At 47.4% G+C, this 71,141-nt stretch overlaps 2 protein-coding genes across 8 annotated transcripts in view; both read left to right on the plus strand.

The window, feature by feature from the left end:
- The first annotated feature begins 11,990 nt into the window (after positions 1-11,990).
- FAM83F (family with sequence similarity 83 member F) lies at positions 11,991-47,566 on the plus strand. The gene is made up of 5 exons (XM_007519292.3): positions 11,991-12,558; positions 36,279-36,446; positions 36,812-36,933; positions 37,885-38,537; positions 45,579-47,566. The coding sequence occupies exons 1-5, from the start codon at positions 12,079-12,081 to the stop codon at positions 45,626-45,628; spliced, it is 1,473 nt and encodes a 490-aa protein (XP_007519354.1). The 5' UTR covers positions 11,991-12,078; the 3' UTR covers positions 45,629-47,566.
- Positions 47,567-67,806: 20,240 nt separating this feature from the next.
- TNRC6B (trinucleotide repeat containing adaptor 6B) overlaps positions 67,807-71,141 on the plus strand; it is a 289,108-nt gene continuing 285,773 nt past the window's right edge. The window contains exons 1-2 of one of the 7 annotated variants that reach the window (XM_060189010.1): positions 67,807-68,120; positions 68,948-69,182. The gene's annotated coding sequence lies outside the window, so the exon portion shown is untranslated. The remainder of the gene's footprint in view (positions 68,121-68,947; positions 69,183-71,141) is intronic. The other 6 variants (XM_060189011.1, XM_060189007.1, XM_060189013.1 and 3 more) reach the window with 6 other exon arrangements.

Below are 71,141 nucleotides of genomic sequence, written 5' to 3' on the forward strand. Positions count from 1 at the left end.
TGGAGTAGGTTGGAATACCTGCTGCCCACTCACAGGCTCCTTGGGATGGGGCTCATTCCACTCAGGCAAAGGTAGTTTAGGGGGCCAGCCAGTGGTTTGTCCAGTAGAGTGACTATGTTACCATGTGCAAGTCCCAGGTTTAAGCCCCTGCTCCCCACCTGCAGGAAGAACACAGTGAAACAGGTCTTCAGGTGTCTATCTTTCTCTCTATATATCTCTGTCTCCTCTTTCAATTTCTTTCTGTCCTACTAAATAGTAAGACAAAAAAGAAAAAAATGGCCGCCAGGAGCAGAAAATTGCTATGCTGGCCCTGAGCCCCAGTGATAACCCTAGTAGCAAAGAAAAGGCTTTGGTTTCAGAGGTATACTCTGGTTACAATTCAGAAATCTTAGGAGGCAAAGACAGCAACATAAAAATGTGAAGATTTGGATAAGGGAGATAGCAGGGTGGTTATACATGCCTGAGGCTCCAAGATTCCAGGTTCAATCCCAGGAAGCCAGAGCTAAGCAATGCTCTGATAAAATAATAATAATAATAATGCAACTCTGGGCAGTGAGAGAGGAACAAGGGGGGGGGGTCAGAAGCCTGGTTTGGGACCTACAGTTATCATGGTCCATCTGCTTTATCATCTGGAATCATCTCATACTAAGCCAAAGAAAAAGTCAGAGCAAGAGAGCAGAAGGTGAGCTCCGTCACCTCTCCAGTGATAAGCTCTCAGTCCAGGTCACTCCACCCCCAAAACACACTTGGGCTGGCTATGCTAAGGGAAAGACAGGCCCCAGAGGAAAGAGCTGGGGGGAGGAGTCTCTTCCTAGGCAGAACTCTGCTCTCTCTTCCCTTCCTGGTCCTGACCCCTTCTGTTTCTGTCCTTTCGTCTGCACCCCTGTAGGTGTGTGTGGGTGCTGAAATTCTTCTTTACCTTTAAAGATGATCAAAACTCTCCACAGTCGGTGAACTCTACTGATGCTGAGAACCTATTATATTAATAACCTCTTTCCTTTATATTTATTTATTTAAAATTATACCTTTTAAACTTAATTTTGTTATTTTTATTTATTATTGGATAGAGACAGAGAGAAATTGAGAGGCGAGGAAGAGACAGAGAGGGAAAGAGACAGAAACACCTGCAGCCCTGCTTCACCACTTGTGAAGCTTCCCTCCCCCCGCCCCCGCTGCAGCAGGGACCAGGGTTTTGAGCCTGTAATCTGTGTGTTTAACCAGGTGCATCACTACCTGACCTCCTATATTTATTTATTCTGTATTTATTTATTTATATCACTGAGGCTTGGTGCCTAGAAGACTACCACTCCTTGTGGCTTTTTTTTTCTTTTAATTTTCTTCCCTCTTTTTTCTTTTTTTTTTAATAGAGGATGAGAGAGAGAGATGCAGCACTGCTCCAGGTAGGGACCATGGACTGAACCCTCACACATGGTAGCATGTGCACTTTATTAGATGAGCTACCACCCATCCTTCTAATTCCTCCTTTCCTTATGACTGGATATAATTAATCATTCCATCTTTGTTAATCTCTTGATCACAGGCCTTTATTTCCACAGCTTGTTAATGCATTACTTTCTTAAGATAAGTTCCAGAGTCACCAGAAAATTTGTCAGCATGCTTTGCAGAAAAGATAAGTGCCTTTAAGGAAACACAAACCACCAGATAATCCAACCTAGCAGCTGCTGACACCAAGAAGTACAAAATGTTTTGAACTGAGAAGAAATGCAGATTCCCTTTTCCTATCCCTAAAACTGGCCCTCCCCATTCACAAGTCCTACAAGACATTATGATTTTGGGGGCCAGGCCATAGTGCACTGGGTTAAGCGCACATAGTACAAAGCACAAGGACTAGAGCGAAGATCCTGGTTCAAGCCCCAACTCCCCACCAGCAGGGGGGGTCACCTCACAAGCAGTGAAGCAGGTCTGCAGGTATCTATCTTTCTCTTCCCCCTCTGTCTTCCCCTCCTCTCTCAACTTCTCTCTATCCCATCCAACTTCTCTCTTCCTATCCAACAATAACAACAACAAAAATGGAAAGAAATGGTTGCCAGGAGCAGTGGATTCATGGCAAGCCCCAGTAATAACCCCAGCAATAATGACGTTTTTTTTTTCTCGCACATAGAGTTGAAAGACTTTGCTCTTCTTTTCTCACTTTATCCAGTTCTAAATTAATCTTTCCTCTCTCTCTCTCTCTCTCTCTCCAAGAGTCAGGGCTATTGTATTTGATGACATCCCCCCTTCCTCCTTCTCCTCCTCATTACTATTATTATTGTTGTTGTTGTTTTTATTATTGCCAGCAGGGTTATTGATGGGTTCTGTGCCTATACAACAAATCCACCACTCCCAGAAGCCTTCCCCACTCCCCAAAGTCCTTTTTTTTATTTTTGAGAGAAACAGAGAAGTGGAAAAGAAAATGAGAGGTAGAGAGGGATAGAAAAAGAGCGACGTCTACAACACTACTTTGCTGCTTGTGAAGCTTCTTCTCTGCAGGTGAGGACCAGGGGCTTGAGCCCTGGTTATTGTACATGGCAACATGTCCACTCTACTGGTTACACCACTAATGCCCAGCCCCTAATTTCAACTGTATGTCAGGTGCATGAGTGTAAATTGGGTCGTCCATTAACACTACCATATACACACACACAATCACACTATGTAACTGAATGGTTAAAGGAGGGGGCTCATGTTTGATTGAGATGTCTTTTGCATGCCAGATTTTTCTTTTCTTCTTTATCAATGCCAAGAAAAAGAGAGATATCCTACTCAGTATTAAGAAAGAATTTCTGGAGACTTCTGGAGGCAGGGCTAAAGAGCAGCTGTAGAAACACAGCAGCTGTGTTTCTCTCCTCCCCTCTCTGGGTCAACTAGGAATACCAAAGGACACCACCTAGGACCACAACAAAACAGGACTAGAACAACTTCAGGAACCCACCAAATCACCGGTGAGTGCAAACACCTGTGGCTTATGGACAGAGAGGAGCCTAGGGAGAGATTAAGTGGCGAGTAACAGTCCAGCAGTTTACCAGTTGAGACACCAACTCCAGTCTGTTTCACAACCAAAAATACAGCTGTAGGGAGGAGAAGACTCCCCTAAGACTCACCAAATGCCACTATGAGTCTCCATTGCTACTGCCCTCAAAATCTGGAGCAGCAGAGGTAGGGGGGAGGCCTTGTGATGACACCAGGGGACAGAGAACTAATGAGGAAACTCAGGAGATAATCTATACCTTGGTGGCCTAGCAGTGGAGTTGTGAGAGGCTCTTTGCATAACCACTGGATTATCTCTGCCACACCCTGCTTTATCTCTTGGTCAGGAGTCAGTTATTATTATTTTTTCATATTTATTCCCTTTTGTTTCCCTTGTTTTATTGTTGTACTTTTTTATTTTTGTTGTTATTGATGTCGTTGTTAGATAGGACAGAGAGAAATGGTGAAAGGAGGGGAAGACAGAGACAGGGAGAGAAAGATAGACTTCTGCAGACCTGCTTCACAGCCTGTGAAGTGACTCCCCTGCAGGTGGGGAGCCAGGAGCTGGAACCGGGATCCTTACACCAGTCCTTGCGCTTTGTGTCACGTGCGCTTAGCCCGCTGCGCTACCGCCGGACTCCCAGGAGTCAGTTATTAAGCTAAGAAGCCTACTTATAGTTTAAAAGCCCTCAGGCTCTATAGCTTAAAGGGAAGAAAAAGAACAAAAGAGGCTTTAAGTCTCATAAGCCTTTTAAGCTCCAAATCAGGGATAAAAACAATATTGAAACAACTGTCAATTTCCACAACTGTGAACCCTATAATTACCTTCCTTAGACACAAGTCAATCCAGGCAAGAGTGATCAGTAATTTGAAAAGTACTGAAAGAGGGACCTCATAACATACTATATAAAATGGTTAAACCAACAAGAAGAAATATTGGAGAAATGAACCAGGACAAGAGTCCAGCTAAAAAGCTCCCCAAAGGTTGAACCACAAAATAATGAGGTCAACATCCAAACACTAGTTAAGGAAATAATCACAGGAGTGAGTAAAGAGTGAAAGAATTGACATCAGAAATGCAGAAACAACAAATGAGATTCTGGATGGAAGAAAACACTAATTATCTCAAGGTTATTAGAGAGCTGAAAGCTGAAATAGCTTAGCTAAGAACACAACTAGCTAAACAAGCTAAAATAGTATCAGAACAGGGTAACAAAATAGATGAACCCCAGAAAACAGTAGGGGAAGAGAGAATACAATAAATGAGGCTGAAGACAGAATAGCAAGATCAAGGACAAATTAGAGACAACTAAAAAAAAGTAAGAGATCTCAAAAAGAGATACTGAAAACAACAACAGTGACATATGGGATGACTTCAAGAGAAATAATATGTGCATTACTGGATTACCAGAGGAAGAAAGAGAGGGAAGGGAAGAAAGCATTCTTCAGGACATAATAGCTGAGAACTTCTCTAGTCTAGACAACATCAAAGACATATAGGTTCAAAAAGCTCAGAGGGTCCCAAACAGAACTAATCAAGACTTAAAGACACCAAGAGACATCATATTTAGAATGAAAAAGAATAAGGATAGAGAAAGGATCCTGAAGGCTGCAAGAGAAAAACAAAGAATCACCTGCAAAGGAAAGCCTATAAGATTAGCAGCAGACTTCTCCCCACAAACACAACAGGCCAGAAGAGAATAGCAAGATATCTTTCAAGTGCTCAAAGAGAAAGGCTTTCAATGAAGACTACTGTATCCTGCTAGACTGTCATTCAGACTAGATGGAGGCATAAAAACATTCTCAGACAAGCAACAGTTGAAAGAATCAACTATCACCAATCCTGCCCTGAAAGAAGTTCTGATAGGTCCTCTATAAACAGTCAGACCACCATAAATGTGCCATATATCAGAACACTCTAAAACTCTGCAAGAATGGTGTTAAAATATCATCAATCTTTGATATCAATAAATGTCAATAGCCTGAGTTCACCTATTAAAAAGCACAGAGTAGGAAGATGGATCAGAAAACACAACCCAACAATATGCTGTCTACAGGAAACCTACATAACTCAACAAGACAAACACAGACTCAAAGTGAAAGGATAGAAAACTATCATACAAGCTAAATGGCCCACAAAAAGGGCAGGAACAGCTATTCTCATATCTGACATGATAGACTTTAAAATCAATAAAATTTTTTAAAAGATAGGGATGGACATTACTTAATGCTCAGAGTATGAGTCAATCAAGAAGACTTAACAATTATTAACATCTATGCACCCAATGAGAAGTCATCTAAATACATCTAATATCTACTGAAAGAGCTACAGCAATATATGAACAGCAACACAGTCAGAGTAGGGGACTTCAACACCCCATTCTCTCAACTTGACAGATCATCCAGGGAGAAAATCAATAAAGACATGAGGGAGCTAAATGAGGAGATAGATAAATTAGAACTATTGGACATTTTCAGAGTCATTCATCCCAAGAAACTGGAATACACATTCTACTCAAGTCCACATGGGACATTCTTAAAAACAGACCATATGTTAGGCCACAAAGACAGCATCAGCAAATTCAAGAGCATTGAAATCATCCCAAGCATCTTCTCAGACCACAGTGGAAATAAACTGACACTTAACAATCAACAAAAGATTAGTAATAGTCCCAAAATGTGGAAGCTCTACAGTACACTACTTAACAACCTCTGGGTCAAAGAGGAAATAAAGGAAGAAATCAAAATGTTTCGAGAGTTCAATGAAAATGAAGACACAAGCTATCAAAATATTTGGGACACAGCTAAGGCAGTACTGAGAGGAAAGTTCATAGCTATACAAGCACACATTAGGAAACAAGAAAAAGCACAAATAAACAGCCTGATTGCACATCTTAAAGACCTAGAAGAAGAGGAACAAAGGAATCCTAAAGCAACCAGAAGGACAGAAATCACTAAAGTTAGGGCAGAAATAAATAACATTGAAAATAAGAAAACCATACAAAAGATGAATTAAAGTAAATGTTGGTTCTTCAAAAGAGTGAAAAAAATAAAAAAACCTTTAGCCAGACTCACAAAACAAAAAAGGGAGAAGACCCAAATAAATAGGATCATAAATGAAAGAGGAGATACCACAACAGACACCACAGAAATACAACATATCATGCGAGGCTTCTATGGACAACTATATGACACCAAGCTAGAGAACCTGGAAGAAATGGACGATTTCCTAGATACCTACAAAATTCCAAAATTAAGTAAATAGGAAGTAGATAATATGATCAGGCCCATCACAGCTAATGACATTGAAACAGTTATAAAAAACCTTCCCAAAAATAGAAGTCCTAGACCAGATGGTTTTACAAATGAATTATACAAAACCTTCAAAGAAGAACTAATACCTCTACTTTTAAAAGCCTTCCAAGAGATTAAAGATAAACTGAATGGAGTTGAGAGAGTGTTCTATAACTTAGGGAATGTGTCTTACATGTATGCGGCCCTGGGTTTATCCCACCCCAATATTTAAATTAGAATAGCTTTCAAAAGGCCAGGAAAATAGTGTAAATCAGAAATAAAGCACTTGAATCACTTGTGTTAGGTCCTAGGTTCAGTTGCTGGCACCAAAAAAAGGAAAGAAAGAGAGAGAGAGAGAAAGGCAGGCAGGCAGGCTAGAAACTGAATAAATAGTTCACAGGATAGGGTGTGTGCCTTGTCATGTTTGTGGTCCAAGTTCAAGCCCTGACACTATTTGGGAGGCACCGTGGAACAGGAAGTGGGGCAAGCTCCAGTGCTATATTCTCTCTCTCTCTCTCTTTCTCTCTCTCTCTCTCTTTCTTTCACTTTCTCTGGAAAAGTTAGCCAGGAGAAACAAAATTGCATATGCATGAGGCACTTGTTCTGAGAACCAGACTCTAGAACTGAAATAGAAGAATGGTAGTTATTTGAGCTATAGGCAGGTGAGATTCCCAGGGAGTGTGTCTAAAAAACAGCAAGACCAAGGATGAGCCCTGAGGAACACCAGTGTTTGAAGGATGGGTGAAGGAGACTGAGAACAAGTTGGCAGGGAGATACAGAAAATCTGAGACCAGGATATGTGGGGGCAGAGGGAGCAGGGCAGTTGCAAAGTGTTTGGGAAGAGGAACCTGTGTGTTTTCAAGGCAATAGATGCACCAAGTCTGGATGGTGTGAATTGCCTTGTGCATGACCAGTGCCTAGAAAGTCACCCACAAGTGGACACGTGGCAGCTTTAGGTATGTCTCAGTGGGTTGGGGAGAGGCCTCAGTGGATTCCTTCCTACAGGAAAGTGGAGAAGGTCAGAGGGGAAATCTCAGATAATCCAGGAGAGCCTCTATGTCCACCACCCCCATCCCACAGTGCCAGCCAAAGTCACATGCCCTTATTGTCCTCTCTGCCTCTCCTGGAATAGGTGGCAAATACCACATTTACAGAGGCATGAGACAGTTCCCAACATTTTACCTACCACATACACTCAAGATACAAACTGTCACGGGGGGGGAAAATCCACCCTGGAAGCTTAGCTGAGACTGTATCATGAGGCAGGCTACTTTGGGGCTGGAGAAATGGATGTGTGCTGCAAGGAACACAGCCACACTTCATATGAACTGCTCGGTGTCACAGCTTCACTGCATACAGCCAGCAACATGTGGGCACCAGAGGACAATGGTGAGGAAGAGCCAAGCTCCCAAGTGGGCCAGGGAAACATGTCTGCCGACTCTCAGGAAGGTGCAGTCACCGTAGGCAAGGTGGAAACGCAACCATGACAGGGACTGGCTAGCTCAGGGAAACTCCAGGCCCAGGATTGGAGGGACCTGGAGGGGATTGGGGGTTTCCTGGGGTGTTACAATCCCATGGAACATCCTCAGACATGAAGTTACGTAACCTAATTGAGAGTCTGTGCATGAAGAAACTCAGTTTCCAGCATGAGGGAGGTGGCTCAGAGGGTAGAGCACAGGAGTCTCCCAAGCACAGCACCCATGCATAAGACACCACAAAGGGCCAGGTAGAAGGGTGTTCTGGCCTCTTGCTCTATGAATTAAATAAAAAAATAAATGGAATGTTTATGAAAGAGAAATACAAAAAGAAAGCTACAGAGAGAAAGACTAAGCTCTGGCTTATGGTCGTGTTCAGGATTGAACCTCCAGCCTCAGAGCCTCAGGTATGAAATTTTCTTTGCTAGCCCCAAATAAATAAATTTTTTTAAATCAGATCCCTAGCTGGTAAATTGTTGTTGTTTTAGTCTTAGTTAGAATGCACAGTGATTAGCAACATGGTAGGCTAGAAGACTTAGGGATCAGGCTGTGTAGACATGTGTTCTAGCATTTGTACTTGCTAGCTGATTGCCTTGAATGGGCCATTTCACCCCTCCCCCAGAGCCTCAGTTTACTCATCTGTAACACCCCACAGTAATCCTTTCCACAGTGCACGTGGCCGGGTTGTGGAAAGGGAAGATGCGGGGCAAATGTGATAATCACAGTAAGCTGCCTCCATAGCCTGCAACCTCTCTGTGAATATAATTTTGTCACTTATCACCCTGCCTTGTGACTGACTATCTGACTTTCCAGCTAAGCAAGTCACTAAGGCAGCTAGCTGTCCTATCTGATTGTTCTTTCTTATTCCTGGGAGGATGCATGTTATCTTGTATACAGTAGCTGGTCCAAATTGTTGGCTGAACAAATAAGTCATTGGTATGGACAGGGAAATGTTATGAAAAGACCACAGTGTGCCTCATATCAGCTAGATCTAGAAAAGATCTTTCCCATTGTGAACTATTACTAAAATTATCTTCTCTGATTCTAACCTCCTATCCAATTTCAACATTTGTGGTCTGTGAATACAAAATCCATGTCTTAATCACCCCAGTTCAATGTAAACAGCACATGGACAAGATTGGGTTTTTATCAGCAGGCACCTCCAGCACCCACAACAGGGCTTCATGCTCACTAAAGCTCAGTAGCATTTAGCAAATGAATGGTTTCTGGTCCTCAGCACAAAGCTAGGCATTCAGCAAATGTTTGCTGAATGAATAATTGATTAAACAAGGGGAATATTCTCTCTCTCTCTTCCTATTTTTCTTTCTTCCTTTCTTTCCTTCTTCCTCTTTCTTCTTTTGTCTGCCACCAGGGTTATCATTGAGGTTCAGTGCCTACAGGACAACCCCACCATTCCTGGCAGCCATTTTTTTCTCCCCCTGCCCTTTCTTTTTTCTGATAGAGACAGAGAGTAATAGAGAGGGAGAGATAACACCTCCAGCACTGCTCCACTGCTGTGAAGCTTCCCCCTGTAGGTGGGGGACAGAGGTTGAACTCAGATCCTCCTACATAGTAGCATGTGCACTCTATGGGGTGCCTCACCACACAGCCCCAGGAACACTTTCTTTCTAATGTCCCTTTCTAGGGTTCTTCTTTGAGGCAGTGTAGTAAAGTAGATGAGTTGACAGGGTCTAGAGAGCTTGAATCATCTACGTACCAGCTAAGTGACCTGGACTGGGCTACTGCATTTCTGTGTGCTCTAGTTGTCTCACTGTAAAATGGGGATAATAATATTTTTTCTAATAGGCTAGCATCAATTCATTTAAAAGTTGTATAAGATATTTAGCATAGTGCCTGATACATAGTAATTGCCGCTATTTTTTAATAACTATACCTGTCTCTTAGTAGCACCCTGTCAGTAGCAAAATAAGATCTAAAGTCAAGGTCTGCACAATTTGCTTCCAGTGCCCCTCATCCTCCATTCCCATATTCCCAGACTATAATACTAACCACACTTTACTAACTGTTGGACACTACTGAGTTGCATGTGCTCATTAACATATTTCCCTTCCCTCAAAGTCCTGCAAGGTTGGGTTTACTACTGCCCATGCCCACATTTTACTGACAATGTGACCAAGGTTCAGTATGCAGCAGCTTTCCCAGGGACACCCTGTTTATACCAGGAAAGTAGTGTTCCATTCCAAGCTTCTCTGATATGTGAATCCACACTCTGACTTGCTGGTCACGGAAATCCTCACCTGGCAAACTATTCTTTATGGACCTGCACCACCAGTGTTACCTGGGAGCTCACTAGAAATACCTAATCTTGGGCTTCTTACCACTGACCTCCTGCATTCTAACAAGATGTTCCCAGATGGATCATATGCACAGTAAAGCTTCAGGGGCTCATTTGGAAACTATTTTCTACCAGTCACAAACAAGTACTCATTAAATCAAATGTGATCCCTTATTTAATCACTACAGCAAACTAGGACGCTATGGGAGGTCAGTATTATTGTCCCATTTTACAGATGAGGACACTGTAGCACTGAGGGTAATGTATCTTTAACAGAACCTACATGTGCCCAGTGCTAGCATTATGTTCTCCTTGCTAAATGTTTGTCCCTTAGGTTTCACTCTATATCCCTTCTTACTGGATGATGGCCTCCTTGTCCAGTCTACTAGGCAGGTTAATCACATCTCCCCTACTAGGCCCCATAGTTCCCTGCACTGAGCTCATACTGTCTGCTGGCACATGGTAGATACTGAGTAAATGTTTGCTTCCAAATCATTGCTTATTGCATTTATTACAGTTCACTCATCACACTTGTGATACCTTCCTGTATATTTATCTGTTTCTCCCAATGCCCTGAGCACTTCTGTGTCCCCAGAGTCTGGCATGGTGAGGGGCCTTCGGTCATTAGGGAGGCAAACTAAATACTCTCCCACTTAAAGATGAAATATGGGCTTAGGTTGGAGTGCTCCTTAGGGGAGGCCTTTCAATACCGAGGGCAGCAGAAGGCACAGGTGAGATGGTGAGAACCCAATCAAAGGATGCCTGAACAGACAGCTATCAGGTGCAGACCATCCAGGAAAGGTCCAGAAATAATTTGATGGCCTCTTCAAATTCCCTGGAGGCTAACACAAGCATTCCAATAACCTTCAATTATTTCATAAGAAGAGTAGAAAGGCCAAAGGTGGCCTCAATGTAGAGCAAATATCTCCAAGACATAAAGAGCCTAATAGTCTCCAGACACTACCTCTCTTTTTACAGTGAAACCTGGGCCAAACCATATGTTTCTAGGTCTCAATTTCCTCATCTGTAAAATGACGGAGCTGGGCTCATTTCTAAAACTCCTTCCAGCTCTAAAACGCTATGCTGTAAAATGAGAGAAAACGTGAGCCTGGTTGCTATGATGTGAAAATATTGTGAATGTGGAGAATCAAATTGTACAGCAGAACATGAACAAAATAATGTTAATGACTAAGAAGGCTGTGCTCAATCCGATGGGAAACAGCAAAGTTGCTAATACTGCTGCCGGAGCATGTGTCTCTTCCTTCCTGGAGCTCAAACATGTATTCTGAACGACTAATCCAGTAATGAGGCCTTTGGCAGCCTATCTTCCCTACACCACACACACACACACACACACACACACACACACACACCCCTCTTGAAATTGAAATGGAGGAAAATTCAGACATTGTTGTTTACAACCTTGCTGTTATGTGTGGCTTTTAGTTTAGTGTTTTGTTTTGTTGTTGTCTTTAGGGATTGTTATCAAGGTGGTGTTGCATTGACAGCTCCTGGAGGCCTCCGTTCTTAGGACTGGGACTCCTGGGGGGTGGGTGAAGGAGGGGACAGTATTTTGCTTTAGCACACCAACAGCAAGAGTTGGATCCTGCAGCAACCCCCAAACCCTCTAGCCGCCAGGCTCCCGCCCCCGCCCCCCAAGCTGGAGTGCTCAGAGGCACCCAGGCCTGAACTCTCGCTGGAGGCCTCCCTGCCACCCCTCTGGAAGGGTGAACCCCCAGCTCTCTCCCCGGAAGTGTCCCGGAGGGGAGGTGGGAACGGGCCAGGGGGCGCACGTGGGTCTAGCGAGACCCGGCTCCGCAGCCCCTGCCCCACGAGTCCCCCGGCGCCCCTCCAAGGCGCTTGCGGGGCGGCCCAGGCTGCCGGCGCTGCCGCCCCTCCCCGCCCGACGGCCGCGCCCGCGCCCCGGCCCGCGCGGATTGGCCGACCCCGCGGCCAGGTGAGGCGCCCCGCCCCTCGGCGGCTCCAGGTGCGGCTGTGGGAGCCGGGCGGGGGAGCGGGACGGGGTCGGCCGGGCGGCGGGGCGCCATGGCGGAGTCCCAGCTGAGCTGCCTGGACGAGGCGCACGTGAACGAGAGGGTGACCGAGGCGCAGGCCGCCTTCTACTACTGCGAGCGGCGGCGGGCCGCGCTGGAGGCGCTGCTGGGCGGCGGCGAGCAGGCCTACCGCGAGCGGGTCAAGCAGGAGCGGCTGCGGGACTTCCTCCCCGGCCCCGAGCGCCAGGCCCTCCGTGCCGCCTGGATCCCCTACGAGGACGCCGCGCCCGCCGCCGCCCGCGGCAAGAGCAAGGCCAAGGCCAAGGCCCCGGCGGCCGCCGAGCCCGGCGAGTCCCTGGCCTACTGGCCCGACCGCTCCGACACCGAGGTGCCCCCGCTCGACCTGGGCTGGACGGACACCGGCTACTACCGCGGCGTGAGCCGGGTCACCCTCCTAACCCACCCGCCCAAGGAGGAGAGGGCGCCCCACCTCAAGCAGGTGGTCAGGCAGATGATCCAACAGGCCCAGAAGGTAGGCCTCGCCCCCGCCCTGCTCCCACATGGAGGGAACCCTCCCCTGCCCTCCTGGACCGCATCCCGCTTCCAGGCAGGCTGCCCTGACCACCAGCAGAGAGTGAATGGGAAAGCCGCCCTCGGGTCAGGCGGCCGCCGGAAAGGATGGACGGAGAGCGTTGGCAGATCACAAGGCGCTGGACAGTTGCATGCCATCGTTTTGCTTTTGTTTGTTTGTTTCTTACAGTGTCCAAAGGCGCTGGCTTTTCTCCACTAAAGCTTCCTTCCCCCTTCCCCGGGAAATGCCTCTTCCAGAGAAGAGCAGGGAGCATGAGGCCCAGTGCTGAACCAGACTACTCAGACGACTTGATAATCACCTACGTGCAGCCCCCGGCCTTACAAAACACACCCTGGCCATTTACTCTTCTGATCTCCAGTCAACCCCCAGGAAGTGGGTGCTGCTGCCAGGCTGCGGCCTCTCCATCCCCACCCAGCCAAGTGGCCCCCCAGAGTCCAGGCTGACCTGGCCTTGCACAGTCACATCCACCCCCTCCTGGGCAGGAATGAAGGAATGTCTTTTCAGCACCTACTAGCTGTCTGACTTTGCGCTGGGCGCTATGACAGGACAGGTGGCAGGACTCAATAGCTCAGGGCAGACTTCCTTCTTGTTACCTCTGCTTGGGGGTTAGAAGGATGGAGTGTTTCTGAGGTGCCTGCTCAGAATACTGGGACAGGTTGTGGGTCAGGGGAAGATTTAATTCTTTGAACTCTGCGCCCTTGGGTAGCTGAGTATGGTTTCTTGGTAAAATATAAGACAGCCCATTATATTTGGATTTCAGATAAACAAAGAAATTGTTTACTGTTAGTGCACCCCACATATTGCATGGGATATACTGATTCTAAAAGCAGCCACTGTTATCTGAAATGCATGTTTGATAAATATGGCTCCCCAACTCTAGGATTTGCATATACATATATATATATATATATTTCATTTTCTTTGGTAGGTGTTCAGGATATGCAATAAAAGAATGCCGTTAAGTTCACTGTTCTAGCTCAATTCAGTGAAAGTAGTTAGAGTCCTATCTCTTTGGGAGATTAATCTACAAAGATTAGTGATGAGGGTTGTGGTGAGGGGTGGAGGAATAGACTCTCCTCTTCCTAGAAGTGTGATGCAACTAGTTGACTAGGTTGACTGCCAAGAGGAAACAGTCTTTTTTTCCATTGTCCACATTTCCTGCACTTTATATTTTTACCCTTCATTTCTTAGTACTTCCTTCTTGACTGTCTAAGCTTTGTATATTGCATTTTGCAAACGAGAAAGGCAAGTTTGGACAGAGGCAGAGAAAGGACATGGATGACAGTGGTGTGCAGCAAACAACAGTTGGGATCGGGGTTGAGATCCCATAATGTAACACCAACAAGCCTCTGTTTATTAACATTTAACGTTAATGTGCCAACCAATGGCTAATCACTTACCTTAATTTTCTCTGGTGTTTTTCCCCCCACTTTCTTTCACAACAAGTAGGTAAAATGAATGTTCTCCTTTCCTTTGGATTCAGAGCAATTAAATTACTGGTCAGAGTTCACATAGCTAGTAATTGGCTGAGCCAGGATTTAAATGTCAAAGTCCTTGTTCTTTACCATTTTGCTACCCTGCCCTGTTCATCAGTATTAAACCAAGAAGCTGGAAGGGAGCAGTCCTCATCACCGCCTGGGGCACAGGTTGTGCAGGGAAAGTCGAGACCCCTGGGTACTCTCGTCCCATGTGGGACACCAAGTCTCCTGCCTAGTAGAACTTTCTTAACTCTTTAAAGATTTAACAACAGAAATGTTAGCAGTTATGTATATATTTAACCAGTAGTTATTCCCTAAGTGCCTACTGTGTGCCAGTGTCTAGTCACAGGAAGGATTTAAGTTATGAATTTTGCTTTTCAAAATTTTTTAAATTTTTTATTATCTTTATTAATTGGATAGAGATAGCCAGAAATCAAGCAGGAGTGGGTGATAGAGAGGAAGAGAGACACCCGCAGCCCTGCTTCACCACTCGTAAAGCTTTCCTCCTGCAGGTGGGGACCCAGAGCTCGAACCCAGGTCCTTGCACATTGTAATACATGCATTCAACCAGGTGCGCCACCACCTGGCCCCCCATGCCTTTCAAATTTTAACTCAAATGCCAGGGGTTGTGCTGGAGAAAAAGAGTTTTTGAAATGGGATGTATCTAATCTTGGAGGGCTCCCCAGGGGAGAGGAACTGAAGCGATAAAGGGGAAAAGAAAGAAACTGAAAAGTCAGTCTCTCAAAAGAGACTCAGGAGCAGGAGCAAGATATTTTTGCTTCAGAATGGCAAACAGCATCATGTGATAGGACAAACTTGTGCTGGTGAGAGCTGAGTACTGATGGAGGGTAGGGGGAGGATACAGGTGACTTCTAAACTGGGCCCAAGGTAACAACCACCCAGTCCTCCAGAAGGAGTAGCTTCTAATCTTGTGTCCTCAAGTCCCTGGCCCTCTGGTTGCCCCCATCCTTAAACACTGTCCCTCACACCTTCATTACCAAAGACCTCATGAAGTAGGTAGACTAGAAAAACTGAACGTATTTGACAAATGTGGAAACTGAGGCACAGAGAATTGTCCAAAGGTCACATGATTATAGAATAACCCAGATTCCTAGTCTCTGACCACTGCCCCTCCCCACTCCCACATCAGTTTGTCCAACTGGCAAAAGCCCTCAGTACTCTAGATCCTCCCCCCCCCCCCTTACTTTTTATCCACAGGAGGGACTTCCCTTGTCTCCCAGGGACATTCTGGCTGCTATGAAGGCACTCAGAGCTGACTAAGGTAGTTTATGTGTAGAGGGTCATGGGGGTTGGGGAAGTAGAGGGAACAGAAGGAAATACACACACCCATACAAATGTGTGTTGAAGAGTTTCGTGACTTATTTAATCCTCAGAATAATCTTGTGAACTATTGCCATTTTTTCCTGACAAACAGGAAACTAAGGCTCAGAGGAAGTGGCTGTGACTTTAACCCACAGCCTCAGACCAATGAGGGTTTGAACCAGGAACCTAACTAATGGCTATTGAAAATATGAAGGGGTGCAGAGAGGGGACCAGTGAGGAAGCAGCCCAACAGGTGTGGAGGTGGAAACCCTGGGAATGGGAGGAAGTTCTCTGAGACCTTCAGTATGAAATTACCTATAAGACCAGACAGCCCTAGCCCTCCAGCTGCTCTGGCTAGCTGGCATTCAGACATTAAGCAGTGTTTACTTTTGGGGTGGGTTTGTTTTTTTCCCTGCTGTTTGTTTTCCTTTTGAATGATCTGCTTGTCTTAGTGCCAGTGAAGGTTGTACTTTGTCTGCTTAAGCTACAGGCAGAAAAGATGCCTGTAGGGACCCAGAAATAATCCCCTGGCCTGTACCATGCTGACGCCTGTACCAATTAGGGTCTTGGGCTGCTAAGCTCATTGTAACCGCCAGAAGTAGACTCAAAGCCAGACCATGTAAAGAATGGAAGGCTCTTATTTTTATTTATAAGGACAGAATGAGAGGAGGTAGCACCAAGCATTGTGATTTGTATGCCTTAGTAATTTAAAAGGATAGTGTGTCCATTTGGTCATTGGAAGTACTTTGGCATTTACTGTGTGTTAAGCACTTGAGCTGAAAACAGACATATAAAATACCTTTGCTCTTTCAAAGCCCGGCAGTCTCGTAAGCCATCTTTATAGTACAGTATGGGTGCTTGACAGAGGGTGTGGTGGGGGGCCTTTAATCTAGCTCCTGAACTGGCCTAGGGAGGGACCTCTGGTGCTAAGGCCCCGTCTGCAAGAGAGTCAGAAAGGATGAGATTGCACCATTGATCTACCCACCTGTCCTTGTGCCCACCCACCTGTCCTTGTGGCTGGCAACATACATGGTTGAGGTTTCTGGGTGAGTTTAGAGAAAACATATTACCTGTGCTTCAGTAATAGGGGAAAAGTTACTGCCTCCACCTGCCCTGCCACCACCAACCTCAAAGATTAACCTTTGACCCCTGTGTTCCTGAGCCCTACACCCACGCACGCCAGCTACCCAGCTCTTCATTGTTTACCATAAATTGCCCCTATTTCCTTTGAGCCCTAGCAGCCATATAAGGCAGGGCATTGGCTTCATACCACAGTGCCAGGTGGGTAGCTATGGTTAAAAAAAAAAGTGAAACAACCAATCTTCAGACCAAGGACAAACATACAGCTTCACCAGGTCCCTGGTCAGAATTCCTATTGACCCCAGAAAACTACAAACTTAACCCAGACACTTTTTTTTTAATTTCTTTATTGGGGGATTAATGGTTTATAGTTGACAGTAAAATGCAATAGTTTATACATTCATAACATTCCCACATAACAATACAACCCCCAGGGGCTGGGTGGTGGCACACCTGGTTGAGCGCATGTATTAAAGTGCACAAGGACGCAGTTCAAGCCCCCAGTTCCCACCTGCAGGGGGAAAGCTTTGTTGAGTGTTGAAGCAGTGCTGCAGGTGTCTCTCTGTCTCTCTCCCTCTCTATCACCCCCTTCCCTCTTGATTTCTGGCTGTCCTTATCCAATAAATAAAAACTGAAAAAATAGGGAGTCAGGCGGTAGTGCAGCAGGTTAAGCGCACGTGGCACAAAGCACAAGGACCGGTGTAAGGATCCCGGTTCGAGCCCTGGCTCCCCACCTGCAGGGGAGCCACTTCACAAGCGGTGAAGCAGGTCTGCAGGTGTCTATCTTTCTCTCCCCCTCTCTATCTTCCCCAACTCTTTCCATTCCTCTCTGTCCTATCCAACAATAATGACATCAGTAATAACTACAACAATAAAACAAGGGCAACAAAAAGGAATAAATAAATATTTTTTTAAAATTAAAAAAAAAAACAATACAACCCCCACTAGATCCTTCTCTGCCATCATGTTCTAGGACCTGAAACCCCCTCCCTCCCCAGAGTCTTCTACTTTGGTGCAATACACCAACTCCAGTCCAAGTTCTGCTTAGTGTTTGCCCTTCTGATCTTGTTTTTCAACTTCTGCCTGAGAGTGAGATCATTTCATATTCATCCTTCTGTTTCTGACTTATCTCACTAAACATGATTCCTTCAAGCTCCATTCAAGATGGAGTAAAGAAGGTAAATTCACCATTTTTAATAGCTGAGTAGTATTCTACTGTGTATATAAGCCACAACTTTCTCAGCCACTCATCGACACTGGGGTTGCTTCCAGGTTTTGGCTATTACAAATTGTGCTGCTATGAGCATAGGTACACACAGATCTTTTTGAATGGATGTGTTTGGTTCCTTAGGATATATCCCCAGAAGAGGAATTGTAGGATCATAGGGTAGGTCTACTTCTAGTCTTCTGAGAGTTCTCCAGACTGCTCTCCACATGGGTTGGAACAGTTGACATTCCCACCAGCAGTGTAAGAGTGTTCCTTTTTCCCCACAACCTCTCAAGCATTTTCTGATGTATGCCATTCTTACAGGAGTGAAGTGGTATCTCATTGTTGTCTTTATTTGCAATAACCCAGACAATTTAACCTGGAGCTGCTTTCTTTATTCCAGCCCCTTATAAGGATCAGGCCTGCCTGGTTGATGCAGGACCAAGGCCTTGTCCCATCTTTAATGGGTGTGTCCCCTTCCCTTCATGCCACCTCCTCCCTGGTACTTGATCAACTTTTCAATCTAAAAGTGTCTCTTTGTTCTCAGACAGTTCCCTGTTTGTGCCACCTGCATACATGGTACCCATCCCACTTTGGGAGAATCTGTCTTGTCCTCGGGGACTAGGAGCTAGGGGTTCCATCTTACTCCTCACCAGCTCCTTTGCAGGGTCCCAGTGGTCACAGGTGGTCAATGATTTGTTTAAATGCTTGGAAACTGCCTCTTCTTGGCTACCCATCCCTCTCCACCCCACTAGAGAATCAAATGTCTGGAGAAGTCCCCTGGGTGAATTACACATCACCCCAGGGACTCCTGTACTCTGGGTTGTAACAAGCTGTCTGTGAGCAGAGAGAATGCTCCAATGGCAGTAGGGGTGGGAGAGGCAGGGGGTTTGGGGAAAGACTCCAGGCAGGTGGCACAGCTAGGTTAGTAGCCTTGGTTAGAGACCTGGGCAGTTGGGGTAAACAGCTGGGTACACATGCCCGAGAGCATGGCAAAGTCTGGGTATCCTTTTGTCACTCAATCTGCCTCACTAACCCCACACCCCCTACTAGCCTCAGTCAGTGCTTGCTTGCTTCATCCAGCCATACCCCAAGCCAACTGCGCCCTCTCAACATGGGAATCGAGGTATGAAGCAGATGGGGGGAAAGGAGAGGCAGAAACAAAACAGTTTAAATGTATACTTTTTTTTTTTTGCTTCCAGGGTTATTGCTGGGGCTCGGTGCCAGCACCACAAATCCACTGCTCCTGGAGGCTTTTTTTTTTCCTTTTGTTGCCCTTGTTGTTTTATTGTTGTTGTAGTTATTGCTGTTGTTATTGATGTCATTGTTGGATAGGACAGAGAGAAATGGAGAGAGGAGGGGAAGACAGAGGGGGCGACAAAGTCACTTGCAGACCTGCTTCACCACTTGTGAAGCGACCCCCTATAGGTGGGGAGCCGGGGGCTCGAACTGTGATCCTTGAGCTGGTCCTTGCACTTTGCACCACCTGCACTTAACCGCTGCACTACCGCCTGACCCCTAAATGTATACATTTTTAAATGTCATATCAGAGTCCAGTTGTGATTGGGCCTCTCACCACCTTGTTTGAGGACTGGTCCAATTCTTGCCTTGCTCCTTACTCCTTCCTTCCTTCCTTCCATCTCAGAAGGGCAGTTGACTTTACCTAAAACTTGCAAGTTGCCATTTAAAGGCTGGTCTCAATGCACAGGAGAGGAAGCTTCTCCTCAGGCAGCCCATGACCTGCAGATCTGGCACACTGTTCCCTCTGCCTTGAGGGGGACAGTGTCCCTCCTCCACAATTGACTGTTCCACCTGGACTTTGTGTCAGAGGCTCTGGATGCTTCCAGAGGCTGCGCAGCCGCAGCTCCAGGGCTGAGCACTTCACTGCCAGTCAGGACTTTGCCCCAGCCTGCCCTATGTCCCAGTCAAGCCCTGAGTCCTTTGGCTATTGGATTCTGAGCCTCTTTCAAGCTCAACCACTAAACTAATCTCAGGAGCCAGACATTCTGAGCAATGGAGACCCACCTTCCCATCAGGGACAGAGGACAGACTCTGAACTTGAAAAGTCTTAGTTTTCTTTCTGACCTCACCACCTACAGTGCTCTTTTGGGTAAATCGCTTCTAATTCTGAGGCTTCTAACCTGCAAAATGGGAGGATAATACCTAGATTTCTGAATTATGAGGAGAAGAAGAGGAAGGAGAAGGGGAAGGAGAAGAAGAAGAAAGAGGAGAAGGAGAAGAAGAAAACATGGAAAAACTGTGTTTGAATGCTAAGAATATTGTGAAAGTGTTGTCCAGGAAGTAATGTTTGCTTCTTCTGCCTGCTCTCAGAGCAGGGAAGGGAAGCACGTCCAGATTTCCTCCCAGGAAGAGGGAAGAGTGGGGGATGGTGCTGGAGCCAAGAGATTAATTTAGGAGGCGTCAAGGTTGGAGGCCCCGTGAGGTTGTGTTTCCTGTTTCCTCAGAGAGAGGAGGTGGGGGGAGTGGTAGCCCACTGCCCCTCCCCCCATTTATCAGTCGGCCTTGATTTGGTGTTTGCCAGGGCTGCTTTTGTTTTCCTCCCTTCCAGTCTTCAATCTACATCTGAATCCTCAGCAAATGATCCTTTTGGGGGGATCTGCCAGTGCCAGGCTGCATTGGTTTCCCCAGTTCCTAAACTGGGATCCCCTCACAGTCATCAGTAAGGGAACTGACTGGCTGCACAGGCCCAACCCAAAGAGCCTAAGGCAGTCTGGGAAGTCTCCTCAAGAACTAAAAGGTGGGAGGTGGATGGTAGGTGTATTACTGGTTTAAAGGTAACCCAAAAAAGCTGTCATCTAGTCTCCTAGGAAGCAGGCTCTTGTTTGGGGTCGCAGAACAGATATTTTGCACACAGACTCCAGCATGTTTGGTGAAAAAGCTTCCTTAATAGAACAGTGAGTGGAAGCTGCAGAGAAAAGAGGGAGCAGGGAAATAGGAAATCCAGTCACGTGGAGCAGGTATTTCTTTTAGGAGGAAACTATAGGGAGACGTGAAAATACACGTTTTTTGGGGTTTTTTTGTCCTTTTATCCCACCCCCTCACTGTATATGACCATGTCTTTTTTTTTTTTCTTTCAAGGCCATTACTGGAGCTCAGTGCCTGCACTGCTCCACTGCTCCCAATGACTGGACACTTTATTTTTTAGATAGTGGGTGGGAGAGAGGGGAGACACTACAACAGTGTTTTGTGGTTCTTAAAGCTTCCCCCTGCAGGATTTCCTATCTGGTGGCCCAGGCCTCAAACGTCGGTCCTACATGATAATGCGTGCATTCTACTAGGTGAGCCACCTGTCATAATTGCCTCGCTTGGGAAGGGAAGGCGGGCAAGTGGTCTCTAGCTACAGGTGTGTGCCAATCCGCATGTTTCTCCTGTGAATGTATGCAGTTCCCCACACCTAGTGCTTGCTTTGTCTCATTAACAGCTAGAGGGAGACAGGCTGTGTTTCTTTGGGGGTGGGGGCGGACCAGGCATCCTTCCTGAGAAATCTAGTGATTGTGCGTCCCTAAACTCTGTGGATGGGTATTTCTCAGGGAGTTGAGAAACAGAAGGTGGCCGCCCTTGTTTCGGTAGGTTTGCAGTGGCAGGTCTGGGGCCAGTGGTGTCGGGAATCAGGCATACACACAGCTGAGAACCTGGAGCTTAGGGTCTCCTTTCTGCTATGCTCATCTCTTTCTTCCCCTTGGTGACCTTGTGCAAATATTTTGACTCTGACAAGCCCTCCATCTCTGTATATATAAAGTGGGGATACTCCTCACTTGACAGCGTAGCTCTAAGACACTAATGTAGACTATGAGACAGCATTTTGAACAAGGTGAGTCATATGCAGATAAAGGGGATTTTTATTTAGAGGGGCTAACTGTGTTGAAAAGGCAGGTGTTGTGCATGTTACTGCCTTTAACCCAGTTCTCAGCACCTTGTAAGGAAAGTGGGAGTTTTCCAGAGGCTCAGGGAGAGAACCATGTCCTAGATTCAAAAGAAACTAGCTGGGCTTCCACCCAAGTCTGAGTTCAAGTCTTGTGTGATCTGCTACAAATGCAGGTTCTCCTTGGGAATTGCCCTCTGGGGACGCTTCTTCCTTCTGAGACTCCCAGAATCAAAATGTATTGGTTGTAAGTGGTAGGGGACACTCATAGACTAGTTCTGGAGGCAGTTTTGACCGCTAGCTTGACCTGTAAGTAGCTTTACTGCTGCTCTGATCTGGATTGAGTGGGGCAGGCTCCCCCCCGCGTGGCAGCGCTGCAGCAGGTGTCAGAGAAGCTAGCTGGTGTTCAGAACTTGTGGGGACCCATATTGTCTTTCAAATGCCCACCTTTCTAACCCCCTGGAACTTATCAGACAAGCTGATATCTTGATAGAACCCCCAGCCAGCAGCCCCTAGCCCCTCCATCACCACCACCCCCACCACAGCAGCACCTTAGCTAGTAGCCAGATCTTCTCTCCTTCTCCCAGTCTATAAAGTAGATCCTTGGCAAGCTTCCAATCTGGAGGGAAGGGAGCAGGGCAGAGGACAAGCAAGCCTGGGGCTGATCCTGGCTGACCACCAGCCTCTGCTCTGTCCTGAGCCCGCCACTCCCAGGTTGAGTCACTCCCGACATCCCTTATCCTCCCCCTCCTCCAGGCGCCAAGACCAGTCAGCCTTAGCTGGAAGGGTAGCCTTCCATTTACTTTATCCTTCTCTGAAACCCAGGGAACCTGCGGACTAGCTCATCATCCCAGAATCTTAGCCCTGGAAAAAGAACCCATAGCTTTCCTAATAATTCATCCGTCTCACCTGGGTGCCTAGTAGCCTGTAAACAAATCCTGACACAGCCTGTTCAGTGGTCAGCATTCAGCTAAGCCCCCTTGAAGCACTGATTGGGCATGTGGGAAGCTCTAGATAAATGTCTTGTTTTGGTTTTTGGCACCAGAGTTATTACTGGGGCTAGGTATCTGCACAACAATGACTCCACAGCCCCCAGTGACCCATCCTCCCTCCCTCTCTTTCTCTCTCTCTCTCTCCCTCTTCCTCTCTCTCTCTCTCTGATGGAAACAGCAATAGAGGACTGGGGGACAGCATAGTTCTGCAAAACGACTTTGATGCCTGAGGTTCCAAAGGTCCCAGGTTCAGTTTCTAGCACCACCATGAACTAGAGCTGAGCAGTGCTTTGGTCACTCTGTATCTCATTCATTGAAATAAAATGTTAAAAAGAAAAAAAAACACCACCATAAGCCAAAGCTGAGCAGTGCTCTGGGAAAAAAACACACCAAAAACCTAGAAATAAAGATGGGGAAAGAGGGAGAGAAAAAGAGACACCTGCAAATATCCCCTACCACTTGTGAAGCATCCCTTCTGCAATTAGGGACCAGCTGCTTGAGTCCAGGTCTTTGCACATGGCAACATGTGAACTCTACCGGGTGCACCACTACCCACTCCGTGATAAATGTTCTTTTTTTTCTGTTTTTTAGTGCTGAGTTAGCAGACAGGCAGGATTAGTGTGGGGATCAGGGCTTTCAGTGGGTCTTCAAGGAGAAATACTGAATATCCTTAAGCCCCCTCCCCAAGGTTCCCACACCACCTGGAGGTTCTGCATATTAATTCATTCACTCAAGTACTAGATGCCAGGTTCCAGAATTACACAGATAAAATGTGAATCCCAACCTTAGGTCAAATGGGAGAAATAAAAAGAAAATAAATTGCTATACATTGGGGGAGGTGATGGGTAGATATTTGTTGAGTACCTAAATGCAGACATGTACTTGCCAACCCTCTTTGAAGGTACTATTTATTTTATTTTCATTTTTATTATCTTTATTTATTGGATAGAGATGGCCAGAAATTGAGAGGAAGGGGGAGATAGAGAAAGGGGCAGAGAGACACCTGCAGCCCTGCTTCACCGCTTGTGAAGCTTTCCTCCTTCAGGTGGGGACGGGTGAGGGGGTTGCAACTGGGTCCTTGCGCACTATAACATGTGCACTGAACCAGGTGCCCCACTGCCCGGCCCCCTGGTGTATTTAATTTTTATAAGGAATCTGAGGCTCAGAGAGGACTGGGCCCCACTGCTGGTAAGTTGTGGGCTAGATGGAAACTGAGTGGGTCTGATTCCCGCTGAGCTCCAGAGGGGCAGAGACCTCCTCACATGACGAGTGAAGCACAACCAGTTTGGGTGGAAGAGTGCAAGGCCTGCAGGTTGAGGGGTACTTGAAGTCACACTGTTCTGGTCGCCCCTTGCTCCCCTCACCTACACACCCTCCCCCTGCCCCTGCCCCTTGCCCCTGCGTCTGTGAGAAAGCCCTCCCAGCCGCCAGGTAATCCTTGCTGCTTCTCAGAACCTCCCAGGCAAATCGCCAACTCCAGTTGTCTGGCCTGGTTGGACCAAGCAAGAAGTACCTTGGGCAGGTACTTCATGTACCCTACCCTGCTCTGCCCACATAATGCCCACAGAGCTTCAGGCCAGTAACCCAAACCTGCAGCTGATCCTAAAAAAAAAAAATCATTTGTGTATCTTCACTGAATTTTTTAAGCAGCTGATTTATCTTCCTAATTATGTTTAGCTTTAAGCTAATGTTAAAATGAGCTTGCATTAGATAATTTTCACTAATTAACACCAACTTAGTGCAGGGGAAGTCATCCCAGAAGCACGCCGTGGGGCAGGGAGAAGCTGGCCTAGGATCTCTTGAAAGAATCGCTATACTTACTCCCCAGCGGATCACACTTGGCTCTTCACAGCTGAATTAGTTGGCCTTGCTCACGTGGTTACAGTTCTGTTCTCTTTCTCTGGAGAGCCAGGCTGGTCCCTCGTATTGTCCGCTTTGTCAACACAGTTTGCAGCCTGGGTGTCAGGAGTCATGGCCTCACAGAGTCAGATCAAGGAACAGGCTCCGGAGGTGACATGACCCCTACGAGTAGGGGCAGCCCAGGGACTGTAGAGTGGAAGCAGCCGGCCTAGGTGAAATTGGGCTCCACTGGCTGCCAGTGTTTTGAGGGAGCCTAGTGTTTAATGATGTCTAATTAGTGAGCCTGAAACAATATGGCATGGCTGCAGACAGCTGGGGAGCCTCAGCTAACAAAGCACAGATGCCCTGTTCGAGGGGTGGGGAGGGCCTGGCTCCCAAGCTGAGAACAGGGTCCCATTGGGCTTGGCTCAGGCCTCTCAGTAATACAAGGCCCTGGTCCAAATGCTTCCTTGGCAACCTGGGGGTGGCCTCTACAGCAGAGGAATTCTGTTTCAAACATTGACTGCATGGCAGGCCCTGTGCAGGGAGAAATAGCAGGTCTCAGTCATTCGCCCTCTGTGAGGAGATTGGAGAAAATGCTTCCACGGCCTGAACCTGGGACATTTCCCCACAGGCAACCTGGGGAAGGTGTGCATGACACTGAAACTAGGGACAGAGAATGATTCTGGGACAGCCTTGGGAAGAGTGAAATAAAGGTTTGAAAGGGACAGAATGGTGACCACATGAGTTAAGCAAAAGGGATGGAACCTGCCAGATGTGTGTGAAGAACAGGCAGTAATCAGAGATGAGAGTTTACTGTCCCAGGAGGAGTCCATTTGGAGCCCACAGAGGGTCTCCATGATTCTGAGACCAGTGAGGGAACAGTGTCTGAACAGGGGGATGACCCCTCTAAGGTTGTGCTAAGGATCCACCTGCCAAAGAGAGCAGAAACTAGAAACCCATCCCTCACTGTGAGTGCCTTCTGTATGCCAGCACTGTCGGGGCAAAGGCAGAGCCCAGTCACCTGGGGCAAGCACCCCACCCCAAGTTCCACCCAGATGTCACTGCACTTCTTTGCACCCTCACAGGAACCATGAGGCAGCCCCCTTCCACCGATAGAGTTCACAGAGGTTAAGGAGATTGGCCATGGTCTCAGCACTAGCATGACTCCAGCTTCCCCCACTGTGATATCCACTTGGACAGTGGAGATTTACTGCAGTGAATCTAGAGTCCAGGGGAGGGTGGACACAAGGGGTGAGAGCAGGGTTAGGCACAGCTCACAGCGGCCTCCTTGCCTGGCTACTCTCCTCCCCTGGACTTTTCTCTCCTCTCTTACCTTCGGAAGCATAAATGGGAAGGAAGCTCTTGACAACTTTCTGATCCAGTTGTTCATACCTTGCTGGTACAGAAAGGCGACAACTCCTGTGGACTTTGTTGCAGCCTTGAGAATAAAAGAAGCCTGCAGTCTACCTAGACCACTGAGCTGTGCCCTCCTGTGCCCTAGTAGGCACCACAGCACCAGTGATGTCCAGAGACCAGCTAAGGTTGGCTCTGGATGCCCTGTGCAGCTGCTGGACATGCAGGTAGAGATACCAAGTGTCCAAGTAGAGACAGCCAGCACTCCTTGGCTACAGCATAGTCGCAGACTTTTCCCCTTAATTCAGCTGCCCTGCCCCTCAATTAGCTCCACTCTGGGCCTTTCTGGAAGGGTAGAGCTGCCAAGGATTGACTCACCAGCCGGGCCTGCTGAACATGACACAAAGCAAAGGGAGGACATCGTCACCTTGATGTCTGTCCCAGTGGCTCCCAGCAGTTTGATGACCCACTCTGACAATATCTTTCTCCACCACCCTCTCCTCTGATGTGCCGTGCTCAGACCACCACATTATCTCATTTAAAACTCAGAGCACCACGAGGAGTTAGCACACACATACACCCCCCATTTCAAAATGAAGGCTTATATTAAGTGATTCACAAGACTACACAACCAGTGAGCCAGTAAGACTTTCTGCTTGAAAGAATGGCATGCCCACTCTTCCAAACACCAGCCGTTATTCAAAGTGTGACTCATCTGCCACCTACATTTGGATCACCTGGAGGGAGGGTGTTGTCGGAAAGCATTTTATGGGCCTGCTGAATCAGACCGTCTGAGCCTCCTCAGCCCTGGAATCTGCATGTTCAGTAGAACCCCCAGCTGCTACCCCATCCTGGCTCCAACACTCTGGCTCCCAGCTGCCTACAGAATCAGAAAGGGCAGCTCCTTTCTACACTGACCTCTGGCAGCCAGTGCTGTGTAGACTTCCTTTTTATGGAGGCTGTGAGCGCAATGCTCCCCTCTATGGGCCAGGGAAGGACTGCTCACTGCTCCCAGATGCAGTGACTTCTCTGACCTATAGGCAGTTGACCATTCTGGGAGGCAGCAGCTTAACTAGTTTGCCCAGCTGCTGCCCTCTCCACCCCAGGGGGCCTTGAGATTTAAACTGAGGGGTACTTGCCCCACTGGCCCTGTAACAAGTGAGTTTACCAGCCCCGTGTAACTGCACAGTTTTCTCCTACTACTGCGTAGGCATGGCTGTATCTGAACCTCCCTGCAGCCCTGAGAGGTGGCGCAGGGTAGGGAAGTGGAAAGACTCACTACCCAGGCTCACATGGGTGATCTGTGACAAAGGGCTATTGGAAACTCCTTACTGTGAACCCTCACTACACTCCTCCCCTGGCACCTACTTGCCCCTTAGATCAGCAGCCATGGCCTATGACCGTTTGCTTCTCCCCCCATGGATCTGAGTGAAAAGGGGTGTCTCTTTGTCATCAAGGCAGGCACACCCAGCTCAGTGCCCAGAACCCTATTTCAGAAGAGAGTATTCACATTTCCCTTTTTAAAAATTTTTAAATTATTTATTTATTGGATAGAAACAGCCATAAATAAAGAGGGAAGGGAGTGATGGGGGGGGGGCACCTGCAGCACTGCTTCACCACTTGCAAAGCTTTCCCCCTGCAGGTGGGGACCAGGGGCTCAAATCTGGGTCCTTTTGCACTGATTAATATGTGCGCTCAACCAGGTGTGCCACCACCCGGCCCCAATTATTAATATTTTCCTCTACTCACATAACCTAACCAGAGCCTGCAGCAACCACATCAGCTGGGACTGACAGTGTGGTGTCGGAAAGTTCAAGACTGGGACTAGGGGCCAGGTGATGGCACACCTGGATCCATTGCACCTGGAGGCTATTTTTTCCCTTTTGTTGCCCTTGTTGTGTATCATTGTTGTTGTTATTGTTGTTGTTGTTATTGCTGTCGTTGTTGTTGGATAGGACAGAGAGAAATGGAGGGGAAGACAGGGAGAGAAAGATAGACACCTGCAGACGTGCCAGGGGCTTGAACCAGGATCCTTAAGCCAGTCCTTGCATTTAGAACATTTTTCTAATTTGCACAAAGGTGCATTCTGTATGTGACCTTGTGTCCTTGGCACAAACATTTACCCCTTAGTTAATAACCCCTTGGTTCCACCTTTAAGATCTTGGTTTTGCGGAATGAGGCAGAGAGACCAAACTCTGTACCCCAGCACCTTGTCATTAATGACATAAAGGAGATAACTACAAAATCAACAATATAACAAAACAATAGGCACAAAACAGCCTCCATTTTAGAGATTCATTCTACAGACACAGAGAACGGCTCTTGTGGTTTCCTTGGAAGAGGGTGGAGATTCTGACAGAAATCAGATGGTTCCCGCCAGCAGGAGCCCACTGCCCAGAAGGGACAGTGCCTTTCAGCAGATGTGACAGCCAAGTGCTCTGGCACTCTGCTCTGCTCTTTGCCTGAAGCACAGCATGGGCAAGAAGCAGGGAGAATGGTGACTGTTACTGGGTGGGGGAGAAGTTCAGGGGCTTATTGGCTGAGTCTAGAGAGATGCTTGTGTGCTTCACAGAGTGTGGGAGGTGCAGAGACCAGACAATTTGAAACTTGCTGGCCATGTGTATTGGTTCTCTTGTGGGATAGGGACATGGATAATGTGATTTTGCCCAAAGAGATGTTTACCAATGCCAATATGATCACCCTGTATTAGCAGAACAGTTCAGTAGCACCTCAGTGGAGAAACCCTATGTGAGGGTAAACAGTGGGTCATTATGCCAGAAAACAAAATACAGAGGTGCAGCGGTCTATTGTGAAGCAGGAGAGGGAAAGACACAGCCTTCAGATGCCAAGTTAAGGAGTTGAGACCTTTCTCAAGGGCTGGCAAACACTAGTTTTATCAGCCTGTTATTACAGTATGGAGACTGTTAGTGGGCAGGGAATGTGCAGGGAAGAAACTTGCAACAGTCCTTCCAGAAGGCCGGGAGGAAATGTGGGGTAGGGTGATGGGGGAGGGGAAGTTGAGTTAGAGTGGCAGTGCAGTGGGGACAGAAAAGTGTGGACCCAGAGAAGGTGGGTTGGATTGGGTGATTGACTAGATTGGGTGGGGGGGGGGCGGGTAGAGGCCAGTGACCCCAGCAGCAGGCAGAGCGTTGGAGCATGGGAGCAGCACAGGGCAGAGTCCCCAGCCTGCTCAGGAGACCTGCTGTGGAATAGACCATGAAAAGGTGGAGCCCTTTACATGTTGCTATGACAGAAGCTCAGGTGTCTCCAGTGAGAATCCCAGAAAGCTGGCAATTTAATTAAAGTTGGTTGGCAGAGGCTCCCTAAGCCAGCCCCACTCCCAGGCCCCCCAGCCTAGCCACTGAGGCAAGATATCAAAGGAAGAGGCGAGCGAGCCCAACATCCCAAGAGCCTCTTTGCCGGTGTGCCTTTGCAGCTTCCCAAAACCGCAGCCTGTTTCCAGGGTCTGCACGTCAGCTGACTGGCAGGAAAAGCCTCTGGGAGTGGGATCCAGCTGGGAGGAGGGGGTGAATTTTCTGACCTGGAAAAAAAATCAGCTTACCTGGTTGCTGAGCCCAAGATGTGCTTCCTTTAAAACCTGGCTTTCCATCTGCCCTGGGTGTTGAAGTCAGGTTCTGTGCAGAGAATCACATGCACACATGCCATAGACAGTGAAGTCAGTGGTGAGCTGCCCCCCCCCCCCGAAACTGTGGAGCTAAATGTCAAGCAGTGCCCTGAGAGACCAGAGTGGAGGGTAATTATCACTTCTCCTCCACAACAAGATTTGGAGTCAGCAAGCAATTGATTTTTTTTTTTCACCTACTCCAGATATTTCACTGTTTAATTGGTAGTGACACAGATGGCTGGCTCTCACCAAGGTGCCACGGACCCAGCCTCCAGAAAGCTGGGTCCTGGCCCTGGGCTCTCCGTGCAGCTGGCAGTCCTCTGTGCACATGCTTCACAGGTGGGGGCATTTTCAACTACAAAACCAAACCCGAAGAGTGAATCCAGAAACCTTCCTGAGCCAGTCTGGTGATTCCCCCCAGTGATATGTTGAGAGTGACTTTGACCTCAACACTGTAGAGAGTTTGGAAGGAACAAATATGTGAGCCTGGCTTCCAACAGCACTTGGGAGTTAAGATATCAGGAGCCCTGTAAGACAGCAGGAATCTTGTTCTGATGGAATGACATCTGGTGTTATGCTAAAACCTTCCCTCAGGAAACCAAGAAGTATCGATAGCTCACTGTGTAGGGTACATACTTTGTCATGTGTACACTCCAGGTTCAAACCTTACGTCACATAGGAGTGCTGTGGTGTCTCTCCCTCTCTTGCCATATTCTTATCTGAATGAAAAAGTCAACTCAGAAGTGGTGGCATCAGGGGGCCAGGCGGTGGTGCACCAGGTTAAGCACACAGTACGAAGCATAAGATCCTGTGCAAGGATCCTGGTTAGAGCCCCCGGCTCCCCACCTATACAGGGGGCCACTTCATAAGTGGTAAAGCAGGTCTGCAGGTGTCTATCTTTTCTCTCCCTCTATCTTCCCCTCCCAATTTCTCGCTGTCCTATCCAAAATAAATGGCTGCAGGAGTAGTAGATTCATAATGCAGGCACTGGAGCCCTAGCAATAACCCTGGAGGCAAGAAAAGAAAAAAGGAAGTGGTGGCCTCCAGCATGCCAAAGCCCCTAGCTCTGCAAAATCAATAGAAAAACAAAAACCCTCCTTAGTCTAGTCCCAGTCCTGTTGTATCTGCCCTGTACCTACCCTGAGCTGCTCCAGGCCAATTAGGGAAATAGTTGTTTGTTTTGGACCTCAAGTACAAAGCTGATTGAAAATCTTTGTTCCAAGCACATTGTTGTCATCAATCCAGGAAAGGTCCCTCCCATTTGTCCTTCTATTCTCCTATCTCTTTGTCTCCTCTGTATGTGTTCAATATATAGATAATCCTTGAAAAGCTTGCAGTGTTTATGTCATATGATTTTTATATAGAGTGTTGTTGGTGTATAGGCCTCATTCTCTAGCTTTTTAAAAAGATTTATTTGTTTATTTATTTATTTGAGAGAGAATGACTCAGAATACCACTCTGGCATATACAATGCCAGGGCTTGAACTTGGGGCCTCCTGATAGAATCCAAACACTTAATCTACTCCACATAGACCACCATTCTCTAACATTTTCAACTGGACTACTCCAGATCACCACAGAATTAGGACGTTGCTTTTGTTTGCTGTAAAACCCTTTGTCATGTGCAGTCTTCACATTTTCCTCACCTATTCTCCTAGAGATGGCACCCAAGTTGTTGCCAACCCATTAATTAATTAGAGAGAGAGAGAGAAGCATTAACATTGTTCCCTCACACCAGCCTAGAGTGAAGGCTCTCTTTTCCTCATGTATTAGCACTTAGGATTATCCAGTTCCCTAATTTTTAGTTAATCTGGTTGTTGTAACGAGGTCTCTCTTATCTCTGTGCTTTAATTTGATTTTTTTCTGATGCGTAATGAAGTCTGCTTTTTATATACTTATTAGCCATTCAGATATGTCCTCTAGGAGTTATCTTTTCATATCCTCCTCCTCCTCCTTTTTTCTAATTAGTGTCCTGTCTTTTCTTGCAGATGTGGAGGGACCCCTTGTATATTGTTACTTTTAGCTGTAGATATTACAGATATATTTTCCCTGTCCCTCACCAGTTGTTTTTGTCTACAGCATCTTTCTTTAAGGAGAAAAATCTTCATTTATCAAATGAGTCCTTTTATGTTAGTATTCATGATCTCTGCTCTAGGAATCTTAGTAAATATTTTCTTTCCTGAGGAAGATGCTTTCCTACACTTTAACTAGTCCTTTATTAGTTTTTTTTATTTTGTAGTGATGGTATTTGGCATATCTGAAATTTACCTTCACACATGGAGTCTTCTCTAGAGCAAAAATCATTTATTCTAGCAGCATCTACTAAGCAACATCCTTCCTCCACTGAGTTGTGACTCACAGATGCATAGGTGTTTCTGGCCCTCCATGCTATTCCCACTGGCCTGTTTGTCCTTCTTTCCTACTTCAGTACCATATGCATGTTATTAGAACTCTAGTATGTCTTACTGTCTGTTGATAAGATGAGTGTCCCTCTTAAAGTCCTATCACTAGGCAGAATTATGGAGAACCACTTTTGAATAAATAAACGAGATAATAACAAATGTAAAAAAAATAAAAGATACTTGTATTTTTCAATATTGACTAAACCAGTGTGAATATTTATAATTTCTCATACCTTAGAAGTATTTGAGTTTCAAAAAACAAACAAACAAACAAACAAACAAAAGGCAGATTTCCACAGGCTTACATTGGATTTCATAATATGGGGAGAATTGGATATTTAGAATGTTAAATCATCTTATCCGTAAGCATAATTTGTATCTTTATTTACTCAAATATATTAAGTGCCCTTTAGTAGCACTTCCAAGGCTTTTCTGTAGAGATATTAATTCCAGGACCAGAGTTCTAGCTTACTACATAGGGTGTGTGCACTCCCAGATGCACAGTCCAGGTTTAAACCCGAGCACCACATGGGAGGTGTTATGGCACCAAAGGAAGCTCTGGTGTTACAGTGTTTCTGTCTCTCTGTCTGAATGAAAAAGTGGTCTGATATGGGCAAGGCCCCAGCTCTGCCAAGAAAACAAAATTAATTCCTAAGTGCTGTGCTTAAGAAGCAATGTTGTTGTGGTATATCTTTTGTTTTTGTTTCTGACACCTCTTAGAGAATGAGCCCAGGGGCTTAAACCTGCGTCCTTGTGCACTGTTATGTGTATACTTAACCAGGTGCACCACTGAATGGTCACTCATTTCTTTTTTTAAGAATATGACAGAAGGGAAAGATAAACATATTGTGTATGTATATATATATATATACATATGCGTATATATACACACATATACATATACGTACATACATATATACATATATATAGAGAGAGAGGGCAAGAGAGGGGGAGAGAGAGAGATGAGAGGGAAAGATATTTCAGCACTGCTCCACCACCCATGGTCGATTAGGCATTCCCTAATGCCATCCATGGTGCCAGGTCTCAAACTCATGGCATCAAATTTGATATCAGGTGCTATCAGGTAAACTAACTCCTGGCCCCCTTATGTTGCAATTTTGGTTGTATGTTATTCTCTGATTTTTTTTTCAGTTGGTTATTGTTGTGCTAGAAGAATGCTAATGCTTTTTGTAAATCTTTCTTGTATCTGATAATCTTGCTGAATTCCCCAGTTCTAATAATCTTCCTCTGCATTATACTGGGCTTCTTATTTTAAAATAATCAATTCATAGTATTTGCACTTTTTGTCTCTTCTCATCTTCTACCTTGTCTCTCTCTCTCTCTCTCTCTCTTGTTTTGTTTTTTGTCTTCTTTTTGTTCTTAAATTGCTCTGGTCAGATTCTTGTCTTGTGAAATAAAATTTAGAGAAATAAATGTATGTGGTTATTTAATTAAAAAGTAAATATGCTTATAGTTATCTCTTTTTTCATTCAGTGTTTTATTTGCACCATTTCTGTTTTTATAAGTCTTGCCAGAAATTTGTCTTGTCTAGTCTTTTTCAAGTTTTTATTTATTTGTTTGTTTGTTTATGAGAGCACCAGAGCATCACTCTGGTACATGAGAGTCCATGGATCTAACTCAGAACCTCATGCTTGAGAGTTCAATACCTAATCCACTGCACCACCTTCTAGGCCACTTATATAATTTCTTTTTTTTTTTTGCCTCCAGGGTTATTGCTGGGGTTTGGTACCTGCACTACGAATCCACTGCTCCTAGAGGCCATTTTTTTCCCTTTTGTTGCCCTTGTTGTTTATCATTGTTGTTGTCATTGTTGTTATTGATGTCGTTGTTGCTGGACAGGACAGAGAGAAATCAAGAGGGAGAGGAAGACGGGGAGAGAAAGACACCTGCAGACCTGCTTCACTGCTTGTGAAGTAACTCCCTGCAGGTGGCGAGCCGGGGCCTCGAACTGGGATCCTTACTCAGGTCCTTGTGCTGTGTGCGCTTAACCCACTATGCTACTGCCCAGCCCCTTATATAATATTTTAAAGGAAGTAGTTTCTTATTTTATTCTTCTATAATATGTTACCTCTATTAGACATTATGATGCAGTGAAATGAAGACTTGAGTCTTTGTTCAAATCCCTGCTCTGCTATCTGCCAGCTGTGTGGCCTTGGACATATCTCTTGTCCCTTTTGCATTTACTTCCAGAATGGGAAAAGCAGTCTCTCCCGTTGTGAGAATCAGAGGAGATATCTTACCCAACACACCTGGAACATGTGGTTGTACACCAGAGGTGTCCAATGTAATTAACCCCTGCTCTAGTGCCTGTGCTGCCACTGTCCTCTTTGCTGCAGTGCCTGATGCCTGGGCCCCTGCCAGGCCACATGACCCTGGCGTACAGATTAGACAGACACAGTGCCACACACACCCTCAGCTCTGGACCGTGTGCAGGGTACAGCATACATGCCCAAGCACAGCAACGCTGCCCATTCCCTGCTTCACCTTCCCTGCTGCTCACTGCTCATGATGCCCTTGGGTACCCCTTCTCCAGGTTCCAGCTTCCTCAGTAGAATCATTTTTTTCCCCATGGACCGGAAGTATTCAGTCAGCTCCTCTCCCCCCACACACCCTTTTGTCCTTCTCTCTCCTCCACCCAAATGTCAACTCACACCACAGGCCACTTGTGTATCTCATAAGGCACTGGTCTCCTCTCACCATATTGCCTAGTCATCTTTGTTAGTCCAACAGGATCATCCCTTGAAGTCAGGGCTTATAGCCCCTTTGATTCTAGATCCCCCTCTGGCTGTGGGGTTCAGTAGATACTCGTTATGAGAATGGCTGAATATCAAGTGTGGGAGCAGCTACGAAGAACCTTAGTAGCAGGTGATGGTAGCAGGATCCTGTGGGGGAAGAGAGAAGTGATAGCACATGGATGAAGGTAGCCATTTCTTCTTCTAGCGTTTGCCCTTCTTTCGTAGCCAGTCAACAGCGTCAGGTTGAGCCTGATGGTGACTGTCAGAGTTGGTGGCAAAGCCGACCACAGACCATGCTTCATGCAAAGTGCTTTCATGTTTCTCTCCATTCACCCTCATTTAGCTCCATTTTGCTGCCCGGGCAGCAGGGACACTGACAGGTCAGGCAGTGGAGTTTGTCCTCCCATCCCAGTTGGCCCACCATTCAAGTTCTCAGTTATACTGCGAACAGGCGAACTCCTTCAATCATGTGTTGACTACTATTTACTGAGGACGTATTGGGATAGGACACTGTCTGGTGCTCAGATGTGGAATGTGCAGGGTGTCTTCACTTTGTAGATGAGAAGACTGGCTCCACAAGGGGCTAAGTGATGCCCCTAAAGTCACAGAAACAGAAAATGCTAGAGGCCGGGAGTACTCATTACCATGCACAAGGACCCAGGTTCAAGCCCTTGGCCTCCCCACCTTGAGGGGGAGGGGAGCCAAGGAGGGAGGGAGAAACTTCACTAACTGTGGAGCAGTACCACAGGTGTCTCTCTCTCTTTCTTTCTTTCTTTCTTCCTTCCCTGTCAATTTCTCCCTGTTTCTATCTAAACAAAGGGGAGGGGGTGATGACCACAACTAGCAGTGAGTCCATCATGCAGGCACCAAGCCACAGCAGTAATCCTGGTGATATTAAAACACACAAAGGCACACGCACGCACGTGCGTGCACACACACACACACACACACAGGGGAGGGGGATGGAGGAGAGCGAAGGAAAGGGAGAGAGAGAGAGAAAGGGAATGCTTTTCACATGATCTCCCCGACCCCAAAGCATGCCCTTTCCTCTGCATTGTGTGCACAGTGCTTGGAGCCAGTAAGAAAACTCTGTGGCCGGAGCAGAGGTAAATGTGTGTAGGAGACTGGGTGGTGGGGGTGGGAGACCAGAGAAGCAGGTGAGCCTCAGGCTGCAGGGACAATGACCAAGGCTGACCTTGAGATCAGTGGCAATGACACTGACATGAGGATCCGCTGATATGGACTGGACACACCTGGAAACCCGGCGAATCAGAGCTGGTTGAGCCACTGGGTGCTTTGCACTTGGGAAAACAGAGGGCTTTGCCCGGCTACGGGGTGATCAGAGCACCAGGGCCTGCTGAGAGAGTGATGTCTGAGCAGATCCGCAGCTCACAGGAATGAACCCACCCCTGGCTTCTCAGGGGTGAGATCACCCTCCTGCTTATTGCCTAGGCATCAGGACCAGCTTTCCCCCACCTCCTAGACTTTGCAGACACAGCTCCTGAAGAGCTTTTGGAAAGACCCTCAGGGTTTGTCAAGGTGTTTCACCTCCTGGGCTCAGATGTGCGGTGGTGGTAGGGGTGCTCCAAGAACGGTACAGAGAGGAGTTTCGGGCTCTTAGACCTTGCCTGCCTACCTGGCGGCTCCTCTCTGTGCTGGGGGTGTACCTCTATAGGCGCGCGGTCATAACATACCTTCTTGGTGCCCTTCACCATTCAGGTCATTGCTGTAGTCATGGACCTCTTCACCGATGGTGAAATCTTCCAAGACATTGTGGAAGCTGCCTTTAGGCGCAGGGTCCCAGTGTACATCATCTTGGATGAGGGAGGTGTGACGTGTTTCCTGGAAATGTGTCAGAGCCTGGAGCTCACTGACTTTCGTATCCGGGTAAGTTGTACCTCTGGGGGTTGTTGTTGGGAATGCTGGAGATGGCCAGAGGAGATTGTCCCTGCCCTGCCTCTGCCCTTCCGCAATCTCCTCCCCAGCTCAAAGGCTCAGGAAGACATCAGGATCTCAAACCTTTTCCTTCTGTCTAAAACCTTCCCTCCCGAATTGGTAACACTGTGATATGCCAAACTCCAACCCTATCCCGGGTGTTGAGGCACAAAAAGCAGTTCTGTACTACTGCTGGTATACTCAGCGTTTGGACGCACTCTGGATGAGACAGACCCTCCTCTGCTCAAGAACAGTCTGGCTCAGAGACTTGTGGGCCTTGTAACCAAGTGACTGTGCCTTTCTCCTCTCCTCAACAGAACATCCGTGTCCGCTCTGTGACAGGCGTTGGCTTCTACATGCCCATGGGAAAGGTCAAGGGGACCTTGTCATCAAAGTTCCTAATGGTAGATGGTGAAAAAGTAGCCACTGGGTCTTACAGGTGAGTTGGGTCAAGTTAGAGAAGGGCCCATAAGTCTTTATTCATGATAACAAATGTTTATATTTTAGGAAAATGCTAGACTGGAACCTCCATCGTCATGAGTTTAAGAGGTTTTTTCCTGACCTGACTGCAAATAAGACCAAAAAGTCCCTTCTCTCAGACTTTCTGGCCACTGAATCATTCCAGCAAAAATATCTGTTCTCACAAGGCATTTAGCATTTCAGTATTGACTGCCTTCCTTGGCACCCAGCAGCCAGTTGAATTTCAAAGCTGGTTGTCAGGTGGGGCAAGCAGGAAGCATAATGGACCAGGTCTGGGAAAGAAATGTGAGGGCATGAGGGGGAGAGGAATGACCAAGTATGTGATGGACCATACATGCAATCTCTCTACTCTCCACGTAAATTATAAATCAGGTGAGGACAAGAGACCTGGGCACATGGAACAATCAATGCACAGCACAGTTCCCCTTCTATGGCTAAACCAGGGAATTTGCAAACGCTAAGTGCTCAAAAAAAAAAAAATTGAGAGAAGAGCCAGAAAGGGATGGAGTAATATCAAAATAGTAGTGGTTGTGTGGCGGTGCCAGGTGCTGAGCTGAATGTTTTATGTATATCCTCTCACTTGAGCTTCACAGCCGCTCTGTAACTACAGGCCTTTGAACCCCATTTTACAAAGACACTGACTATGAGGCCAGCCCTGGCTTTTCTTGCCCTGCACCTGCTGCCTACTTTCTGTACTTGAGGCCAAGACTCAGGAGAAAGGGGGGAGAATTGGGCCAGTAGAGGGAGAGCACCCTCCATGAGAGCTGGGTGGTGCCATCCACCAGGGACCTAGCATGTGGCTTCAGTGGCAGGTCAGGAGAGGTCAGGGGGTTCGAAGATGGGCTTTTGTTAGGGGGAGGCAAGAGGCCCAGGTCCATCACGTGTCACTTTTCTGTCCCTGCATCCCCAGGTTCACCTGGAGTTCCTCCCATGTGGACAGGAACCTTCTCCTCCTCCTGACAGGGCAGAATGTGGAGCCATTCGACGTGGAGTTCCGGGAGCTGTACGCCATTTCTGAGGAGGTGAACCTGTGCCAGAAGCTAGGCCTGGGAGGTGCAGGCAACTACTCCTCCACCGTCGCTCGCAAGCTTATCAACCCCAAATATGCCTTGGTGACAGCCAGCCGCCGGCCGCCTGGGGAAATGATGCGCTGGGCCGCCCAGCAGCAGCGAGAGGCCCACAGGAACCTGGAGGGGCAGGAGGAAGGGAGCGGAGGCAGCGAGTCAGCCCAGCGTCTAGAGAACTTCCTGAATGACCTGGTCACGCTGGAGCAGGCACTGCCCCCCGTGGACCCCATTCCTTCTGGAGAACTGAGACACCGGCATGGGGACCCCAAGTCCAAACCCCCAGAGACCCTCTCCCGGAACAGTAAGGGAGAAGCTGCCAATGGAGAGGTCATCTTGGCCAAGGAGGGCAAGCGCTTCAGCCGGCTGTTTAACCGGGGGTCCAAGAGGGCTGCAACGTCCAATGGTGTGACCAGCTCCCTCTCCAATGAGACTTTTGCTGATGGGCAGTTTGTGGCAGGGAAGAGGCCCAACGAGGGATCCAGTGCTGATGTTTCAGGTGAGGCCTCTGGCCCTCCTGGGGAACATCTCGTCCAGTCTTCAGACCAGCAACCTGCTGGCAGAGAGCAGGAGCTCCAGGGTGGCCTGGGCCTTGGTTCTCCTTCTGCTCTGGTTGTTATCTGCCTGTGACCTTGGGCCAGTCACTGCAGTTCTGAGTTCTACTTCCTTCTGTTCCCAAAGGGAAGAATGGTGCCTGCCTTGCCTTGCAGTTTTGGGAACAGAAAGCTGAGAACACGGCAGGGCATGGAGTCATCTCAGAGCTGGTAGCTGAATAGCTGTTTTTCCTGCTAGGAGAGTCTAAGCACTCATTGACTCTCCAGGTAACACAAGTAACTCAGCTGAGTCCAGCAGGTCTCCTGTCTGTAAGTGAAGGCATAGAAGCACAGTGCAGCTAGGTGGTAGGACCAGGACTAGACTCTGCCTCGCCTCTCAGTCTAAGGGCCATGCTAGAAAACTTGCTCTTTGGATGTCCTGTCATCAGGATCTGACCTGGCCAAGCACGCCTCTGTGCCCCCTAACCCCCACCAATGCCCTGACCCACTTGCCTGTCTCTTTTGTAAAATACTTTGACTTAACTCCTCCCCATGTCTCTGTGATCACTGGTGGTTGACCTATGGCTTACCTCTGGAGACATGGTTCCCTGGCCCCCCAGTTCCCAGGTCATGGCCTTCCCAGAAGTGAGTGGTGACATCCAGGACCTCTGGTGCTCTTTCTCGTGTTCACATCTCTGAGTTGACGGGTCTTCCATGTCAGGATTTCTTGCTATGTGTCTGTGGGTCCTTGCTGTGTTGAGTCCAAGCTCCCTGGACAGCTAGGTAGTGATGGTGTGACCCTGTGCCCCACAGCCCCAGCTTTGGTCTGACCGTATATAACTTGAGCGCAGGGATCAGGACCGTCCTCCCCTCCACCCATTCCCAGCCTGATTGCAGAGTCCAACACTGTGTTTTCAAGTTCTGACAGGCCTGGGAGTCTCTGTGAACTTGGGCTTAGCAGGAGCGATAGCTAGCCTTTCATTCAGCCAGGAAGCATTTGCTGAGAGCCACCATGTGCCAGACCCATCCTGAAGTGCTTTCTCTCTGTGTCTCTCATTGATTCTCATAGCACCCCTGAAGGAGGCAGATAGAGTTCAGAGAGGAGAATAACCTGGTCCCAGGGCACAGAAAATGCTATTGGGGCCAGGACTCACACTCAGGCCGAGGCCATGTTCTGGCAAGGTGACTCACTCCTTCTCAATCCCTATGGGCTCCTTGGTTCCCTCAGCACCAGATGCTGCTTGGTTCTGCACCTCTCATTTGGAGGACGGGTTGCCATGGTGAACACCTGGCAGGGAAGGAGGGGGAGGGTCGAGCCCAGTCATAAAAGGGGCTGCTTCCTAAGTCCCTAGTGGAGGTGAACTGGAAGCTTTCTCTTCTTCAGCCCCTCACCCTGAGGTGCTGTTTCCATAGAAACAAAAGGCCATTGTCTTGTCCCTTGTGTATCCTCAGCCTTGGTTCTTGTGTTTGACTAACTTGAACTGTCTACTGTGGCTTTACACACAGTGCCCAGGAGCCAGCTAGGCAGACCCCACTGTGACTGTGGGAGGTTCCTCTTCTGAGTACTTAGCCCTCAGAGAGACAGTGCCCTGGCATCTAAAGCCAGCAGCCCTGAGACATAGCCAGTGAGGTCACTCTCATCTTTCTTCATCCTAGAAGGAACTGTGGACCCCCATTCTGTGCCTAAGGAGTCCTTTCCTCTCCTACTGCTCTCTACCCCCCACAAAGGGCAGGGCAGAAGATGTCCCCTTTTGCTTAATATTGTTTCTTTTGTCATCATTAAGGCTACACTGCTCTAGGTCAACTTTTGCAATTAGACAGAGACAGACACAGAGACAAAGAAAGAGACCACAGTGCTAAGCTTCCTCTAGTACAATGGAAGTGAGGCTGGAACCTGGATCACATGCATGACAAAGCAGGTTCACTGTCTAGGTGAGCTCTCTTGCCAGCCAGCACTAAAGGCACTTTGTGACCTCCAGAATCCCCAATATTTGGGCACAACTGAGAGTTGCCCGTCAGGCAGCAGATGCTAAGCCACTAAGAATCCTACCAACCACCCTTAGAACTGTCACCTGGGAAGTCACTTTAGCTGCCACCATAAAGCCCCCACCCATCCAGTGCATTTCCCTGTCCTGTAGCACACATTCTGAACAACTTTCAGAACAGCCACAGTAGGGACCCTAGCTTCCTGCACACTGCATCCCAAACACCAACACATCCTTTCAACTCCCAGCTGTTTCCTAGTGGAGGGATTGAGTAGGAAGGGCCTTACTTCTGATTCTATCCTTCTGCTCCACAGCCCTCTTGTCAAGGGAGAGCAGGGCTGGTGACAGAGTGGGTGAGAGAGGGAAACAGAAAAGCTAAGAACTGACAGCCTGTGAAATTGCCTGATAAGAAGTATATAGTTGTCAAACAGCATGCAAATTTTTGCAAACTCGAGTGTGGCCCTTGGGAGAACCTTCGGAAATCCCTTCCTCTAGATCTGGGGATCTAGCAGGGGCTGCCTGGTGGTTTGAAAGCTCACAGCCCCCTCTACTGGTGGGAACTTGGGGTATGTTCTTGTTCTTGTTCTTTTTTCTTTTGTCCTGAATGTGCTTAATTAACCTTTCTGGAACTTGCCTCCTGCATCTACCTAGAGCTGGGAGCAGGCCCTCTAGGACAAATATACTCCCACCCCAGGCCTTGAGGAATAGAGGTCACTGCCTTGTTCAAATGCAATGAAAAGTCTTGACCCATCACTCATCAGGAGACCAGAAGCGCACGTTTAAACTATGCCCTCTGTGTGTTTCCCCTAGAGGGGTCTCCAGAGCTCCAGGCTATGGTGATAGTCAGAGGCTGTCACACTGTGGGAGGAGGCTGCTGGTGCTATCTGGAAGCCTCTCCTGTCCTTCACTGGGGTCCAGCCAGCACACTTGAACATGCCTAAGAGCAGAAAGGGGACACTGAGCCTGGTCTATGCTAGGCTGGCATGATGCTATCCACTCTCACAGCTCCTCAGTCCTTGCGGCCACCCTGCCTGGTGACAATGTTTCACAGGCAAGACTTTAGGGGTCCAGGCAGGCAAGCCTGGTGTCTGTACAGGAAAAGGGCAGTGTCCCTGTCAGGGCCTGCAGGGAAAAGTGTAGCTGCCTTCAGCAGGTTGCAGGGTACCATTTCCAGCATCTTTTTTGTTAACTCTTTTTTAAAATATCTATTTTTAATGAAAGATACAGAGAAATATAAAGATATAGATTTAGAGGGAGGGAGAGAATGAGAGAGGTGAGAGTACTGCTCAGCTCTAGTTTATGGTTGTGCTAAGGACTAAACCTGGGGCCTCAGAGCCTCAGGCATTTAAGACTTCTTTTTCCCCATAACTATTATGTTATCTCCCCAGCCTTCCCACATCTTTTCAAACAATCTAAAAAGGATGCACGTGAGGCTCTTCCTTACTTCCTCCAAGCCCTCCCCCTGAGGAGAGGAAGAGGTGGTGGTCATTTGCACCCAGAGTGCCTCGGGTCACCACCTCCCATGTCCCTGGGCCCGTGCTTTTCTTTTCAGCATTCTCTCAGGTGACTACAGTAACATTTGTCTTTCCAGAACTCTCCTAGGATCCCTGACTCATGAGTGGATGGTCCACCCTGGCTGGCAGCATGCTCTGACTTCAAAGAGAAACTATGACTGCTAGGCTCCCTGGTTTAGGGACTTCAGCATCTCCTCTGTCACCACCTGGGAGACAGAGGTCTCAGATCTCTGCACTGGAGAGCTGAGACCCTGTGTGGGGCAGAATGGAAGGTTGGGGAAGTGTTTCTGGAGTCCTGAAATCTAGTGTCCCTCCCAAAGAGTGTGGGTCAGACCTCAGTGGTGTTTGGAAGCTGCGGTCTGGGGTGACAAACCTGAGCACTATTAACAGCCTAGGTCTGGCCATGCCACGTGGGTGAGGGGGGCTGAGTGAGCATCTTGATAAGGTCAGTCCCCCCATGGTGCCAGAGAAGAGATAGTCACCCCCAGTCTCACTGGCAGAAACCACAACCCCCTCTGGCTTCCCTTGAGCTTCACCAGGTGAGTGAAGCCTGTGCATGACTCAGTGGACAGTCATTGGTGCTGCTGCTGTTGCCATCATGTTAGGATTGGTTGCAAGCCCTGAAGTGTTTGTTACCACCTGTGTGTTCCCACTGTCTGCTCTGCCCAGCACTTTTCTGACTTCCCCATACAGCAGTAAGCAAAGTCACTGCTCCCAGGGAAAACTGGGCTGGGAAAGATTTGGAGGAGACCCCAACCTCTCCCAAAAGGGGGTCCCTGAGCACACACTTGAATGAAGGGTGGGCCACGCATAAATCCAAGGGAAGAATCTTCCATAAAGGTGAATGTGAAGTTCTGAAACTTGCAGGGAGGTAGAAGCCTTCAGAAACTACATCAGTGCTTGGCTCCTGCTGCCCCAGGCCATCCCCCTGCTGGTGGTTGCCTCTTCCTTCAGCTCTCCATCATGCCTTCTCTTTGAAGACTGACTTTCTCCCATAAGTTGCTTTGGACCACCTGCACCCAAGCCACACAGATTGTAAAATAGAACTGAGGAGCTATTTACATATTCGTTTCCTTTTTTTTTTTTTTTTTTATCAGAGCACTGGTCAGCTCTGACATATGGTGGTGCTGGGGATTGAACCAGGAACCTCAAAGCCTCAGGCATGGAAGTCATTGCACAGTCACTATGTTGTCTCCCCTCCTTTACATATTCTTCCCCATAAATCTGAGCAGGGCTGGGGGCTGGGGACCAGGCGCTAGCATAGTGGGTTAAGCTCACATGGTATGAAGCACAAGGGCCAGCCTAAGAATTCCATGTTCGAGTCCCTGGCTCCCCACCTGCAGGGGGGTCACTTCAGAAGCAGTGAAGCAGGTCTGCAAGTATCTATCTTTCTCTCCCCCTCTCTCTCTTCCCCTCCTCTCTCAATTAATCTCTGCCCTGTCTAACAACAACAGCAATTACAACTATAATAATAAGGGAAACAAAAATGGGGGAAAATGGCTTCCAGGAGCAGTGGATTCATGGTACAGGCATTGAGCCCCAGCAATAACCACGGAGGGAAAAAAAAAAAAAACAGCTCTGAGCAGGTCTGATTTGCCTCAGTTTTGCCGACCAGTTAGTTGCTCATGGAGACCTCCCACAAATAGTGTCTCTGTTGGGGACATGGAAAGAAATCCAGAGTAGAAAGTACCTCCCTGGGCTTACATCCAGCCACATAAAATGAGTAGAGAGAGAGAAGCCAGCCCTGGCAGACCCAGGCCCCCCACCTCTGTCCTCCACGCCCAAGCCCCCAGCATTCTCAGCCTTCTTTCACCTCATTTTCCCTCCCCAAGCTCCTTCCCCTGTTCCCATCCATCCTGAAATTGATAAGCTTACCTGCCTCCAAAATGCTACTCCCTCTGGGAAGGAGCTCAGCATCTGTTTAGCAGGCCAAGCAAACATAACCAGTCACCAAGGAGAGAAAGAGGGGGCCCAGTCGAGGGCACTGTGAGCCAGTGAATGCGCTTTCACTGGCCAAGCAGCCAGAGGCAACCTGGTACCGCAGCTAAAGAGGACCCTGGGAGTCCTTGGAGGATGGGTGCACAGTCCTGTCATCCCCTTCTTCCTTCTCCGAGCTCTTAGCACAGCACAGCCTCCATCTCAAGTCTGAGAGGGCCAGTTCGCAGGCTCAGCCAGACTTGTAAGCAAAGCCCCAAGGATGGTCCAGTCCACTGGCTGGACAGGGCAGTGGTTAAGGCATGGAAAGCAAAAGGGGCTCCCCATCACACCTGCCCAGAGTCTCTCTTGCTAGTGACTCAAGTGAGGAGGCAGCCACCACTATAATGAGCTTCACAGCTAAGGTAATAAGGGAAGGTGACAGGAGTGCCAGGGCTGGCCCCAGGGAGAAGAGTGTCAAGAGAGTACAGGGCCCTCCCCCCACCCCTAAAAAAATGCTATTCCAGCAGCCTACATCCCGTGGGCAGGCAGACCCCTAGCCTTCAACCAAGTCTAGTAGCAGCGAATCCAGCCACAGATGCCAGTGGCCTCCAGCTAGGACTAGAAAGGAAGTAGACATGATGGAAGGGGCCTGGGAAGCAGAAGGTAAGGAGCTTCTCTGGCCTGGAGAAGAGCAGCTTCCTCTTCCCCTTACAGGGTATGTCACAGGGCCTGTCTCATCAACCCTCTAATGCTAGCAACCGCTTCCTGAGACATAAGCTTCTCTTCTGGCCTGGAAAGCCTGTGGGTTAGGGGAGCTGAGGTGGGATCGGGAAGACCAGGTCCTGGAACTGGTTGGCTCTGCGAGCTGGTAGCCCCAGTGTCCCCAGCTGTGTGTTGGGGGTACAGATAATCCCATGGGTGACCTGAGACAAGCACAGCGGTTGTGCCTTGTAAGCTATGGCGCTTACAGCACTGACCACCTCTCAGCGAGACTTTCAAGTTGTGAGTTGTAGTTGTTGTTGTGGGGTCTGAATACACCACCGCCACCCCTCCCAGCACCCCCTCCCCCACCACCCACCCCACAGCCTGCAGAGATGAGGAGAGAGTAGGCTCCCTGCTGTTCTGATCCATGGCTTCCCCCATGTGGGAAGAATCCTCCCATTTTGTTTTGTGTTTTGTTTTTTATTGCCATCAGGGTTGTTGCTGGGACTCAGAATCTGCACAATGAATCTACCACTCCTGGTGGCTAATTTTTTTCCTTTTTCTTCTTTTTACTTGATAGAACAGAGATGAATTAAGAAAGAGAGAGACACCTGCAGCTCTGCTTCACCATTCATGAAACTTACCCCCTTTAGGTAGGGACCTGGGGCTTGAACCTAGGTCCTTGTATATGCTAATGTGTGTATTCAATTAGACCACTGCCTAGCCCCCTTCTTCCCTATGTTTTCCTGTAGTCCCACTGACTTAGTTTCTAACTCAGTGGTGAACCCAGCCCTCAGTATGGAGGTGCCAGCAATGCACAGGAGTACTGGGGAACATCCACTGAATGCTTCACTCACAACCTTCCTGCCTGTGACCCCTATCTCCACAGGTAAAACCAGCTCCAGTCCTGCCAAGACCAGCAACTGCATGATATCCTGAGCCAAGGGCCAGCGGCGGACAGGTCGTCCAGCCACGCCTGTCCTATGGAGAACACAAGTCAAAACCTGCACCACTTTGCACACTGGACTCCTACTGACCTCCATCCTGGCCTCAGGGCCCCGGGAGCCCCACAGGAGGCTCTACGGCATCTCCAGGCAATCACACGCCTCCACAAGACTATTGGTGGCCAGGAAGGGGTCGCTCCTCCTTGTTTACATGAAGTGGAAGCCTGACTAGTATCTGCTTTCCTTTCTGCCTGACCCCATCCCTCTACTGGGCCAGCCTCACCCTGCAAAACCCAGATGGTGTAAGCTCTGCCCTCATACCTTCATGTGAGGGGTTCTCTAGGGCCGCCTCAGCTCCCTGACTCCTTCCCTGGATTTCCTAGTGCTTCTGCTTCCTTGCCCCCTCTTCATCCCCCATTCACCCCCCAAGAAGTTGGGTGGAATGAAAGGAAGAGGGCAGGTTTGAGCCAAGGATGCCAAGTTCCAGTGTTGCTTTAGCCCCTGGACTCAGTGGAAGCTATAGCTACGGCGAATGGGCTATGGTCTCCCAGCCAGGTCCCTGCAGCTGCCGCTTAGATTCTCAGCAGAATGGGGCAAGGGCCCTCACCTCCAGCCAGCAGTCATTTGTCATACCATTTAGACAGCCCTGTGCTGAGGTCTCCTTCCCCTCATTGCACTGTCTTGGCGACCTCTGCCCTGAGTGGCTGAGACCTCCTTGGCTACTGCCTGCCATGAGCCCACAATTGAGGGCTTCGTCCACTGCCTTTACCTGGGCCCACTCCCCCCTCAAATCAATGTGCCTTCATTTGCAGCCCCAGGTAAGGGAGTGAGAACTTGATTAGGAGAATAGAGACAACAGGAGTGTTTGCCTTTAAAACCCCTAAACCTAGGAAATCCTGAATCCAGCAGCTTCTCCACTGACATTTCAGCCAAAGGCCAGCTTTAGCCTCTGGCCAAAAATCAGCCCATTTAGGACCCTGAGGCTCTCCTAAAGGAGTTTAGCTAAACTGCCCTGCTACCTGGCAAAGGAGGTCAGTGTAAAACTGGGCACTGCCCCTTCCCTACTTGTAAGATTGGGAGACAGAGGAGAAGGCTATGAGAGGACAGCAGCCAAACAGCAGGGAACCTGGGCTGCAGCCTCTCAGCCCCTGCTGAGCCAGACCACTGGGCTTCTGTCTTTCTCTCTGCAAATGCTGGGGCACCAGCAGTGACTGAGGTAAGGGGCCAGCAGGCAGAAGGGTGTCCTGACAGTGCTGCGGTAAAGGGGACAGCCTTGAAAGAGCAGGAAATGGGTGTCATGGGGCAGTGTTTGCAAAGAACCTGATTTCCCTGACTGTGGAAAGAGAAGGGGATGGTGGGGTGAACCTGGTTCCTGGGAAGCACCCTCTGGTCATCCTAAGCATGCTGGGGCATGGGGGTGAGGGGTGGCCAGGAACCCTGCCCCACTTCCTGAGCTTTTGTGAGGATTAAACACATCCTAGGACATTCTTCCTTATGCACCAAGGTCTCGCAGTGTGGTGTGTGCTTGCTTGTTCTGGAGGGGAAGGCAGGGCGAGATGGAAAATGGGGCACGTGTGCATGACACCTCAGCTCAGCAGGGCCACCTTAAAGAGGATGATGGTGACAGAGGGTGGGAGAAGTCACCCTCGGTGAGAAGAGAGCAGGGACAAGGGAGGGGGCACAGACAGGGCTGCCTGTGTGGTGAGTGGAGCTGCTTAGAGCAGCCCTTCTTCCCCCCTCTCCCCAAAGCAGGCCAGGACCCAGACTGCTAGTTCCACATCTATAGCCTCGGCCAGCTCTGCCTTCCTGCCCCCACCTCTCCCAGTGCTAAGATGGGGGTGATTCTTCGTTAATGAGGAAGCAGGCAGACCTGCCAGACAGATCCCCCCAACTCTCTGCAGAGGTCTGAACTCAACAGCCTCTGACCACCACCACCCCCCCGTGACACACACACACACACCTCTCCATCCCCACCCCCTGGTCTGATTCATTTGGGATAGTGCCTGAAGATAGTTCAGAATGGCTGAGAACTTGAAGTCACGAAATGCAGCGCCTAACCTTTGCTTGTTTGCCTGCACTCCAGCCCAAACTGCTCTCTGCCTCCTGGCTTCTCCATTTTCGTCTTGTCTACCCTCTGCTCAGCACTAGCACACACTTGGTGAAATGGTCTCACTCATTAAATCTCAAGGGAACATCTGGCTTCTCAGTTGGGTGGCAAGTTCAAGGGTGGCTCATGCCCTTGGTTGCTCACAGCAGCTTCCATAAAGCTGGTGATGTCAGCAGGGCTCTTGCAGGACCAGCAGGGAGACAACCCCCTGAGAGCCTGCCTCTGCGGCCCCCACCCAGCTGTCCACTTTCTGAGACCAGCTTCCTTAGGCTACAAGTTAACAACTGGTGAGTTCATCGGGAAGGCTGACGTCTGATGACCAGAGCCACCTGAGGGTTGAGATGAGGCAGGAGGTGGGGGCACGTGTTTAGGGAGAGGGTGCTACCACCCTGAATCATGCCAGGCCCCCACCTCATGTTCTTCCATTGCGGGACTGTAGGAAGCACAGGACTGCTGTATGGGCCAAAAGTCTCTTGAGTTAGCAAAACAACTTTATTTATTTATTTAAAAAAGGGAGACATTAACAAAACCGTAGGATAGGAGGGGTACAAATCCACACAATTCCCACCACCAGATCTCTATATCCCATCCCATCCCCTGATAGCTTTCCTATTCTTTAGCCCTCTGGGAGTATGGACCCAAGGTCATTGTGGATTGCAGAAGGTGGAAGGTCTGACTTCTGTAATTGCTTCCCTGCTGAACATGGGCATTGACCGGTCAATCCATACTCCCAACCTGCCTCTCTCCCTAGTAGGGTGGGTCTCTGGGGAAGTGGAGCTCCAGGACACACTGGTGGAGTCGTCTGTCCAGGGAAGTCTGGTTGGCATCATTCTGGCATCTGGAACCTGGTGGCTGAAAAGAGAGTTAACATACAAAGCCAAACAAATTGTTCAACAATGATGGACCTAAAGACTGGAATAGATGCAGATGAAGTGTTGGGGGGTACTCACTGCAGACTATTGTGTACTTTTGCTTTCAGGTATATCTTTTGCCCTAGTTTATGGATACATGTGAACTTAATGCTCTATCTCAGGGGACCTGGTCTATATCTAGGTTTGGGGACTTTGTTAGAAAGTGAACCACCTGGAATGGAATTAGAGAATACTATGAAAGGAATGGTCTCACCCGAATAATGGAGTGAAGGGTTGTCATTCCACACCTGAAGTCTCTGGACACAGTCTGAAGTGAAGCATGCTGAGGTGGCACTTGTTGCGTTGATTAGGTTGTGATCAGCGGATGCAATATTATTTAGTATGAATTGAGAGAAGCATGTAGGAAAGTGCGCCCCACCCCACGAGTGGAATGACTTCTTAGTCTCTTCTGTCAGCTAGCTTTTTCCTTTTTTTTTTTTTTTTTAGTCATTGTCTTGGGAATCAAACTCCAGGCCTTGTACATGCAAAGCAAACATTCAATCACTGGTTACATGCCCAACTCGCACCCCAAGCCTGTCTTATTCTTGATCTCCCCAAAGTGCCTTTCAGGTCAGGTCTCTGTTAATAGCACCAGCCTTTTCTTATACAAACCCAAACAGAAAGACTAGATGAGAAGGGAGACCTTAGGGGCCGGGCGGTAGCACAGCCGGTTAAATGCACATGGCACAAAGTACAAGAACCGGTTTAAGGATTCCGGTTTGAGCCCCCAGCTCACCACATGTGTGTGGGGGGGTGTCACTTCACAAGGAGTGAAGCAGGTCTGCAGGTGTCTGTCTTTCTCTCCCCCTCTCTGTCTTCCCCTCCTCTCTTGATTTCTCTCTGTCCTATCCAACAACAATGACAGCAATAGCAACAATAATAACAATGATGATAAACAATAAGAGCAACAAAAAGGGGAAAAATAGCCTCCAGGAGCAGTGGATTCGTAGTGCAGGCACCAAAAGGGCCAGAGGAGTAGAGTGGGCTTTTCCCCCAATGATGCTTTTTTTTTTTATTGAGCCCCTGCTATATGTCTGTCACTGTGCCAGATGCTTTAGTCACATGCAGGCCTCAAGTAAAGACAAGCTCAGAAAAAAACTCTTCACTCAGCTAACAAAAGAATGTATTTCTGTAATGGTGATTGAGGCTCACAGAGCTGTGTGGTGAATAAGGCAGGTCATCAGGGGCCCATCCTCTCAGGAGGAGGCACACAGGTCTCAGCCTACTCCCCTGGCCCGGGGTTCCTCACCCTCCACACTTGTGACACTTTGGAGCCATGAAATTCTCTATAGGGGAGGGAAAGACCACACTGCACATGTAGGAAGTTTGGCAGTTCCCCAGCCTCTGCCCACTGCATGCCAGTAGCATCCCTCCAATGAGAACTCAAAATGTGTCCAGATGTGATCAAGTGACAAAATCACCTTGTCAGGAATAGTGACTCTCTCTGTAGCCCCTCAGCCCTCAGACCTGCTTCTCTGAAGTGTTTTCATGTGCCTGCTCCCTGTAAACAGTTCTCTCTGACAAATACCTGGGTCCAGAGCAGCTGGCAGACTTGCTGAGGGTTTTGCTTGCTGAGATTGACATAACAGCCTCTTCCATCTTTGTTCTCAATACCTGTCCGAACTCCTGGGTACTTCCCAGAACAGGTGTGTCTGTGTGCACACAGCTGCCTGCACCCACGAAGCACTCTGTCAGTTAGTTTCCTCCCAACCTGCCTTCACAACCTTCCTTCAGCCTCACAACCCTTCAGACCTGCACAGGAGGCACCATCAAATACAGCCATGTGAGCCCAGCAGTGTGCCCACCTCTGGACTGACAGCAGCGAGCCTCCCGCATGCCAAGTCAGGCCAGGTGGGCCTCACTATCTGGGAGTGTCACCATGTTCTGAGTGAACATCAACAACATCCCCTTAGCTGCTAATTAGCCCTTCCGTGCACTGTGGACTCAGCTTATCATCTGGCAGCGTGCCAGTCATTCATCCCTGCCTAGAGGATGCAGTGGCTGTCACAGTGTCTGGCTGCTGTTCCAGAGGCAGGAGGTTTGATGCAGCACAGCCACCAAGGCCTCAGGGAACAGAGCCAGGCCAGCATTGAGAGAATGCACACCTTACCCGAGAGACAGGTGGGAAAAGGCAGGGGCAGAAGCAAGACCAGCCAGAAGGCCTCGCAAAGTTAGATAGGACTGAGCGTCTTGACCTTCCCTGCAAAGCTTCTGACCGTCTACCAGCCCGCTATGAAGTATCTCCTTCAAGATACCTGCTTTGGCCACCAGGAAACCACAGGTACCCATTCTGTCCCTGGGGAGTGCTAAGTCTTGGCAGCCAAGACTCTGTCTATCCAGTACACTGTTTCGTCCAGAATTTCTGCTCAGTACCCTAATTGTTAGGTGACTAACACTTTGACAGCCACATAATACTGAGAAGTCAGGCTAAGCAGCCTGGAGCATCAGATGCTCCAGAAAGAATCATTACTCTTCCAGTCCAGCCCTAACTTCTTGGACTTGATGGGAATCAAATAGGATTCCACTCCATGGTGTTTAACTTCTTTCTTAAAAATATTTTTATGTGGTCCGGGAGGTGGCGCAGTAGATAAAGCATCAGACTCTCAAGCATGAGGTTCTGAGTTCAGTCCAGTCCCCGGCAGCACATGTACCAGGGTGATGCCTGGTTCTTTCTCACTCTCCCCTCCTATGTTTCTCATTAATAAATAAATAAATAAAATCTTTATAAAAATATATATATATTTTTTATGGGGAGTCAGGTGGTAGCACAGCGGGCTAAGCGCAGGTGGCGCAAAGCACAAGGACTGGCAGAAGGGTCCCAGTTCAAGCCCCCGGCTCCCCACCTGCAGAGGAGTCGCTTCATAGGTGGTGAAGCAGGTCTACAGGTGTCTGTCTTTCTCTCCCCCTCCTCTCTCCATTTCTCTCTGTCCTGTCCAACAACAATGAAATCAATAACAACAACAATAATAACTACAACAACAATGGAAAACAAGGGCAACAAAAGGGAAGATAAATAAATATAAAAATTAAAAGAAGTTGGGTGATTGAACAAGGAAAGTCATTGCACTGCAGGAGGTGGAAACTTCTGCTCAGTTGTTCATTCAGTGGATGTTTCCTGTGTGCCTGGCCTGAAGATGACCAGTGGGTATATAGAGAGGCTTTTCTGGAGCTCCTGGATTGCAGGGGGGTGGGGGTGGGGGCCAAGGACTGTGCTGTCTGCTATGAGATCAGCTGAGGCTTGGGATGGCAGGGCTGGGGGGTAGGGGGTAATCTCAGGACAGCATGCTCATGCTGGACTCCCCCCCCTTTGCCACATACTAGCTAAGCAACCCAGCAAGCTGCTCTCTTGTGGCTGGGGATAACCTTGTAGGGAGTAAAGCATTTGATAATATGGAGGCTAACACACTGGGGTCCGGTAGCTGGCCTCTGAGGTGTGTCATTTTCCTCTTGAGACAGTCTCCCTTGCTTCCTCCCTCAATGTTTGCCATATCCATACTGAGTAGCTGGCATCCAGGGCTAAGTGGCCATCCACCCATAGGATGCTTCAAGACCCAGATTTTATTTATTTGTGTGAATGAGAGGAAGGGAGAGAGACAGCCAGTAGATCACTCTGGCATACAGGATGCCAGGAGTTGAACTAAGGGCCTCATGTTTGAAAACCCAAGACTAACTACTACGCTGCCTTCAGGGCCCCAAAGTCCCAGGTCTTGAAGAAATGTGAGGAGATGCTGCCAGAGACGCCACTGCTGAGTCACTACTCTGCTTGACAAGGTGCGGTGTCCCTCTCACGCACCCCTTCCCCATGTAGTTCTGTGGGTTTTCCAGTTCTGAGATGTGGATTAGTGTTGCAGTCTTATCTGTTAGTTATGCAAAGTCCCACAACTTCTGGATTGATGGTTTGAGGTGAAGTGAAAAAATTTAGTGTGGAGATTCCTTTGTATGTAGAACGTAGATTAAACTCAAACCAAAAAATAGCCCATCCAGAAAAGTCTGCCAACTTGCACTAGCAGCTGGACTTCCTCAGCCAGTCCTGGACGAAGTACTTCCTGAGGACTTCTGCCCTTCCCCAGCTTTCTTCCCAAGCAGTTTTTGGATTTGATGTCCATGCCCACTGCTGGTCAGACTCCTTAACTGGACAGGTGGACAGGAAGGAATTCAAAGGCAGGACTGGGTTTGTGACTGAGAGCAGGACTGGCTGGCTGTGCTGCCCTGCAGGAAAGCACCATGGTAAAATGCTGACACCTCGTGGTCTTCAGGAGTAATTCCTTCTCTCCTTTGCGTAAGAGCCAGTAATCAGACGGCAAAGGCTGGCAAGGTTTTTTTTCCCTGTAAATCTTTATTCTGTTCTTTTCTGTTTTGCTCTTTTTGTTTATTTGGTTGCCACCAGGGTTATCACTGGGGCGTGGTGCTTTCATGATGAATCCACTGCTCCCAATGACCATTTTTTTCCTTTTATTTGAGGGGACAGAGAGAAATTAAAAGGGGAGGAGGAGATAGAGGGAAAGAGAGATACCTATAGCACTGCTTCACCACTCATAAAGCTTCCCTCCTTCATGCAGGGACTAGGGGTTGAGCCCTGCTCCTTTCATAAGGCAATGTGTACACATGCCTAGGGGTGCCACCACCCAGATCCCGAGCTTTTCCTCTTAAAAAGAGCCAGACAGGGGGTCGGGCGGTAGCACAGCGGGTTAAGCGCACGTGGTGCGAAGCACAAGGACGGGCGGAAGGATCCCAGTTCGAGCCCCCAGGCTCCCCACCTGCAGGGGAGTCGCTTCACCGGCGACTCTCCCCTCTCTGTCTTCCCCTCCTCTCTCGATTTCTCTCTGTCCTATCCAACAACGAACAACATCAACAACAACAATAATGACCACAACGAGGCTACAACAAGGGCAACAAGGGGGGGGGGGAATAATCTCCAGGAGCAGTGGATTCATGGTGCAGGCACTGAGCCCCAGCAATAACCCTGGAGGCAAAAAAAAAAAAAAAAAAAAAGAGCCAGACAGACAATTCCACCAGTATGTCCTGGAACCTCATCTCCCCAGATCCCTGCCCCACTAGGGAAAGACAGAAACAGGCTGGGGGTATGGATCAAACTGCCAATGCTCATGTCCAGCAGAGAAGCAATTACAGAATCTAGACCTCCCACCTTCTGCACCCCATAAAGATCTTTAGTCCATACTCCCAGAGGAGTAAATAATGTTATGGGAAGATGACCAGAAGGCCCTGGATTCCTTCCATCAAGACCCTGAGAGAGAAGAGAGGGAAAAGAGAAAAAAAAAGAAAGAAAGAAAGAAAGAAAGAAAGAAAGAAAGAAAGAAAGAACACTCAGAAGTACTATGTGTGACTTAGGAAGATAAGTCAGGACCATAGAAAAAAATGGGCAAATATATATATAAAATTATACAAATTAACAGTTAACCCATATCTGTGATCCTGGGATACAGTTTTGAATGGAGGGAACGGGGACAGAGAACTCTGGTGGTGAGAAAGGTGTGAAATTATACCCCCGTTATAATTTTGTAAATCACTAATAAAAATTTTAAAAGGGCCAAAGTGAATATTTTTTTATTAGTGATGTAATAGTGCTCAACAAGATTGTAGGAAAAGAGAGGTATAATTCCATATAATTCCCACCACCAGAGTTCCGTATCCCATCCTCTCCACTGGAAGAGTCCCTAGTCTTTATCCCTCTGAGAGTATGAACCAAGTTTGTTTGTTTGTTTGTTTGTTTGCCTCCAGGGTTATCACTGGGGCTCAGTGCCTACACTAAGAACCCACTGCTCCTGGAAGCCATTTTTCCACCATTTTTATCAGATAGGACAGAGAGAAATTGAAAGAGGAGGGGGAGAGAGAGAGGGAGACACCTGCAGACCTGCTTCACCACTTGTGAAGCTACCCCCTGCAGGTGGGGAGCCAGGGGCTCAAACCAGGATCCTTGCACTGACTGGTCCTTGCACTTCATACTGTGTGCACTTAACCCAATATGCCACCACCCTACCCCCTGGACCAAAGCTTTTTATAGGGTGCAGAAGGTGGGAGGTCTGGCTTCTGTCATTGCCTCTCTACTGGACATGAGTGTTGGCAGGTGAGCCATACCCCCAACCTGTTTCTGTCTTTCCCTAGTGGGGTAGGGCTCTGGGGAGGTTAAGATTCCAGGTCACCTTGGGCAAGTCTAAACATTGTTGCTGTGCAGTGTTTGTCCCAACTACTGCTACTGTAGCACAAAAGCAGTGAGCACATGTAAACGAATGGGCATTGCTTCACTCCACTGAACCTTTATGGATACTGAAATTTTATTCACATCATTTTCATGTGACAAAAATATTACTCTTAAATTCTTTTCCCAGAGCACTGCTCAGTTCTGATTTATGGTGGTGCTGGGAACTGAACCTGGAACTTTTGGCGCCTTAGGCATGGAAGTCTTTTTGCATAGCCATTATGCTATCTCCCCAGTCCTTTATAAAATATTCACTCCTGGGAGTCGGGCTGTAGCACAGTGGGTTAAGCGCAGATGGCGCAAAGCACAAGGACCGGCATAAGGATCCCGGTTCGAACCCCGGCTCCCCACCTGCAGGGGAGTCGCTTCACAGGCGGTGAAGCAGGTCTGTAGGTGTCTATCTTTCTCTCCTCCTCTCTGTCTTCCCCTCCTCTCTCCATTTCTCTCTGTCCTATCCAACAACGACGACAACAACAATAATAACTACAACAATAAAACAACAAGGGCAACAAAAGGGAATAAATAAATAAAAATAAAATAAAATAAAATAAAATATTCACTCCTTAGTTGTCAGCTTAGATATTCCTCTCCCTCTAGGGGGAGGAGTGAATTAATGGATAAGGAGTGAAAGAGAACATTCATTCTCAAGAATGTCCACAGTCTAGACAGAACTCTTTCAAGAGAATTATAAGCATCAAAGACATAGCAAAGATCAGATATAGAATCTACTCTCAGGGTCTTCCAGTCTATCACAAGCAGTTGTAAGAAAAGTTTCTTTTTAAGTTCCTTATAATAGTAATTTTTATTGTTGTTGCTTTTATAGATACAGAGAAGGCAGAGAAGCAGGAAATGAAAGAGACCAAGGCACTGAAGCTTCCTTTATTGCAGTGAGGGCCAGGCTGGAACCTGAGTCAGACACATGGCAAAGCAGCGCATTATCCAACTGATTTCACCAGCCCTTTATTAATATTATTATTATTATTATTATTATTATTATTATTATTATTATTATTATTATTTTCCTCCAGGGTTATTGCTGGGCTTGGTGCCTGCACCATGAATCCACCGCTCCTGGAGGCCATTTTCTCCCCTTTTTGTTGCCCTAGTTGTTGCAGCCTCGTTGCGGTTATTATTGCCATCGTTGACGTTGCTTCGTTGTTGGATAGGACAGAGAGAAATGGAGAGAGGAGGGGAAGACAGAGAGAGAGGGGGAGAGAAAGATAGACACCTGCAGACCTGCTTCACCGCCTGTGAAGCGACTCCCCTGCAGGTGGGGAGCCGGGGGCTCGAACCGGGATTCTTACGCCAGTCCCTGCGCTTTGCGCCACGTGCACTTAACCCACTGCGCCACCGCCCGACCCCCCCCCCCTTTATTATTTTTTAATGTGAGACAGACAGACTTGAGAGCATTGCTCAGCTCTGGCTTATAGGGGTGCTAGAGATCAAACCTAGGACCTCAGAGCCTCAGGCATGGAAGTCCTTTGCATAAACATTATACAGTCTTCCCAGGCCCTGGAGAGAAATTCAAAGATCTCACCCTAGCCTCTTACTAGCCTCATAGGATTGGCTATCAGTGAGCCTTGAGAATGACAGCAACAGTCAAGTGAATGCTCTGAAGATTGTAAATAACCCCATGACCAGGCTGGGGAGGGAACCAGACTCTACACAACTACAAAAAACATGAGAGGAAGAATTTGCAGGTCTGGTTTCTCTGCTCCAGAAGCCCCTAACAAAGAGGTTTGGACCAGCTTAGTTGATTGAGCTATACAACTGTGGGGGGTAAAGGGGGATGGCTTCTGACAGCAGAAACCACAAGGACACAGAGGAAGGAAGAGGTGAGAGACCAGGACAAAGTTCTCCTGAGAGGCCCCTGGAGGAAAGTTCCTTCACTGTGTGAGTCTTAAACCCCATAACAGATGTCACTTTCTCAGAGCCACCAACTCAGAATCCTTAAACTGTGAGTTGACTTGTCTCTGTCTTAGTTTCTGAACCTATATTTAAGGTTTATTTGCTGTTTTTTTTATTGGATAGTGACAGAAATAGAGAAGGGAAGGGGGAGATTGAGGAAGAGACTGAAAGACTCCTGCAGACCTGCTTCCCCTTGCAAGTGGGGGGACTGAGGGCTTGAACCCAGCCCCTATACACTGTCATGTGTGCACCTAACCAGGTGTGCCACCATCTGGCCTCTTACTTCACAAAGGTCTTTGGAGGCTTGAATATAGAACCCTTTGGCCACAGAGGTGGCTCACCTGGCAGAATGCATGCCCTGCTGTGCATGAGGCCTTGGGTTCTAAGAGTGGTCGTCTGTTCAGTCTGTCACATATAAAATAAAATTGGTGCCAAGAGATAGCTCACTTGGTAGTGTACATACCCTGCTGTGTGTGTAGGAGAGAGGCCTTGGGGTCAAACCTCAGTACCATATAGGAGCACTATGGATTTATTGGGCGTTCCATGGAGGATGGAGGAGTGCGCTGTCTCTCCTATCTCTGTCTGTCTCTCCTCTCTTTCTCTAAAATAATAAGAAAAAAACAGGATAGTAGTATAATTCATATGTAAAATCTTAGAATTGCATTTAAATTTTTTGAAAAGGGGGCTGGGCGGTGATGCACCCGGTTAAGTGTACATATTACCAAACTCAAGGACCTGGGTTCAAGCCCCAGCTCCCTACCTGCAGGGGGTCACTTCACAAGCAGTGAAGCAGGTCTGCAGGTGTCTATCGTTCTCTCCCTCTATCACCCTGTCCTCTCTCAATTTCTCTCTGTACTGTTTAATAAAAATTAGAAAGGAAAAAAAAAAGCCCGATGGGAGTGGTGAATCTGTAATGCTTACACTGAGCCCCAGCAATAACCCTGGTGGCAATAAAAAATCATTTAAAATTATTTCTTATTATTAATAGTTTGTTTCAAGATCATAAGATTACAATGTGTAGCTCTACATCGCACCCACCACCAAAGTTCTGTATCTCCACCTTCCTACCTCCCAAAGAGAACCACCATAGTTCTCAAAGCTCTTATAGTTTGCTTGTTTTGTCTGGATCTTTTTTTTGGCAACTTATGTAAATCAGATCTCTAGATTCCGCATACGAGTGAAACCATCTGGTAGTTTTCTTTCTTCTCTTTACTTATTTCACTAAGCATAATCACCTTCAGTTCTATCCATTTTGTTCCAAAGGACATAATACCATCTTTATTAATTGCAGAGTAATGTTCCATGGAATATATATCCCATAACTTCTCTAGCCAGTCATGTGTTGATGGGTCTTTAGGCTGCTTCCACTCTTAGGCTATTGTAAATAAATCAGTTATGAACATAGGGGTGCCTGTGTCCCTTCTAATTAGTGCCTTGGTGTTCACTGAGTAAATGCCCAAGAGTGGTATTGCTGGATCATAAGGTGATTCCATTTGTATTTCTTTAAGGACTCTCCGAATGGTTTTCCAAAGGAGCTGCACCAGTTTGGATTCTCACCAGCAATGTAGCAGAGTTCCCTTTCCTCCATAACCTCTCCAACACCTGTAATTTCCTTGTTTATTGATGTAAGCCATCAGGTGTGAGATGGTATCTCACCATAGTTTTAATGTGTTTGTCTCTAATGATAAATGAGGTGGAACACTTCATGTGTCTGTGGGCCATATGTATCTTTTCTTTAGAAAACTGTTTAGTTCTTTGGTCCACTTTGTTATTGGGTTATTTTTTCTTCTTTTGTAGATCTGTAGCAATTCTATATAGATGTTTGATATCAATGGCTTGTCTGATGTCTGATGTGTAGACATCTTTTCCCATTTACTGGGCTGCCTGCTTATCCTTGTGTAGTTTGCTTTTGATGAGTAGAAGCTTTTTAGCTTCATGTAATCCCATTTAATTACTCTTGTTTTCACTTCCCATGCCCAGGGAGTTGAGTCTCCAAGTATATCTTTGATATGAAGGTCTTGCAAAGTTTCACTGACATTTTCTTCTATAAATTTTAGAGTTTCTAACATCTAGATTTTTAATCCATTTTGATTTGACCTTGGTGTATGGTGTTAGGTGGTAATCTAGTTTTACTTTTCTGCATGTGGCTGTTCAGTTTCCCCAGCACCATCTGTTGAAGAGCCTTCTTTACTCCATTGAATGTTTTGGGACCATTTGTCATACATTAGGTGGTTGTCTATGTGTGGGCTCATTTCTGGGCTTTCAGTTCTGATTCACTGATTCAAGTGTCCATTTTTATTTTATCCTTTTATTTTTACCATGCTATTTTGATTACTATTGCTCTGTAATATAAACTGAAGTTGGAAAACATTATTCCTCCATATTTTTCCTTTTTTTCTCAGAAGTGCTTTGGCAGTTTATGGCCTTTTGTGGTTCCACACAAATTTTTGTACAAGTTGTTCAATTTGCTTAAAAATGCCATTGGAATTTTGTTAGTGATCACACTGAAACTGTAGATTCCTTTTGATAGAATGGCCATTTTAAGACTGTTTATTCTTCTAATCCAGAAACAAAGAATGTTCTTCCACTTCTGTGTGTCCTTCTCTATTTATTTTAGCAATGTTCTTTAGTTTTCATTATAAAGCTTCTTCACCTCCTCTGTGAAATTCACCTCAAGGTATTTTATTTCTTGGGGCTCAATTGTAAATGGAATTGAGTCTTTTATTTCCCTTTCTTTTGACTCCTTGTTTGTATACAGAAATGCCACTGATTTATGTGTATTAATTTTATATCCTGCTACTCTACTGAATTTGGGTTTCTCTAGGTATAATATGTCATCAGTAAGTAGTGACAGTTTGATTTCTTCTTTTCTAATCTGATATTTGATATCTCTTGTCTGATTGCAGTAGCAAGGACCTCAAAGTTTATGTTGAATAACAGTGGAGATAGTGAACATCCTTGTTTGGTTCACAATTTTAGGGGGAAATCTTTCAGCTTTTCACTGTTGAGAATGATATTAGCTATGAGTCTGTCATAAAATGGTCTTTCTTTTGTTGAGGAATGGTCTTCCTATTTCCAGTTTCTGGAAGATCTTTATCATAAACAAATGTTGTGCTTTATTGAATGCTTTTTTTTTTTGGTGTCAATTGCTATGACCATGTGATTTTTATCTTTCTTTTTGTTGATATGATAAATCACATTGATCTTCAGATGTTGAACCATCCCTTTTTCCCAGGGATGAATCATACTTGGTCATGGTTTATTACTCTCTTGATATGTTATTGGATTTGATTTGCTAAGACCTTGTTCAGGATCTTTGCATCAGTGTTCATCAAGGATATAGGTCTATAGTTTTCTTTCTTGGTAGAGTTCTTTCCTGCTTTGGGGATCAGTGTGATGCTGGCCTCATAGAACGTATTTGGTAGTGTTGCCCATCTACAATTTTCTGAAATAGTTTGAGGAGAATAGGTGTTAGTTATTCTTTGAAAGTCTTATGGAATTTGTTAATAAAGTTATCTGGGCCTGAGCTTTTATTCTTAGGGAGATTTTTGGCTGGCTGATTCAATTTCTAATCTAGTGATTGGCTTGAAAAAATTTTTATTGACTAAAATCAATTCTTAGCCTAGCACTTTGTGAGCATGCAGCCTGCACAGTTTCATGAGGCCCCACATTTGGTCCCATGCTCTATTATTGCTGTTTGAACTTCTTAATACTTTTTGAACAAGGAGTTCCATGTTTTCATTTTGCACAGAGCCTTCTAAATTATGTAGCTGAACCTACCTGGTTTAGAAGTGCTTAATTTAGAAGTGCTTAATTTTGTATGTGCTTAATTTTATAAATTTTAGTATGTGCTTAATTTTGTAAATTTTATTTTTATGTGTTTTTTTTTTCTCCAGGGTTATTGCTGGGCTCAGTGCCTGCACCATGAATCCACCGCTCCTGGAGGCCATTTTTCCCCCTTTTTGTTGCCCTTGTTGTAGCCTCGTTGTGGTTATTATTATTGCCATTGTTGATGTTGTTCGTTGTTAGGACAGAGAGAAATGGAGAGAGGAGGGGAAGACAGAGAGGGGGAGAGAAAGACAGACACCTGCAGACCTGCTTCACCACCTGTGAAGTGACTCCCCTAAGGCGGGGAGCCAGTGGCTCGAACCGGGATCTTTACCCCGGTCCCTGCGCTTTGCGGCACATGCACTTAACTCATTGGGCCACCGCCCAACCCCCGTGTTTTATTTTTACAAGAGCATTGGCTTATGGTATTACAGGTGGCTGAACCTGGAAGCTCAGAGTCTCAAGCATGAAAGTCTTTCAAATAATTATTATTTGAAATCTCCCCCACCCTAATATGTGCTTAAAGGCTTTAGGTTTTATCATTATCGGTGAGTCTAGAATAACAAATGATTCATTACATTCGTTTCAAAAGCAAGGAAACCAAAACTCAAAAGAGTTTATGTGGTTGCACACTGTCACAAACAGCATGCAGATTGCAGGAATAAGGCTGGAAATGGGAAAGAAAATCACAGTGTTAGAGGTGAAGGCAGGATAATGATCCAGGTCCCTACCCCAAACTCACGCCCCCAGAAGACAGCATAAGGAGAGGAGAGCAGACAGACTCCTTTGAAGGAGCTTGGAGAAAAGATGGTATAAAAAAGAGCATGAACAGTTGTAGAGGTAGGAGGGAAGCTGGCTATTTTGAGAAGCCAAGAGAAGATTCTCAGAGTAAAGCATAGTGATAAAGCCATGGAAACAAGAATAGAGAAAGTCTATTGGATCCTGGGTACAAAGAGGTCAGAGGTCATCTTAGAGAAGCAAGTTTCAGAAGGGAGGGCTGGAAACCAGATTTAAAAACCAGGAGCACCTGTGGTGGAGATGGTTACAGGCCTTTATTTGAGAAGCTGACATAAGGAAATTGAGCAAAAAGGAAGACAGGAAGGGGATTGTTTGAAGGAAATAAGAGGAAGTAATTTAGCCAGCAAAAGGTGCACTTTTCTCCAAGTCCATTGGGGGTAGGGGTGTGGAGGACAGAAATAAACAAATAAAAAGGTTATAAGAGCAATAGTTGACTTGGGAGTTGACTGTGCCCGCACCTCCATGGGACCACGGCATTCTCAAGATAGACATCACAAGGGCAATTCAGCGTTATGAAGAAGGGCTTACTCATTGGAGTCTGACTGTCTGGGTTCAACTGCAAGGTTATGACCTGGGATGATCAAGCTACTCAATGCTTTAGTGCCTCAGTTTCCTTATCTGGAAAATAGAGATAACCCTCATTGTTGGGATGATGAACTACCCAGGGTTCATGTAAAGCCCTCAGTACAGTGTCAGTCAGGTGCCAAGTGCTTAACAAAAGGGGAGGTATTGCTAACAGCTACATCTTCTGGTTCTCTCGGGAAGCTTCTGTGGGTCCAACATTGGCTAGCACATATGAAGAGTCCCTTGTTTATACTTCACTAAGGAGTTTCTCAGAAAATGCAGTCATAGGAATGAGAGGTAACTTAGAAGTACCACAGTGTCGTGAGTCGGGTGATAGCACAGTGGGTTAAGCACACGTGGCACAAAGCGCAAGGACCAGCATAAGGATCCCTGTTCGAGCCCCAGCTTCCCACCTGCAGGGGAGTCACTTCACAGGCAGTGAAGCCAGTCTGCAGGTGTCTGTCTTTCTCTCCTCCTCTCTGTTTTCCCCTCCTCTCTCCATTTCTCTGTCCTATCCAACAATGAACGACATTGACAACAACAAGGGCAACAAACAGGGGGAAAAAATGGCCTCCAGGAGCAATGGATTCATGGTGCAAGCACTGAGCCCCAGCAATAACCCCAGAGGCAAAAAAAAAAAAAAAAAAAAAAGAAGTACCACAGTGTCTATCACAAGGACTTTGTCGCACCACAAGTGGTAGCCTACATGCAATAAATGCCATGAGCATGTCCTCTATAATCAGCACCCCCTAGAAAGATTCCCTTCCTCATCGCCCTGACCTTAGACCACATCCACAAATAAACAGCACCACCTGTCAGCTGTCCTCTTGTCTTTTGGATGAGGTTCCTTTACATAGTTCTTCCCATAGTTTTAAGTTTGCAGAACTGGAGAATGCTTTCCAACACTTCTCAGTGTCTGAGCACTGAGAGGCCAGAGCATAGGGTGGAGGTTCTCTAGAGCCTCAGAAATAAGAGCTGGAGCATGTCCAATTGGCTATCTCACCCTAAATCAGTGGGTCATTGAAGAATAATTCACAGAAATCCCTGTTACTTTGGATTTTGTCCAGGCCAATATAATATGCTCAGAGATCACAAAACAATCTTTCTAAAGGAAAGAGAAAAGGAGGAGGCCTGTTGCTTGGAATGATTTAGAGCACTTTTGGTAGTCATCCAAAGCAACTATCACTCATGAAATCTGCCTTCCCCTCTAGCAAAAAGCCAACTGTACAGAGTACCATATAGAGAGCTCTAAGAATAGTATAGAGTTCCAAGAACATACCACCCTTGGCCTGCATACAAATGTGTGGGGCTGGATGAGTCTATTTACTCTCAACACTGGGTGAGTTGAATAAATATATATATTATTCTCTAAGCAGTATGCAGAAAACACTGAGCTTAGGTGAATATCTCAGGGCATCGTTCTCTCACCTGGGCTGCCTTTCATGCTCTAGACTGATGTCACAGCCGCCAAAGCATGCCTGAAAGGGCAGCAGCACAGCAGACTCTCCCTCAGCACATAGTCTAACACATATTCACACTAGGCCAAATGGGTCCCAGAGTTCTGAAGCAGGTGGTAATTTGTCATTTGCTGTGATGGCAATTGAAACACTCACCCTCCACAGTAAATATTCAGTTGACTTATTGGCTCCCCTCCCAGAAATACAGAAAGCGGGAGCAGAACTGTCCAAGCAGCCATCCTGAGCAGTGGGAGCTCCTAGAGTGCAGACAAGGCTCTAACCCACATCCCACTTGGCTGGAGGGAGAAATTCTTTCACAGGGCTGTTCACCAAGGAGTCTGAGAAGACATTTCCCTTAATGGTGGCTAAATCTAGTAAGACTTTCTGGTGCTTTGACTTTCAGCCTTAACTTTTATGGAGGAAGAGAAATAGCTGAGTGGTAGAGTACAGACTCCTGGGGTTAATCCCAAGCACCAACAAGACAAAGCAAACCTTCTGCTCCTGGAAGCCATTTTCCCATTTTGTTGCCCTTGTTGTTATTGTTGCCACTGCTGTTGTTGTTGGACAGGACAGAGAGAAATCAAGAGAGGAATGGAAGACGGAGGGGGGAGAGAAAGATAGACACCTGCAGACCTGCTTCACCGCCTGTGAAGCGACACCCTGCTGGTGGGGAGCCGGGGACTCACACCAGGATCCCTATGCTGGTCCCTAACCCAGTGTGCTACCACCCAGTCCCCTAAAACTTACTTCTGTGGTCCAAAAGATGATAAATATTTTTTTAAGAATTTATTTATTTATTAATGAGAAAGACAGGAGGAGAAAGAGAGAAAACCAGACATCACTCTGGTACATGTGCTGCTGGGGATTGAGCTCGGGACCTCATGCTTGAGAATCCAATGTTTTATCCACTGTGCCACCTCCTGGACCACAAGAAGATAAATCTTTTTAGAAATTATTTTTCTACACATTAAGTGGGAAAAACATGACAGGGTTTTTGGCTTTCTGTTTGCTTGTTTGTCTGCCTGTTTTTCTTTTTCCTAGGGAGGGAAAGAAAGCACTATGATTAGTAGCCAAAACCTGGAAGCAACCCAGGTGTCCAACAACAGATGAGTGGCTGAGCAGGTGTGGTATATATACACAATGGAATACTACTCAGCTGTAAAAAATGGTGACTTCACCATTTTCAGCCGATCTTGGATGGACCTTGAAAAAATTATGTTGAGTGAAATAAGTCAGAAACAGAAGGATGAATATGGGATGATCTCACTCTCAAGCCGAAGTTGAAAAACAAGATCAGAAAAGAAAACACAAGTAGAACCTGAAATGGAATTGGCGTATTGCACCAAAGTAAAAGACTCTGGGGTGGGTGGGTGGGGAGAATACAGGTCCATGAAGGATGACAGATGACATAGTGGGGGTTGTATTGTTAAATGGGAATCTGGGGAATGCTATGCATGTACAAACCATTGTATTTACTGTTGAATGTAAAACATTAATTCCCCAATAAAGAAATAAATTATAAAATTTAAAAAAAAGCACTATGAGGTAGAGTAGAGAAAGATAACTGAAGATCAAAGACAAAGATTACAGAGAGGACAGGTCTGGTATATTCACAGGCATTGTTATCCTACAGAAAGCAAAATACTGTTTACCAAACTGCACCAGTTTCTTGCCTAGTTGGCTAGGAATTCATCTTTTAGTTCTTCTTGTAGATATTACTTTTGTATTTTTTAACTTTTGGACAGAGACAAATTGAGGTGGAAGGAGAAAGACCTGCTGCCATGTTTCACCACTTGTGAAGCTTTTCCCCCACAGGTGAGGACCAGGAGCTTGAACCTGGGTCCTTGTGCATTGTAATTTGTGTGCTCAACCCAAACAGGTGTGCCACCACCCAGCCCTGTAGATATCACGCCTTCCAGGACATTTTCCCGAAGGAAAACGTGAGGAAGACAGAGTCAGGATCCCTCCCATATGTGTTCAAGTCACCTGATCCTTGAATATCAGTTTACCTGTCCAGCACTCTCACTGGATTGAAGTCCCTGAAGGGAGAGGCGATGTCTCCTCAGATGGCCTTTATACATTAGAGTAGTGCATTCAGGCTCACGAGGTTTGCTGAGTCACTACTTGGCCAGGATCTTTTATAATCAGAGCAATTTAAGGAGATGAAAAAGAAATGTTTTCAAGGAACTTACAAGTAAGTTGTGTGACAGATATGCCCAACACTTAGCTATAAACTATAAAATAGAGGTACAGCAAACAACTATAAAGGTAAGGATGGTTTGGGGCCCTAAACCTTGTCATTCGTTGTGTCTTCTGTTTTAGAACCTTCACATTGGAATGCTAGACTGTGGCATTGCATGTCATTGTAAAGAGTCAGGCTCTTAAGGTCTTTATTAGACCATGACTCATGATCTTTCTTCTATCCTGCTGCTGGCAGTAGCCCTAGAATTGCCTGCCATTTACTCTTAATTGATGTCTGTGAAATGCCCTGTCTTCCTCGGCTGAAAGGCTGTGGTGTTGCATTATTACTGTTACAGCGGTTGTTTTTATCATTAAAGCAGTGCCAATGTGGTTACACAACAACTTGGATCAGGAAGTGAAACAAAGACTGTGATCCTACAGGGGATGGGGATTTGGGATGGTAAAACGTTAATTAGCCGAGATGGAATTTAGGCTAGAGTCCAGAACTGTGCTCCTGGAAATGGTTTTAGTCCCAGTGACTGGGGAGTTCCTAAACATTCTGCCCTCCCTTGGCTGGAATGTGGAATTTACTTCACTGAAAGCTGCTACCGAAAAAGAATCCGATGCACAGGAAACTGATCTTTCACAGTTTCAAGGACAATTTCCAGGAGCAGAAAAACCATTTATTTATTTATTTATTTATTTCCCCTTTTGTTGCCCTTGTTTTATTGTTGTAATAATTGTTGTCGTTGTTGGATAGGACAGAGAGAAATGGAGAGAGGAGGAGAAGGCAGAGAGGGAGAGAAAGATAGACACCTGCAGACCTGTTTCACTGCCTATGAAGCGACTCCTCTGCAGGTGGGGAGTCAGGGGCTCTAACCGAGATCCTTCCACAGGTCCCTGCGCTTTGCGCCACCTGCGGTTAACCCGCTGAGCTACCGCTCGACTCCACGGAAGGACCATTTCATTGGCATGAATTATTTATTTTTAAAGTGCTATATTATTTCTCTCTTTCCTCTTGTTCCCATTCCAGCTCTTGAGCTGAACACGAACGTGTGGGGGTTAGGGAGGTAGGCTTGGCACACCAAGATAGTAGAAATAGCCATTTATAAAGTTTAAAAAATGAACACAGGGATAGATGGGCCAGGAGACACAAGATTGTTTAATTTCAGATGGGAAGGACTAGGTGCTAGAGAGGAAAATTCGGCGCATACAATGCCAACCTCTCCACAGCTTTAGTATCCAACGATGCGGCTTTCAGACTGATTGAAGAGCTTGAGTGGAATGTTTCTAAGACGACGAGTTGACTAAAGGATTATCATTAAGGTAAAGGGGAGAGACATAGTGAAGAGAGTCAGATCTAGTATCAAACGCTGGCTCCACCAAGTACTTTCTATTTAGGTGACCTTGGGCTCGCCGGCTAACCTTTTCCTCGCCGAAGTTTCCCATCTGCAAATTTTAGAGATAGATAAACTCACAGATTTATCCAGACAATTCCTGTAAGGAACTCAGCACAACAACCGGCAGAAAGTATGACCGCAATAAACAGTAGTAGCTGCTATCATCAACCACTTCTTCTTCTAGCGTTTGCCAACCACTGATAGGCCAAATGAACAGTCAAACAAACTCCTTAGCAATTAACTTGAGCACAGAAAGCCCAGATCCAACTGATGCGCCTTATTTGCCCAATAAGGTACCAGGAAAGAAGTCGGTGCAATCAAGCCAATGGCACTAGCTCTTGTTGCTGGACGGGCTTTCTTGCTGCTGCGCCAATAGTTTGCAGATTTGACAAGGGAATGACATCCTGACAGTCCAATGACGAACCACTAGCCTACACTCAGCACTTTGGAGGGGATAAATCGAGCAGCCGGCACGTATAGATTCCGTTATTAGGCAGTACTGGGTGGAGAGAGGAGCTCAAGGGAAACAGCGGGAGCGAGGCACTCATGATCTTAAAAGAAAAAAAGGAAAGCAAGAAAAGACGATGGCTGCACCAAGTGAGCTCCGCCGCCATCATGCTCTAGTTTCCCCTTCGCCGCTGCGAGTCTGCGACCGAGGAAGCGGCCTCGGGGATGCTGAGGGGGTGTGTCCCCGAATGATTGGCGCAGGCAGCGCAGCCAATCCTAGCTCGTCAAGCGGAAAGCTCTTGACCAATGAGGGGCGACGGCCGCGGCGAGGAATTGGAGGGGCGGAACCCTGGCTTGACGGGCACAAAACCCAGCCAGTGAGAGCCAAAAGCATCCTCCCTGTGACCAATAGAGAGAGGCTCAGGGCGGGCTCCCGAGTGTTTGTGTTGTGGTTTTGGGGGAGGGAGGCGGAGGGGAAAGTTTGTTTATTTTGTTTTTAGTTTTTGGGGTCCCCGTGTTTCTGGGAGGTGAAGCGGGAGGGAATGACCCCCGCGCCCCTCGTTGCCCCCTACTACATCGCCTCCGTAGCCTGAGGAGAAGTGGGGTCGGCGCGCATCGCATCGCCTCACAGCGGAACGCCACGCACTCGGGAGCCGGCGCGGCTGGGCGGTGAGTGAGGACCGATGACCGCGGTCGCCCTTCCCCTCCCCCACGCGTCGCCAGGTCCGAGCGGGGCGGCCGGGTGGGCGAGGACGCCCGCGGGAGCGCGCGGCGCGGGCGGGCCTGTCAAGCCGAGGCTGTGTGCGCGCGCGTGTCTCCGCGAGGCAGCGCGCGCGCGCGCGCGGCGGGGAAGGGGCCGGAAGGCGTGAGCGCGCGGGGGGGGGGGGCATAGCGGGGGCGGCGGCGAGGACCGCGCGCTCCGCGGGGGCGGGTGTCTGCGAGTTTGACCCCGGGGCGCAGAGGGACGCGCGACGACGTCCGGCGAAGGGCTGGGCGGCTGCGGGAGGGAGCGCGCGGCTCTCGCGTCACGCGCCGCCAGGTGTGAGCCGGGGGAGGTCTTCCGGGTGGGTGGGCCCAGGCTGCACTTCCCGTCGCCCCGGGGCCTGGAGGGACGCCAGGTCGCGGGGTGCGGACGGGCGTCAGGCCTCGGAGCTTCGGGGTGCGGCTGCCCGTGTGCGCGACCCGCGTGACGGAGAAAGATATCCGCCCCCCGCTGACCCTGGCCGGGGGCCCATCGGCTCACCCCGGAGCCCTGCAGGGATGGGCGCCTTCCAGAGGCTGCTCGGGCGTCGCCGGGCGCTGGGCGGGAGATGGCAGCCCTGCAGCGCGACCTTCAGTCTGGCGAGTGGGTCCGTCAGCCCGCACGGGGGTGGCTGCAGGGTAGCATGGAGACGCAGTGCTCTCAGGATCAGACCCCTCATCTCCTGCTCTTGGGCTCCCTTTGCTTTGCTTTTCTCCTGTCTCATCTGGCCTTTCTTACTTTTTTTTTTTTTAAGCATCTGTGCAAAAATCGAGCGAGGGAGAAGGCGAATTTCCAGTTGGACGTTTGTGTAACAGTCTAAACCCAGTTCATACAACGAAGCCGGCCAGAGAGATCTCCTAGTCCGAGAACAAAATCTCAGTGCCCCGCCCCTCCACCCCAGCAGTGAAGCATACACCAATACGGGGTTTAGAAACCGCGTCGCCCAGCTTTCCATGGAAGTGTTCACAGAAGAGGCTGTCTCCTTAGTGGTTGTACATATTTCTTTTTCTTTTCTTTTAAATTTTATTTATTTATTATTGGAGAGAGACACAGAAATTGAGAGGGAGAGATAGAAAGGGAGAGAGAGAGAGACACACCTGCAGCCCTGCTTCAGTGCTTGTGAAGCTTTCCCCCTGCAGGTGGTGACGGGGGCTTGAACCTGGGTCCTTGCGCACTGTCATGGGAGCACTTAGCCAGGGGCACCACTGCCTGGCCCCCAGATCTTCATCAATGATCTTGATTTTGACATTATACTATGTGGGTAGTGTTAAGTAAATGTCTCTGCAAAAGCAGAACTTTGTCTTGCAGCCCCACTTGTAGGTAGGCAGTGGGAAGCATATGAATAGAGTATGTCTGCACACTTTTAAAACAAGTGTCCAGCACAACTGACTTCTATCACTTGGGTTACAGGGATGTCTAGAGAGAAAAAATGGTTTTGCACATTCTTGGTTCTTGGCAGTTTTTAAAGTTTTGATTGAACATCATTATTTGAGCAGAGTAATTTCTGATCAGAATCAACTGGTGCAGAAATTCTCATGCTGCTTTCCTAAGGAAGGAGAGGTTCCCCTCATTCAAATGGAAGCACATAAAAGTGTTTTAAATTTGGGAGCCGGGCGGTAGCGCAGCGGGTTAAGCGCACGTGGCTCAAAATGCAAGGACCAGCGTAAGGATCCTGGTTCGAGCCCGCGGCTCCCCACTTGCAGGGGGGGGGGTCGCTTCACAGGCAGTGAAGCAGGTCTGCGGGTGTCTGTCTTTCTCTCCCCTTCTCTGTCTTCCCCTTCCTCTCTCCATTTCTCTCTGTCCTATCCAACAACAACATCAAAACAACAATAATAATAACTACAACAATAAAAGCAACAAGGGCAACAAGGAAATAAATATATATATTTTTTAAATGTTTTAAATTTATAAGTGTCACTTGTTATATTGGTAGTAATAATACTAGCAAACATGTGTTGCATACTTCCCATGTGTCAGCTTTTTACTATTTGTTTATTTACTTGGAAAGTAAATAACTGAGAATTAACTTGGAAAGTTAATTTAACTTGGAAATTTAACTTGGAAAGTAAAAAGACTGAGAAATTGAGAGGGGGAGAGAGAGAGAGGATCCTGCAGCATTGCTTCACTGCTGGTGAAGATTTCCTTCTGCAGGTGGGGGCCGGGGCTTGAACCACTCTGCCAAGTGCACCACAACCTGGCTCACCATGTGTTAGTCTCTTTACATCTTTTCTTCTTCATCCTTATCTCAGAACTTTTAGGTATTGTGATCTAGCAAGCTGGAGGGTATAACTTTAGTCTGAAGTCTGGTTTACCCATAGTGGTTCCAGAGAAAAGAAAGCAGAGAGGAAGCTGAAAGGTAGGAATAGAAAAGGAAAATGCCACTGATGATAAGGTTGCCCAGACCTAACTTAAGAATTGAATGTTAGGTAGTTACAGAAGCCAGACCATCCACATGCTACCCCATAAAGATCTTTGGTTCAGACTCCCAGAGGGATAAAGAATAGGGAACCTTCCAATGGAGGAGAGGAGAAATGGAACTCTGATGGTGGGAATTGTGTGTATGGAATTATAACCCTCTTATCCCACAATCTTGTCAGTCATTATTAAACAGCTAATAAAAAGTAGCTCACCTGGGTAATGTGCTGCTCGCCATGTGCATGACCCGGGTTGGAGCTTGGCCTCCACTGACTTGAAGGGAGCTTTGGTGCTATGGTGTTTTTCCCTCTCCCCTTCTTCTTCTCTGTCTCTCGAGCTGGAAAAGTTGTCCTAGCTAGAGCAGTGAAGCTCTGGTGACAACAAAAAAAATAATTTAATATTGAACTCATTCTTGATTTCTTAGAAATTAATTTTTTTTTACAAAAATACATCTAATTATTTTTTTTCTTTCCATTAGATTTTTTAAAAATATGTATTTGCTGGATATAAACAGTCAGAAATTGAGAGGGAAG

The sequence above is a fragment of the Erinaceus europaeus genome, chromosome 4 (genome assembly GCF_950295315.1).
Source record: "Erinaceus europaeus chromosome 4, mEriEur2.1, whole genome shotgun sequence".
Lineage (NCBI taxonomy): Eukaryota > Metazoa > Chordata > Mammalia > Eulipotyphla > Erinaceidae > Erinaceus > Erinaceus europaeus.

What these genes read in the sequence shown, in the direction of transcription:
- FAM83F (XM_007519292.3), top strand. Translation starts at nt 12,079, where the DNA reads ATGGCGGAGTCCCAGCTGAGCTGCCTGGACGAGGCGCACGTGAACGAG. An exon ending in TCACTGACTTTCGTATCCGG is followed by an intron (nt 36,447 to 36,811) that starts GTAAGTTGTACC and finishes TCTCCTCAACAG; the next exon opens with AACATCCGTGTCCGCTCTGT. An exon ending in GTAGCCACTGGGTCTTACAG is followed by an intron (nt 36,934 to 37,884) that starts GTGAGTTGGGTC and finishes CTGCATCCCCAG; the next exon opens with GTTCACCTGGAGTTCCTCCC.